This window comes from Triticum aestivum, chromosome 4B (genome assembly GCF_018294505.1).
Source record: "Triticum aestivum cultivar Chinese Spring chromosome 4B, IWGSC CS RefSeq v2.1, whole genome shotgun sequence".
Classification (NCBI taxonomy): Eukaryota; Viridiplantae; Streptophyta; class Magnoliopsida; order Poales; family Poaceae; genus Triticum; species Triticum aestivum.
The window spans coordinates 126829401-126901489 of record NC_057804.1 but is presented as its reverse complement, the minus strand read 5'-3'; the positions used below and the strand labels follow the sequence as shown (position 1 = coordinate 126901489).

At 44.7% G+C, this 72089-nt stretch overlaps 2 protein-coding genes and 1 long non-coding RNA gene across 4 annotated transcripts; 2 read left to right on the top strand and 1 right to left on the bottom strand.

The window, feature by feature from the left end:
* The first annotated feature begins 2622 nt into the window (after positions 1-2622).
* LOC123091425 (uncharacterized) lies at positions 2623-5387 on the top strand. The gene is made up of 2 exons (XR_006443099.1): positions 2623-3091; positions 4997-5387. It is a non-coding gene; the product is annotated as an uncharacterized lncRNA (long non-coding RNA).
* A 24506-nt stretch (positions 5388-29893) lies between these two features.
* On the top strand, positions 29894-33100 carry LOC123091424 (uncharacterized). Of its 2 annotated transcripts, XR_006443098.1 has the most exons (9): positions 29894-30199; positions 30301-30525; positions 30976-31238; positions 31343-31764; positions 31857-31925; positions 32011-32107; positions 32227-32487; positions 32593-32668; positions 32771-33100. XR_006443098.1 is itself a non-coding variant. In XM_044512929.1 (4 exons), exons 1-3 carry the CDS (start codon positions 30171-30173, stop codon positions 31049-31051), a joined length of 330 nt encoding a protein of 109 aa, XP_044368864.1. In that variant the 5' UTR covers positions 29894-30170; the 3' UTR covers positions 31052-31238; positions 31343-31579. The 2 variants fall into 2 exon arrangements, 1 of the variants encoding a protein (XP_044368864.1); XM_044512929.1 differs by lacking the exons at positions 31857-31925; positions 32011-32107; positions 32227-32487; positions 32593-32668; positions 32771-33100 and having other exon boundaries at positions 31343-31579.
* A 562-nt stretch (positions 33101-33662) lies between these two features.
* LOC123091422 (uncharacterized) lies at positions 33663-34445 on the bottom strand. Its single transcript, XM_044512928.1, has 2 exons — positions 34148-34445; positions 33663-34062 (listed from the first exon to the last, which is right to left on the bottom strand). Exons 1-2 carry the CDS (start codon positions 34418-34420, stop codon positions 33940-33942), a joined length of 396 nt encoding a protein of 131 aa, XP_044368863.1. The 5' UTR covers positions 34421-34445; the 3' UTR covers positions 33663-33939.
* Positions 34446-72089: the final 37644 nt, after the last annotated feature.

Below are 72089 nucleotides of genomic sequence, written 5' to 3'. Positions count from 1 at the left end.
AGAAGAATATCATATAGAAAATACATGTACTGAATGCATTGGGTTGCAATCATTCTCTCCAAATTGGTATAGAGATATAAAATCCAAAAAGGATATAGATAAGATTGTGCAAAGACTAGAAAGTATACAAATTATTGGAGAAATACCAATGAAACATTGGGATAAGAACTCTATAGTTTGCAAAATAAATATCATAAATCCAGATTATATAATTAAGTCAGGACCAATAGAAGCAACTCCTAAAGATATCGAAGAGTTCAAAATGCATATTGAAGAGTTATTAAAGTTAAAAGCTATAAGAGAAAGCAGAAGCCCTCATCGATCTGCTGCTTTTATAGTTAGAAATCATGCTGAAGAAGTTAGAGGTAAATCTAGAATGGTAATTAACTTTAAAAGGCTTAATGATAATACAGTTGACGATGCATACAACATACCTAATAAGCAGGAATGGATTAACAGAATACAAGGAAGTAAATATTTCTCCAAATTCGATTTAAAGGCAGGATTTTGGCAAGAAAAAATGGCTGAAGAATCTATTCCATGGACAGCGTTTACTTGTCCACAAGGCCATTATGAATGGCTAGTAATGCCATTAGGCCTAAAGAATGCACCTGCACTATTTCAAAGAAAGATGCAAAATATATTTAATGAGAATCAAGCATTTATATTAGTATACGTAGATGATTTGTTAGTATTCTCAAAATCATACAAAGAGCATATAGCCCATCTTGAAGTGTTCTTTCGAAAGGTAGAACAAAATGGGCTCATACTATCTAAAAAGAAGATGGAGATTTGCAGAGAGAAAATAAATTTCCTTGGTCATGAAATAGGAGAAGGAAAAATATATCTACAAGAACATATTGCAAAGAAAATATTAGAGTTTCCTGATAATATGAGTGATAAAAAGGTTTTACAACAGTTCTTAGGAATTGTGAACTATGCGCGAAACTATATAGATAACTTAGCAAAGCTAGTAGGACCTTTATATGCTAAATTAAGAAAAAATGGTCAAAGATACTTCAATTCTGAAGATATAAAATTAGTAAAGGCCATCAAGGAAAAGGTCAGGAATTTAAAACCCCTAGAATTGCCTCTAGAAGACAATTATTTTATAATTGAGACAGATGCATCTAAGGTAGGATGGGGTGCGATACTAAAACAAAAGCCCAATAAATACTCTCCAAAGGCAGACGAAAAAATATGCAGATATGCTTCAGGAAGTTACAAATTAAAGACGGTAAATAATATTGATAGAGAAATTCTTGCAGTTGTAAATGCAATAAATGCATTTAGGTTATATCTAGGATTTAAAGAATTTACAGTACGAACAGACTGTGAAGCCATATGCCGATATTACAATAAAATTAATAGTAAGAAAAGCTCAACCAAAAGATGGGTCTTATTTGAAAACACCATAGCTGGAAATGGTTATAAAGTTATTTTTGAGCATATTAAGGGGAAGGATAATACCTTACCTGACATATTTTCTCGTGCATCAAATTTGCAGGAATGAGGAAAGGATTATTCGCCAACAAGGATGAATATCTCTTCTTTGGAGAAGAAAATAGGCTGAAAATGTTTCAACCAAATACATTCAATTTTAAGCCAAAATCCCATATTAAGCTCGATGAAGCTCAAAGATGCATATTGGATAACTTTTGGTTCCAATATACTCGCAAAAGAGAGGAACAAGGATATTTTTTATCAATTCTCAACAGTTTGGCTGAATATTTTAATGAATTAAACAAAAATGTGCCAAAGCCAGCAAAGGTTGAAATACCAAAAGGAGAAACTCTATATCTTATATTTGATGGAAACAAACCTGGCATATATTTGGAATGGGAGAATATTATGATTGAAAAATTAGATGCAAAAAGAAATGGACAAGATTTAACATTCAAAAGATATTACAGTATAGATGAGGCCTTACTTTGGGCAAGGAAGGTATTAGGACCAGATTATTATATTGACCCAAAGGCTAAAAACTATATCCAAATGAAAAGAGGCATACCTGCTTCACCAACTCCCACAAAGGGGGAGGCATCAAGCTCAAACAATATAAAGAAAGAAGAATCCCCAAAATATAAGACATATCAAGAATGCCTTCTAAAGGGGCTTGACCCTTTAGACAGTGAATACATAGATCAAGAAATGGATAAAAGGTTTGAAGAATTTTCAAAGATAATAAAGAAATAATTAAAGGAGGAAATATTAAAAGAATTAAGGCAAGAAATGGATGAAAAAATTGAAGAAATAAAGAAAGAATGTGATGAAAAATATGATTTCAATCTGTTAAATGATGATGATCATATGGACATAGCAGGGCATGGGCAACGACCTGAATAAAGCCCAAACTACATATATTGATATTGCTATCAATTATTCGGGCGCGGAGGACATATACCCGACCCGAATATTGATAGAAATTCCCATAAGGTCCTTTAAATATTGATAAGGTATTATCAATCATATGTGCAGGGAAGACCCCCTGTAAAAAAATATATTAATAATAATAATAATAAATAAATAAAATAAAAAATATATATATACATATATTTATAAAATAAATAAATAATATTATTAAGCAATATTGAAAATGTAAGCAGCCTTGGCATGTATGTACGCATACACTGACACGAGGATTCTTGAAGGCTGAAGAAGCTCTCAAGGCTAATCGCATGAAGATCTGTATGGCCGAAGACCGAAGACTGGTACACAAAGACTAGCCAATTATTCACCGAGAGACAATGCCACGTGAAGAAAGCAAAGATTCCTGAAGATTGAAACTTGTCGGCACTCTCTCGCACTTTTCTATATTATTAGAAGGACACGCGTATACCCTAGTAGGACACGTGTGCATGCTACCGTGGGTAAAATAAGTGAAGGAAGGCTCCCGAAGGCCACCTTGCAGCCACCCCTCGCGGCTATAAAAGGAGACGCTGGGCTCAAGAAGAGAACACAAGAGACGGGAGAGCACGGAGCACTCAAAGCATCGAGACTCTCCACCAGAGCACCACTTCCTTCGTAGTCTAGCCACCACCACTACTAGTAGAATAGCCAAGAAGGCGCTTAGTTCGCCAAGAGTTTGAAGGTAATTTCCTAGTTGTGTGTAATCCCTTCGGGGCCTCCCGAAAGGAAAAACCATATGTAAATTATGTTGTTGAAATGATGTAGTTTCTTGGTTTCACTTAGTGCTTTTATTTATGAATTTATGGGACGAGTTCTTATGCTAGGGATCCTATAGGAGAAACCTCTGCGTGTGTAGTTCTCTGTGTAGCCAGAGTGGCGTTTGAATAAGAACCTTGTGGCCGTAGAGAAGTGTTCCCTTCGGGTGGAACTGCCTGGGAAGACGATAGGAATTTACCCCATAAATTTGCAATTAAAACTGCTAAGTGAACGTAACTAGCTACATCTGATGCAATATAATGAAAAATATGGTGAGTACTGAGTAGGATTTTACACCTTTGCGCACATCGCCGGACGAATTGTTGGCCTCGCCAGCCTCTAAATAGATCCTGCATTAAATATATAATCAAGTTAGAACGTGAAGGTAATCATATTGAATTAAATATTGTTGTGAATAGTGGAATACTATTCCAAATAGTGTATTCAATAATGGAGCACTATTGTGAATAGTGCCCTACCTAGTGAATAGTAAATACTATTCAAGATAAAAAGAATACCTGTCTACCACTTCCACCTAATCCCAAATTAACCTAATCAAAATCTAATCACAAAGTAACTATATATATATATTCCATATATATATATATATATATATATATATATATATATATGGGCGTCGTATTTAGTGTCACAATTTATACATAGGACATGGAAATGCAAATGGGGAAAGGTGAGAGAGCATATCCCAACACATATGGGCGTCTGTGATTGCAATCTCTGTGTGAAACTTTATACCATATGTGTTGGGATATGCTCCCTCACCTTTCCCCGTTTGCATTTTCTTCTTTTAAGTGATCGATGGATAATTCCTCTTATAGCCAAACCTGGACCACTCACACTGCGTCCAGCCCTGTAGCGCGCAGTAGTAGGCTGGCAGGACGGCAGGTTTGACAGTCGTCGGCCCGTGATTGCAGCCGGAGGTGTGGTTCTGGAGAACCGTCGCGGCCCATGTACGAACTTTATCCACCATCTTTATCTCTTGCTCGTTTATCCACCCCATTGCTCTCCCTTGCTCGTTCTCCATCCCATCCAGATCCCGCCGCCCCCAACCCTCTCACCCTTCCCCTCCACAACGAGCCACCTCTACCATCCCGGCGAGTCGCACCGCCCCAACCCTCTCCCACCCTCATCTCGGTGCTCCCCATCCCTTCATCATGCTAACCAACGGGATCCCTCCCTCTTCTGTTGCACAAATACCAGCGAGATGGGGAGACGGGGCACGTCGATATCGTCATCAACCTCGCCGAGCTTGATCCGGGGAGACCAGGGCCCCGGGCTGCCGTAGTGCTCGACGCTGTGGCCGTCTCCTCCCACTGACGGGAGACGTAGGGCCTGTGGCAGTCTTACTCGGGAGGGTCGACGGTGGGCACAACCTGTACTGCTTACTGCTGGCCTCTCACGGCCTCCTCCTGGTCCACAGCTACTCCGCGATCCAACTTGGCGGCATTGAGAAAAGGCCTGTTTTTTTGTGCTCGAACTTCTTGCTTCTTCCCTTTGATTATTGGTTGGCGTGTGATTTTGTGGTTGCTTGGGCTGGATAGGACGTCAAGCTGCAAAAGTAGTAGTAGCCAGATTACTACTACTCCAATTCTTTCTAGATTACTTACCAGGACGTTGAACGAATCCAATTCTTTCTAGTTTGTCTGCGGATGTATATCTAAACTTTTGTGTTCCTAACTATGGCCGTCTGACTGTAATGTTGTTGTTCTGAATTTCCCCCTCGCCTGCTCCCTGATCCAGGCCTGCTCTGGTGTCCCAATGTTTTTTTGTTTGGTTTCCTGTGTGATGCATTTTGGATTTGACGATGCAGGTGCCTGGCCGTAGATGTGGTCTGGTGTCCCAAGCTTCTGCCTCGAGGTCGCCATGCTTCACCAAGAATCATGACGGTGCTGCCTTATGCTCGCCATGCACAGAACTGGGGTCGTGAGGAGGAAGACAAGGCCACGCATGAGAAAATTCAAGATGGAGGTGGCACCAAACATAACTTGAGCCTGATTTTTTTCCTAGCTTAGCGTTTTGCTTTCATAGGTTTGGAGCTCTAAATTTAAGCTTTTGCTCTGAATCTTCAATTGATCCATAGGTTTCTGATCGTTCTGAACAAATGCTTGAACTCTTTGTTGTTTGATGTGATTTTGGAAGTTCATTAGACTTTGGAAAGTTGTTTGCTTTCCCTTAATCAATTTCTGAATTTCCTCCCTTCTTTATTGGAGCTCCCTACAAGTGTTAGTGGTTAATGCATGGTTAAATTCTATTTTGGTGTTGATTGTTGAGAGCATGAGATGAGACAAGCAATGAAACAGATTGTGGATAATCACAGGAATGGTGTTCCATGGATAGATCATGTGTTGGAGAGGGAAGGACAAGCTGTAGGAGCCAGAGGTCTTGCCTCTTTTCTGCTGTTCTTGCTTCTTCCCTATGATTTTTTAGTTTTTTTCTTTTCAAAACGGACTTTTTAGTTGGTTGTCTTGGAGAGGGAACGGCAAGCTGTAGCGGTCAGAGTAGTAGCTTCAACTCCCACGGCATGTTCTATATTTGTCTGCACTGATGTATTTGTTTGGGTCGGAGGTAAACGACACGGGGGAGCACACATTCTCCATCGATGGTGTGGGTTGTGTTGGTCTCTAGCACGGCAATGTTTTTTACCCAAGGATGATGTGTGTTTTGGCAGCTCCCCGCCCAGAAGCGAGAACTACTAATGCGTCAAACACAGAGCCTGCTGCCGCTACAGTCTGACGGGGTGCAACACCCATGCTTAAACTAAAGCCGTGAAACTAGGGCACGCGGTCAAATGTGGCAGCGTATGAACACGGCGTACTGGGGCAATACACGCCAAACGGACTCAAAATGGGTACTGCACGCTTAACAATGACACACGGATGCGATTCTGAACCTGACCATTTGTGGTTTAAGACATTTTGACCAAGAATCGGGATGTATTACCCGTGGCCAGGGGAGATCCCTTATCGCACGCTCGTGCGTTTTGTTTGCACCAAGTAAACGGTGTGGCAACTATGGGAGCTGTTCAATGAGCAGATGCACATACACAATGTAATTAACTAACAACGTCATCTATAGATGCCAAGTACTGCTTGTGACAACCACAAAACGCTTAGAGCATCTACAGCCAAGCACCTCAACCCGTCCTCTACCGAATCCTGACAATAGCGGTGTTGGATGCACGACGGCTCCGGCGAAAGAATGAAGCACTTCGGCTCGACATCGAGCTTTCGGAGCTTGAGGGAGCAGCGATAGCGAACGCGAAGGCGAGGAGGCACGCCGAGGAGATGGAGCGCTTGCTCCGAAGGCTAGCCGGTGTGCAGATGGACTTGTCGGACGATGTGTAAGACGTCCGTCGCAAGCTCCGGTGATGATGACAACCCTCCGGCGGCTGACGCCTATACCGACGGCCATAGCAGCACCGCCGATCGCAAGGGGAAGGGCCTGACGAGAAAATGGTGATTTCCTCCGCCCTTTACCGTCTAATTTAATTATTTTTATTATGTTTAACTACTGCCCAGTCGATGGAAACTATTTATTTTGGTTGTCTGGTGATCCTATCTGTGAATTATTCCTGACTTCCGTAGGTTTGTTGCTCGGGTGTTGATCTACGTAGGTTAAATTCCATATGTTGCATGGTTATTAGGGACGGAATTTGTGATACACTGCTGCGGACGCACCAATACGAGGAGTGCTGGATTTGGTGACCGCTCTTGTATATGCTCTTAATGGTAAAATTATCGAGCAAACACGCAAACAAATAGAATCAACAGATCAAGGATCAACTGACTGGCATGCGCGAGGCAAAGGCATCGAAGACCACCACCAAGAAAACAACGATGTGCAGATGGAAACGCCAACTGCGCTATTGTTTAGAAATGTTGTCCCCTCACACTCTAGCTTTTTTTGTGCTTCGTGCGCGTTGGTCTATATTTTAGATAACTAGAGAACGAGTGGGTGGTAGATAGACAGACACATAGATAGAGAGCGATAGAAAGCGTATTGTTATTGGGTGGGAGAGCATTAAAATCAGATGTTACAAGACTAGAGAGAGAGGGGGGGGGGGGGGGGGGTGTAGATATATCACCGCAAGGCTTACACAAAAACCTCCGCCTTACATTGACGGAACGATGCATACCCACCCACCGACATATCACGCGAAACCTCCGTAATGCACTGCGGGAACCATCAATACACCTACAGTAGGAACCCTTTTTTAAGGAACGAGAACCCTTCCAAACAACATAGACCATGAGCATATTGACGGCTTTTACACGTCGTTGATGGGAAAGAGGGCGAGAATGATATTCTTATTCTTGGTTTCACAGAAGTTTTCCAACGCAGCCCGTGCACACACACACACACACACACACACACACACACACACACACACACACACACACACAACGTCTCCGCCCACGTCCAAGACTGCCCGTCCAATCTTCGGGCGTGCACGACATGGTCTCCGCCCACGTCCAAGACTGCCCGTCCAATCCTCGGGCGTGCACGACATGGTCTCCGCCCACGTCCAAGACTGCCCGTCCAATCCTCGGGCGTGCACGACATGGTCTCCGCCCACGTCCAAGACTGCCCGTCCAATCCTCGGGCGTGCACGACATGGTCTCCGCCCACGTCCAAGACTGCCCGTCCAATCCTCGGGCGTGCACGACATGGTCTCCGCCCACATCCAAGACTGCCCGTCCAATCCTCGGGCGTGCACGACATGGTCTCCGCCCACGTCCAAGACTTCCCGTCCAATCCTCGGGCGTGCACGACATGGTCTCCGCCCACGTCCAAGACTGCCCGTCCAATCCTTGGGCGTGCACGACATGGTCTCCGCCCACGTCCAAGAATGCCCGTCCAATCCTCGGGCGTGCATGACATGGTCTCCGCCCACGTCCAAGACTGCCCGTCCAATCCTCGGGCGTGCACGACATGGTCTCCGCCACGTCCAAGACAGCCCGTCCAATTCTCGGGCGTGCACGACATGGTCTCCGCCCACGTCCAAGACTGCCCGTCCAATCCTCGAGCGTGCACGACATGGTCTCCGCCCACGTCCAAGACTGCCCGTCCAATCCTCGGGCGTGCACGACATGGTCTCCACCCACGTCCAAGAATGCCCGACCAATCCTCGGGCGTGCACGACATGGTCTCCGCCCACGTCCAAGACCGCCCGTCCAATCCTCGGGCGTGCACGACATGGTCTCCGCCCACGTCCAAGACTGCCCGTCCAGTCCTCGGGCGTGCACGACATGGTCTCCGCCCACGTCCAAGACTGTCCGTCCAGTCCTCGGGCGTGCACGACATGGTCTCCGCCCACGTCCAAGACTGCCCGTCCACTCCTCGGGCGTGCACGACATGGTCTCCGCCCACGTCCAAGACTGCCCGTCCACTCCTCGGGCGTGCACGACATGGTCTCCGCCCACGTCCAAGATTGCCCGTCCAATCCGCCCACGTCCAAGACTGCCCGTCCAATCCTTGGGTGTGCACGACATGGTCTCTGCCCACGTCCAAGACTGCCCGTCCAATCCTCGGGCGTGCACGACATGGTCTCCGCCCATGTCGAAGACTGCCCGTCCAATCCTCGGGCGTGCACGACATGGTCTCCGCCACGTCCAAGACTGCCCGTCCAATCCTCGGGCGCGCGCGACATGGTCTCCGCCCACGCTCAAGACTGCCCGTCCAATCCTCGGGCGTGCACGACATGGTCTCCGCCCACGTCCAAGACTGCCCGTCCAATCCTCGGGCGTGCACGACATGGTCTCCGCCCACGTCCAAGACTGCCCGTCCAAACATCGGGCGTGCACGACATGGTCTCCGCCCACGTCCAAGACTGCCCGAGCAATCCTCGGGCATGCACGACATGGTCTCCGCCCACGTCCAAGACTGTCCGACCAAGGCCCGTCGTCGCGTCTGGCCGCACCCCCCATGGCCTCCTCCTCGACGAAGGCATCGAGCTCGGGGAGGGCGATGTATCCGACAGTGCCACCGGATGTCGTGCTCGTCACGGAGCAACGTATCCCACAGCAGCAAGTCGACGACGTACCTCCAGTCTTCGATGAGATCCGAGCGAAGGTGGGCGCGGCGACGGTTGATCTCCTCCTGGGAGGCGCGTCCGCTCACCGAGATCGGTTGGACAGGCACCCGATCTGCGGAGAGGAGCTAGTTGTTGGGGAGGCGCATGTCGCCCCACGGCAATGGCGTGTGCGTCTCCCAGTACCTCTGGCACACCTCCGCCTTCACGTACGGCCGCTGGCAAGGTGGTGCGCCGGCCGACGCAATATGGAATGCTGGCGGTGGAGGTGGAGGCAGAGTGGGGGAGCGACATCGGCGGTCGGACGACTCAACCTCGTGGTCGGTCCACGTCTTGCGGTCGGGGAACCAACAACCCACCATTGTCACCGGCGGAGAGATGGAGTGCGGCTAGGGTTTGCTCGTGTCGGGGCTCGAGGAGGTAGGACGATTAGGACGTGAAAACTATGAACTGGCCAGTTCACGGCTTCTAGTTAAGAAGGACAACGACCCTCCGCCCGTGTGATTGGCAACCGGGGTCCACCTTGCGTGCGCATTGATTTTGGGCGGTTGGGGTAGGTGGACGGCCGCCACGCGTCACCAAGGAAGGACGCCGAACAAGCGCGTGCCCGTCCGTTCGACATCCGTATGGACGAAAACCGGGCGCATGTTTGCGCCGGAAATGGGGTGGGCCAGACGCGAAATGGACAAAATTTGAGGATGCAATCGCGTGTTGGGACGTGTCGCCTGTCAATTTTGGGCCAAACGGACGTACGCGGACAGGATATGATCGTACGTTGAAGTTGCCCTTAGTACTTCCTCCGTCCTAAAGTAACTGTCTTAATTTTGTATTAACTCCAATACAAAGTTATAGTAAGGTTAAGACACTTCTTTTGAAACGAAGGGAGCACAACTAATTGGCACTTCAAGTTCGAAAAAACTAAATATTTGTGCTTGTTTACAGAAATGGATATTCACAAAAGTTTTCTTGTTTTTGTTCAGAAAACAATTGACACGGTTGTTTTGACGAAGTACTATGTGCAAATATGTGTGCTTGCTCACAAAAGGGTGCATTGGACTCGGCATTGACACATGGTGGACGTGCCATAGTCGTAGCACATTCATGTGTGCAGCCCAGCTACAATGGTCTACTCGCAGCCTCTACTGGTAGTCCCGACGGCAGCTGTGTAGGGGTAGATAGATCCCCGGGACCGAAAAGACCGGTCAGCAAGTCATTGTGACATGTGCCACTTCAAACTTTTTTTTATCTTTTAAATAGAGCTTTCGTGGAGTTTTTTCAAAATAATTATGGAAGTAGGAGGACTCAACATGACTTTGACCTCCCGTGACGTGACTAGGTGGCAGGTGTGCCCCTCAATTACTAGTCTGAACGGTGCAACACGGTCTTCATTTAGCTAGACAAAAAGTGACATGACGCGTCACGGTCCATTTACTAGTCCAGAGGGTGCCGAACCTTTCGTTAAGTTGGCTATACGAAAATGCGGTTGTGCCCGTCCAACACGCGCGGAGCCCAGAACTTTTGGTAAATTACCATCATCCGTCAAATCCAGAAGTTTGCTGAAAATAGCTCAAGGCCTTGTTTGGATACTCTAACACAGTTAGAGTTAGAGTTATTTTTTAACCCATTCTAACCCAAATAAGCATCTCTTCATCGGGATAGTTGGGTTAGATGGAACTAACCCACTCTAACCCTCCCTGTTTGGATACTTTTGGGTTATTTGAATTCCCAACTAACCCAAACTAGCTTTAACCCCATGATCCAAACAGGGCCCATGTCGGTCCTGCCACTTCAGAAAGTCCAAGTTGCTTTTGTTCTGACTATGCCTGCGAAGCCACAGAGTAGGTTTCCATTTCCGGGTCTGCGACTCTAGAAAGGTTCAGCCTCCCTTTCCTCATCTGTCATGGCGAAATTCAATAATTGATAAAATCAACACCTTATCCACCTAAAGATGCGGATCCTAAAGCGAACAAACGGTTCCGATAACAAGCACCCTATATATATATGGCTTCTGCACAGCATCTCCATCATCATTATCAGTACATCCTACGCAGGTGAGTTAGGATGCACTTGACCCCAGGAAGGTATCTATCCTTCAAACCAGAGGAGTGCTTCAAAGTAACAACAATACATAATATCCAACAAAAGAGGGTCGTGCTACAGCAGCAGAATACATGGCTCAGTCTAGATATCAGCACGAGTCAAGTTGTGCATATTTGCTGTTGGCATGAACCACATCGCCGCATGTCGGGTTTGCAAAAGCCATCCATCGCATGGAAGCTTGATGCATTTCACACACTGAAGATTACATGGCAACAAGCTGTGTCGACGAATCTCTGGATATGGTGATTCATGAAACCCATGGTATGATGTGTAAACACAGCCCCCCCTCGCGAATGGAAGTTGCATAGCACAGTAATCATCGCCGGTGATATGATCGATGATTGGTTGGATGATCGGATAATAGAGCCCGAGGAACAAGGAGTGGTTGCCGAGGCTGTAAACCCGCCTCCAGTTGAATACGCCTGGCCCAACGGAGATGGGATCTTTCTCGAACACGAAGCAGCCATAGCCATCAATGTCATGAACACCCCACACATTGTACTGCATGTGGTTTGATGTAATGGTTTGGTCAATTTGGTACGTACGAATGAGCATCAAATCACCGCCGTCAGCTGAACGAGCGATAAACCACCACCCATCGGCTGGTATGATTCCAGGTCCTGGAATCATGAAGGCCAGCGCATTTGCGTCTGCTACAACAATTCAAATTGAGTCCAAAAGGACAAAAATAAACAATCATGTTCAGAGTATGTGTGAAATTAAGATTATTATAACAGTGACACATATCATAGACAGAGAATTGCAATGTCGTGGTCATAATCATACCCCAAGTTAAAAAAATAAGCCAATGGCTTTCATATTCTAGCAACATGTCATGGTTCAAACATCATGTAACAATGAGAGGAAAACAGCTATGACAACGCCTACTCATATTCTACCATATCACTTACTACTACTGTTCTCATATCAACTCTAAGCAATAGCATGCGTTGTTATAAAAATCTTGTAAACAAGAGTAACATATAGCAATCATGATGTTATGCTCATAATATGTATTCTAACAATCATTAGATGCCAATTGTTCTCATATCAACTCTAACAATAACACGCGTGGTCATAAAAATCTAGGAAATGAGAGGAACACATAGCAATGATGTGGTTATAGACATGCTATGCATTCTAAATTTGTAACAAATGAACATGCAGTCGTATTCATAAGGTAAAGATGAGATGAGATAGAACAATTACACGACGATAGATTCCACCAGTATAGGCAGCCAATCTGTGCGTCGACCGCGTAAACGATGCCATAGTGCATTATAGCATCAGACAGAAATGTTGCCTCAACAGGATTGATGATGAGCCATAACCATGTATGGCGACCGGATTCCAGATAGACTAATCCCATGTTGAACAAGGCAATGAGTTTGTAATCCATGTAGTCTTCTGATGGTGTGGGCACTTCACAGATTACAACTTTCTACAAACAGAGGTCGAGCCAAAAGCTTGACGCGTCTCGTGCGTAGTAGGCAGGAGTGTCCGGCGGGCCACGAGGCTCGATGTCGGCGGTATCCAGCGATGGAAGGGTGATCTCTCGCTGGGTGTAGATATCCGCGAGACGCCACGGACTACTGGTGTGGTGGATGAGGTCGATCCAGTTGGCCTTCATGCCCGCCCAGTAGTGGCCGCACATGAAGGACAAGTGAACGGGTAGTGGTAGCATGTCGAGGGGCACCACGGCAACCTCCGTAGGATCGTCAAGTCGGTGCCTGGGCCACCTACGAGGATCGGGCATCAGCAAGCAGGGTGTCTTGAAAAGAGCCGGCCGGTTGCAGACGAGTAGACGGTACAAAGACACCGAGCATGCGGCCAGATGGACGGTGCTGAGTAGGTCCATACGACTACAGATCTGCTCCAAGAGAACATCGGGGAGGGAATTCCAATCACGGCTCTGCGTGTCAGTCGGTTATGCCATTGGGTTTTTCGGTGCCTGCGAGCCAGCGGGGAAGTGGATTCGGGCGGGCAAGCGAAGAAGCTTCTCCTCGTGTGGCCGAGCAGTGAGCAGGGGGATATGATACACGCAATCTACCAAGGAAGATGGCGCGGGCGGGCGAGCAGTGAGCGGGGGTAAATGGTGTGCGGCCGACGATGGGGAAGAGAGGAGGAAGAAGAAGAGAGGAGGAAGAAGAGTGGAAGACGGGGAAGAAAGTGCATTAAATCTCAATTCTACTAGTACTACTACCAGGATATACCGTCCTTCGGAGTGTAAATAGTTACACTGATGACATGTGGGTCTACCACAAGAGGGCCCATATGTCAGTTAATGGAGGACAGAGGTGCGTAGGTGTATTTGCGGAAGCGTGCTCTACTGGCAAACATGATGGCAGTACTGGGTAAGGCTGATTTAGTAACAACAAAACGCTGGTTCAGCCTATTAATTACGTGTCCCATCTGCTGCAGCGTGATTGTCACTTCACTGCGAAGACTAGTTGAATAGTTCTCTCTGGCCGAGAAGGGGAATAATGGATCGCGAGGACTTCCTTTCTACAGTATCCCTATGCCTCTACGCTCACTTCACTCATTTTGCTCCATACCTAGTCACTTGTTGAAATCTGTAGAAAGACAAATACTCCGTATTTGGGAACAGAGGGAGGCTTTTACTCCGTGCTATTTGGGAACAGAGGGAGTATCACCATATGGAGGGAACAGAGGAAGCTTGAAATATGAACATGTCAATGGCAGGGAGTAAGCCCCATGCATGCATGCATGCATGCAACATGCAACACTCACACGTACACATGGACGCACGCAACACTCACGCACCCATGTGGCACACAGCACACGACGCAACACACACAGCTCACGCTCAAGTGCTCAACCTACACCCTACGTCCGTGAAAGACTGTACATTTAGAGATTTAGGCTGGTCATAGTGGGGAGTAACTTAGAGTAGTAACATACATAGGTTACTACTCTATGTTACTACCCTTATAGTGGGAAGTGTCATATGTGTAGTAACATACACATGTTCATTCATTGTCTTGTAGACTCATTTTGCATTGGAAAGCGCTATGTGATGGTAACATATTATGTTACTCTATTTGCCTCTCTCCTCATTAACTACTTGCCACATCAACATTTTTGCTTATGTGGCATCTATGTTACTACATATGTTACTCCCACTATGACCAACCTTACACATTGACCAGGGCATAATTAACGCCCAAAAGTAGTAGTAGCAGACTTATGTGTGCATGCGACCATTGAGATAAGAAGATTAAATGAAGGCCGTTGCATGCTGTAATTAAGGATAGTAGCCTATACCTACAGCACAAGTTGGTGCATTAGTCAATCGATATCGATTTAGATTAAAGGCTAAATGCATTGGAAGTGTAGATGTACATTTATGTACCACACTCTTTGTTTTGTAGCCAATGTACACTCTTTGTTGGAAGACCGAGGGAGGACATGTGCATGCACTCACATACACAGCCAGGGCGGTTCGCGCGCAAGGGTTGGAGTCGTGTCGCGCCTGCGTAAAGTTTTGTTTAACTGATTTCTTTGCTCTGCCAACTGACAGGTAGGACCCAGAAACCAGGTGACAATTTAGCCAGTCAACAAAGTGCCACGTCGACTATGTGGCCGATCAGTAGGGTGCAATACGGTGCTCTACGATGAGCTAGTGATCGTATAATCGCCGCAAAACTATATATAGTGACCGTAAAGAGCGTATTGTTACATACATTGACCGCCAGTGTATTTTTCTCGTTTCAAATTAAGCCATATTAATCAGAAAGGACGCATTATGGACTACTAAGTACTAGTACTAGTACTCCTTTGATGTGTCCCGTCAACTCGCCGAACGAGGAGAAGCTTGCTTACTACGCCTCTCCCTCGCCCACGCGCGCGGTGGTTTGCAGGACGAGGAGAGGGTTTTGACTACAGCGCCCTCTCCCTCTCCCTATCCCTCGTCCTCGCCCTCGCCCTAGCGGTGGACGTGCAGCAGTTCAATCGGTGTCAGATTGCCAGAAACATATTGTACTGTAGTATCATCATTGTTGGACCTTCCGAAGAGGCGAAGAGCGAAGTGCAAGGTTCACACGAGTACGAACCGTTGAACCTCCCGAAGAGGCAAAGAGCCAAGCACAAGGTTTTATAGGATTTGTCGTCCTAGTAGGAGTGTACTACAACTATAGTGAACGATGCTACTGTATGATGCCGCCACGTCACGTATATCCAAAGCTGTGCCACCTTTTTTCTCAAAGAGCATGTTGGAGCCCGTGCAACAACCACACAAGTTGCACGTACACATAACACATTTACTAGTAATAAATTCTAAAGGACAAATGCGAGTATGCCACACAAGTTCATCTCCAATTCATGTGATAAATTTGTGCACGACTAGTCTACATATATTCATAGCGCTACCGTTCACAATTACCGTACTCCAATTACACGTTATAGATGGGCTACATGCATGTCCTTCTCCAGGTTCCAGTCCCAGGTGTTCTTCATGGATGGCATGATCCATAGCGGTGGGCAATGGGAATCATTGTCGCAGCTTTCTAGTCCGGTTCCACACGATGGAGACTCATCCAAGATGAAGCGACATAAATCAGGGATAGCGTGTCCCAGCATGTCATTCATCCGGCGGTGCACAATGAAGACACAACCATGCTTCATGAACGGCAGGCCTTCCGTGTCGTGCACGGAAGGTGGCATCCGCTTCACAATGGGGTAGCTGTCCCTGATGAAAAGCGAGTACTCTCCAAGAGTGTTCCTCGGCACCCACGTAGCATCACGGGGGTCGAACTCGGCGCCGTTCATCTGGTACACGCGGCATCCCAGATCTGGACACATGGTGACGTACATAGTCAAGGTCCATGCATAATAATGTTGTGCTCAAATATGGCGGTCAGTAATACTGTGCAGCAAATAGTACTACTCCAGTTTAGATGAAGTAAAATAACCGGCTTATTATATATAGCCACTCTTGGCTACATGGATGAGATAGTAAGACATGGAAAAACATAAATGGTGGCAGCTAGTTGGTTCAACTCTTCAACGGCCTAGCTAGCTATACGCGTCCTCCAAGGTAAAAATTACTCCTACTAGTACTACTACCTCCGTCCAGATTTATTGGTCCCCATTGTGTTTCGTGCCAAATTTTGACCATAGATTAAACTAACAAAATGTTCACGCATGTCACCAACCATTATATTTTTGAAAACTATGTTCAAATACGAATCCAATGAGATAATTTTTCTTGACATGCATTAACATTTTGTTAGTTAAATCTTTAGTCAAAATTTGACACAAACTACAAAGGGGACCTATAAACCAGGACGGAGGTAGTACTAAGTATACAACTAGTACAACAATGAAAGAGAAGGCAAGAGGGTTAAAAAAATGGAATGCCTGGGTATATGGTGACGGTCTGATCGTGGTAGATTGTGTGACCATGTTGCACATCAGTGGTACCATGGGTAACGACTGCTAAGATAGTTGATCCCAATATGCCAAAGTCAGCTACAAGGTTCCAGCTTAGACCAAATCGCGGATGCAAATGCACATCCTTGATCGGCGATCTTATTTTGATCGGGGGATGACTGGTCCCTGCAAAATAATGGAGTACCGTTAGGGATGCAAATGATGGTTTGTGCATTCTGTTTGTAATCTCCCATACCGTAGGATGGCAACCAGATGAAACAAGTCCCCTGCTTGTCACCGCGAAGACGCGGCCTAGATGGCGCACCCCGTCTTCGAACGTGTAGGGGTACAAATCTGCCGTCGCCAACATGCGCCAGCCTTTGCCGTTACTGCGTCTTGCATTGATGGCAATCCTTATGTCGAACACCGCGATGAGATAGTAATCGTCGTAGCCGCGTCGCTTTGTTGGCGGGTCCGCAATTGCTATCTTCTTCAATCTCATGTAGGCATCATCATACGTATTCAAGCCCAGCCAGTCCGGAAGGCCGATCCCAATGGTGGAGAAGGGGTCTACCGGAATGGCCGCACGTACTGCTGTGGATGTTGTGCAAAATGATGATGGTATCCGGCCGGAGGTATGCAAGCCAATCTTCGTTGGCACCGACCCAGACCTGTACATAAGACGGTGGGTAGCGGAGAAATTACGGGATGGAAATGGAATAACTAAGTACTACATGATCAAACTCCATTACTGACCTGCTCATCAGACAAAATCCGACTACCTCTCAACGTCGGCAACTCTAGCAGAGTCAACGTGCAACAATGGCCAGGGAGCGGTGGACTGTTCGAAGTATTGTCCCATAGAAGAACCTTCTCCTCGAGGACGCATGGAAGACCAACAAGCATGGCCTTTTCCCAAGCCTGTTTAAGCAGCGTCTTGAAAAAGTTGGTGCAGGAAGCACCAAGTCTTGTGGCGGTGAGGACGTCGGAGCGGCGTGCGCTTTCTCCTAGAGGATCGTCGTCCAAGGTCTCCCAGCCCCGATGAGGAGGAGAACCGCATGGCGAATCCATGGGAGCAGCGACAAACTGCCTTCTCTTCGGGGGGAGGGGAACTGGCGAGGAGGAGATAGGAGCGTAGTAACCGCAGGGCCTCGTCCCTTCCAACTGTAGATCGTTCCTCAGCGAAGGGGTGAGGCTATTATTTACTACTAGTACTAGCATTATGGAACATTATGGGATTGCATTATACTGTAAATAATAGCACTAGTAAGAAATTTTTGGCACTAGATAGTAGTTTTTGGCGTGGATTAAGAAATTTTGGGTATGTTTTTGCCATTTTTTGTACACGCCAACTAGTGTCAAAAAATGTCTTACATTATGTGACGGAGGAGTACGTACTCGTACTGTAGCAGTACCAGTACTACTTTTCTCAACTAGTAGTGCGATGTACTGTACTTCTAGTCTAGTCTAGTATAGTGCACCAGTTTTGAACTCTTGAATCTTAGGGCCAAGGAGCTACAGTTGGAAGTGGAGGGTACTACTGTTCTCTAGAACCATCGATGTACTATCAATGTAGGGGAAGTACACCTGCGTAGTGGCCTAGTGGATACTCTCGGTGCTATATTCAGCCGCTCCTCTCACGTAGGAGTAGCTGGCCTACTCAGCCACTCCTCTCACACACACACTAGTAGCCTGTTTATCAGCGACGGTTACTGCGGGGGCAGAACATTTGAGTTATTTGATATAGCGAGACTAGGCTTTTCGCTTCCATTTGTGGAGGCGTAATGGATCGTCGAACTTTGTTAGTAGTAGTTCCTTCTTTATGAATGAGATGAAGCAAAGCTTTTGCCTCCGTTTAAAAAAACACATCAAGATGAATTTCTTTTATAGTAGAGCCGATAATGGAGTGAAGTCCATGCGTGCAAGTCCACAAGCTACAGAGTAGTAGTAGAGCACTTTATGTACGAAGCCATATTGCAAGGTTCCCAATGCCCCGCCAGGCTTTTTCGGCTCCTCGGGCTTAATTGGGAGGCACTAGTTTAAATATGCTACTAGCTGATGAGGAAGCTGCAAGCGAGGTGTGGCTAGGGCGAGCATGCGAGCCACGGGATGCTGGGAAGGAAAACCCGTTCACGTGGCTAGGATGTCCAGTGCACCCAGATTGTGGGGCCGCACGTCCGTTCGACTTCAAAACTCAAACTACCCGTGTAAACTATTTTTTTAAAAAGGTTGCCGTGCGTTCGACCGGGATCAAACCCACAAAACGAGGTATACACTCCCGCGACCACTAGTAGTACTCGTTGGAGTACAACGCAACCTAGAATCGCCTTTTGTCGCTAGTAGTACGTACATTGTTCCTTACAAGAAACCCCTAATAATGCAAGAAACCACTAAAATGCCAAGAAACTACTACCACTTGCATACGTGGCAGATTTAAGATAAGACTACCTTATCAACCATTGTACATGCTCTTACCAACAAAAATCCTCGAGTGACCTCCTACCTCCGACCCGTCCACCTAGTCATCCTCGACCATGGGACGCAGCTACCGCCGCCGGCAGAAGGCGAGGTCAAAACCGCCGGCGGTGCGGAGCCCATGTTGCGGCAGCCCGGATGCCAGCTCCGTCCAGAGCTCACGACCGCTAGCTAGCCAAGATAGCTCCGTCCAGCTACTTGTCTGCAAGGTTTGCTAGCTAGATTGGCACGGCAGCGCGGCGGCTTGCTCGCACGCGCCGCGCTCAGCCCAGCCATCTGGCTCGAGCGAAGGCCAGCGCGGCATCTTTCTCGCTCGTGAGTCACGCTCGGGCCAGCCTGCCAACCCGTGCGGAGGCCAGCGCGGCATCCGGCCCGTCCGGCGGAGCGACGGCCAACTCGCTCATCACCGGCGCCACCGACGAACACGCATCAGTACTGTTTGAAGTAATGTTCTGGAAAAATAATGATTTGAGGGGAAATAACAGGATAGAAGGTTAGATGTGGGTCCCTCGTGTCAACGGTCAAACAAAATGTGTTTGTTTAAGCTGCCTCGTCAGCAAGGACGTGTGGGCCAACCCTGTCATAAATGGGTTTAAACGAACCTAATCGGTAGGAGTACTAGGTAGTAGTTTTTGGCGTGGATTAAGAAAATTTGGGTATGTTTTTGCTATTTTTTGTACAACAGATTCTTCCTAGGGCTGGTTGAAAGTGGTAGTTTTTTGTTAAATACTCTACATATTGTAAGTAGGAGTGAAAGTTAAGCTTTGGAAGCCAATAAGCAAGGCTAGTTACATAGTGCATATGTGTACATGATTGAAAGTAAATATCAACCATGAGTGACTAATATCTTGATGAAAAACTCGAAACTATGGAATATTAGGAAAAAAATGCGTGGTTGGAAATACTAGCAATGTTCATGTCCGTTGCAACGAATCATAATTAGAATAATACTTATTCACAAACTTGGTACAAAACACTCTAATTTTGATATACATATATTTCAATTAGAATATATTCCTTGGGCTGCTTTGGTGAGGTCAAGAAGGGATGCGGTTGGTTTTAAGATACTAATTATGGGTTTTTCTGCAAATTGGTAGACAAGTGGGATGTTGGTGAAAAAAGGAAACAACTTACCTCACAATCGTTAGATGTAGATCTAATGGTCAGAAACGACGGATGGCAGACACACCAACATCACCAACTTAGTCTTGTGTAGGAGTACTAGCAAGATCCGTGCATTGCACGAAACATCAAGATGCATTTTTTATAAATCACTTGTTGTGATTGACCCTTGCGGGAGTAATCCCATGTGAAAAACTAATGATATCTCGAGAAATATGAGATAAGGTGAAGAGGAGTGGGGTGTGGTGGTGGTTGGTGGTCGGACTGAGCGGAGGCATGGGGATTGACGACGCCGGCAGCGGCCACTAGGCCAGTTTGTTCCAGAGGCTACCTTTCTTAATTGCTCAAGAATGAGGTTTGTTGGAGATAGGGATGAACGAGGGAAGGACTTGTCTGCAGATGTGGAGAGGGGTGCGGGTATCTTTTAGTTTAATTTCCATCTGTCAGATATAGATCGGACGGTCTATATTGCAAGATGGCACACGTACCATCATCACCACCTCGGTTTTTTATAAGAGAAGAAAATATAAGTATGGAGATACAAACGTATTATCGATACTTGCTTCCGTAAACTAGCATCTACATTCTATTCAACGCCTCGACATGTGGGACCTTAGCACAATGACTTCTCGACTGTGTAAAACAAAGATTTTCCCATCGCCGACAAGGAGGGGGTGACGGCGGCGCATTTTTTGGCTTGCCCTAGTCCTAGTAGTCATACTAGGTGGTCTAAGCACGTGGAGATTTATTCTTTTTCACGTCTCGTGTTCGCCGTACTGCCACGATTGTTGATGAATAGACGGGAAGTTATTCACGGGGAAACCCTTGATGAGCGTGTTTGCGAGAGAGAGAGAGAGAGAGACAGTGTGCGTGTGTGATATGTTAGAGACTGAGGCAATGATAACAGATTCTTTGTGTCTATGTGTGTGGAGGATAGAGAGAGACATGTACATGGGGCTTTATGTTGTGTAACGTGGAGACACATATACATAATTAGAGAGTGAGTGTGTGAGATACACATGCGGACATGGGGAGAGATGAGGGTCCAGATAAATGGGTGTTTGTGCGTGTTTGTGTGTGTTTGTGCACGCGTTTGTGTGTGAGAGGGAGAGAGTGTACGTGGAGTAGAGAGACCACTGATGATGTAAACCTAGTATAAGGGAAGGGGGAATGGTGTGACATGTGTAGTAACGGGATAGCACGAGTGCGGGCTGGGGGAGCAGACTATTTGGAAGAGACATCGAGTGTGTGTGTGGGAGAGGGGTGTGAGAGCGAGAGAAAGAGAGAGCTAGCGATGGAGAGAGAGAGAGAGAGAGAGAGAGAGAGGAAGAGAGGGGGCAAGAGGGGTCATTTGTGTCCATAAATGGCGTATAGATAGGGAGACAATGTTGATGTTGTTTGAAATTGGCCTATGAACGGAGACACAAGGGAAGCGAGTCATCGTGTGTGTGATAGGAACTTCATGAGAGATCTAGAATAGATGGTGTAGAAAACAATGTGCGAAATCGAGAACGATTATACATTAGGGAGCTATGCAAAGAGTCACAACATATATGTATGCAGGGAAGGAGCTGGGGCGGGTCCGCATGTGGGAGAGATAGAAAGAGGAGAGTGGTGCACAAGGAGACAAAATGTGCTTGTTTGCAGTGGGGGTGGTGTGTGAGGTGAGTGCGCGAGAACCACATAACTAGGGAGATAGACGTTTGGGGGCGACGTTTTGTGTGTATGGGAAATATACACTCTACATAGTGCGTGTGCTTGGGTAAGAGAGATAGCGGGAGACCTAGAGAGTGAGGGAAGAGATGTGTGCATGCCCGAGATACAAAGTGATAGAGACCTATGTTGGGGTCCGGACTTTACAAGAGAGAGGGGTGTTAATGTGCTCATGTGTTTGTGTTTGGGGGAGAGAACGACTTCTCTCTATGTGCGTGTGTGTGTGTGGTGGTGGCGGTGGTGGTGGGGGGGGGGGGGTTGACTTTAGATAAAGAGTGAGGTGTCTATATTTGAGGGACTTTAGCGTAATTGAGATATTGTGCACTCATGGTTGATCCATTTGTTTCACAGTTTGTACTATGAGATAACGATACTTTTGAACATGCGTGATATACCTTGATGGACCAGAATTACAAACCTAAGATTGGAATTTTGGAATTCGACTCCATCATTAGCTTTTGTAATTCATTTAAATGGAGGTACATTTTTTAAGCCGGGATTTCGCGATTTCGCGATTTCAAATTCATATATCAAACCTAGAGATATACACATACGGGCATGTTCAAACTTTATAATCATCCACTTTATTCATACACATACACATTTTTGCTTTCGTCATCATATTTAGGATAAACACATTTGGAATTTCATTTGAATTGGACCATATGATGGTATTTGCTTGTAGTAGCTCAATGATCTATATTTGAATTGAATGGACAATCTAAGTTTCGAGTTGGAGACATTGATTTTCAAAACTTGCACTTTTTTTGCGTGCAAAACAAACAAATTGTCGGCCATGATATCATAGTCGGCCGTACGAGAGCAGAATACTTATGATTTTAGGCGCCAAAGCTTTCAAACTTCCCGCTCACATCGAAATATCACGCGCCCGAAAGTTTAGCCCTACAATATTCCTGTTTTACCCCTGCCACATGAACGGAAAAAGGGCTGCTTTGGTAACTCCATTGTTTTCCCCTTTTTGCCCCCAACATTCTTCCCCAAAGCCCCTCCCCTTCCCCTCCCCGACCCCCCAACCACGGCAAGCCGCCGAATCTAGTTCTCCGCCGCAGCGGTGGACCTCACACCCCGCCGGATCTACCTTCCGCACCTTGGAACCCCCAACTGCCAACTCACCACTTCACCGAAGCCGCTTCAGCGACTGGCTTGTCCACCGCTCCAGATCTCCTTGACCGCCATCATGGTCCACTGCACCGGATCTGCTTTATCGGTGCCCTCCACCACAGCGTAGGCCCTTCACTGACTCCCTCGTCCGCCCCTTCACTGGCCCTTCATACAAGCCCTCGTCCGACGCAACAGATCCGCCTCACCGAAAGCACTATACAACGCGCCCGCTGAAGCCTTCGTCCACTGCACCGGACCCACTCCACGGATGCCATATTCAACTCCACCGGCCCTGCTTTACCGATGCCGCAGCCTCATCAGGTTATTTCGATTTGTACTCCTTCGGTTTTTCTCTTTATCGTGCAACTGTTCACTTACCACAGATGAGCTTTTTTGTATGTCGACAGGCGCCGCAACCGTAGCACCGGAGTAGCTTCAGCGACAGCGACAGCCGGCCCAAACTCAACCGCAACACGAGCACCATCGACGATCCTTAGCTATCAAGTATGACAACGATACCCGTATGCCGCCGAGAATCAGGTACTATTATCCAACGACCGGCGCCTATGTTCACTTTCCTAGCATAAGCGCCACACCTTTGAATTTCTTCAGGGCATCATTCAGTTTTTCATGAGACGCGTTATTCTGCTTGCACCTGTAGGGCCATACTTTTGGCAGTGAACATGTTACATGTGTTAAATTACATACCAGTGCACATATAGTTAATATGCTTTAGTTTGTTCTGATGCCACCTGTTGGTTCCATCAGACTGCTTAATGTTCTCTATGCTTAATTACACATTAGCAAACTAGCATGTGGTTTCGCTGCTTTTTGTTCGTTTTACCCTACATTTTCTGATGCTAGCTATTACATCACTGCTCCAAGCCTCTGTTCATTACTTGTTTGTGTGTTCTTGAGCTTACTAAGTTGCATGACTAATTTGATGCTTCTATTAATTATGGAGCTGCCAACCCCATCAAGCAAAATATTTGTTCTTTTGGTGCTGGCACCTCGAACAAGCATAAAAATAGAGGGAAGCAGACATATTGTCGTGTATGCACACACCCTTCTTTCATTAGTTTAGATGAACCATTGATGATCAATTCGGACCAGTGCATGAGATTAAAATTAATTTTACCTAAATAGATGGTGCAGAATAAACTACAACAACTAGATTTGCAACCACGGGATGCTGACGATATCTTCAAAGAACATTGCAACAGCAGCTAGGCTTCACAACAACATATGGTAAGCCAGTGTGTTTTAGTACATGTTAAATGTAATGCGAGTGGGCCTCTTTCTTGTCTTGTGCCCTCAACGTGTAATCCTATCGAGTTACAAATAGTTCAGTTGTCTACTTTGATGTATTGCTTGATTCGAATGCTTGTTTGTTGTTACGTTATACCTGAGTTGGCCAATATGTCAGCAGTGCCTGCTGTACTATCGTAAAGAAATGCATGCCTATTTCATTTGAGTCCTTAACTTTTCCTCTCAACTTCATCACAAGACTGTCTTCGTAGTTTATATGAGGCCACACTGTTAAGTGCTTTCTCAGATTATTTCAACTGCTTAGATGCCTTGGCAACTTAAATATAGCGGTTGTACACTCACTTTCAACTTTCATCTTACCATTTTAATTTCTTTTCGACTGATGCTGCTTCGAACCATTTAAATATAGTTTGCCATGCTCGGCAATAATTCGTCCGCCGTTTACCATGTAAGCTTACTGCCTGGATCATACGATAACTATCTCTTACTTATGTCCAGCGGAAACCTTTCAGGACGCCGTTCACACTAGGACACAATGTACAACCCCAGAATCTATTTGTGGAAGCAGTGCGCCATCCATGTTACCAGATGGTAGCAGTTCAGAGGCGACACCGTCGGAGAGCAGTCTGAGCACAGATATTATAGTGCTTGAGGCTCTACTAGAGGCAGAAAGAGATGGTGTGGCTGCCATGAATGAGGTAATCTTTATCTTGAGACTGGAAATTACGGAATTAGCGGTACGCATTATGCAAGCAACCCAAGAATTGGAGGAAGTTAGAATGTTGCATTTGAAGACGGAGGAGGTCCTGCTGTTTCTGCTATCTGAACCCAAGGTAATCCCGGTTCTTCTTTAGATACCAGTTGAAATTGTCATTAGATTATTGTACTTGTATGTTGTGTCATGTCTCTGAATGAATTATGTTGCAAGACCCCCTATGTTGTCCGGAATTCCATGTTGTCCATGTGTTGTAATGATCTGAATTTTTTAGGCGAGGTAATCCTCAGTACTTGTATGATTGACATAAGGTGAACTGTTTTTCGTGTGAGCATATTGTATTGGATGAAATAACTGTTTGAATCAGAGTGTATCCAACCTATTGAATTCGAAGATCACGGTATTTCTAAATCATAATCATATATAAAGGTGGAATAAATCTTTGTTGCGGTTTTGAAGAAATAAATAACAAAACGTATAATTATCTGTGGATATTCGTAATCGAATACAAACTGGATTTGAATTTAGTTTGCCAGGTCCCAGGGCAAACGTGAATGCTAATTCTCCCAAGTTTTGAACGAAGCGGCTAAACACCCACTATAATTTGTGGGCTGCCCGAAGCAAGTGTTTGCGAGATGGAAATTACTCTCTACCCCTGACACTTGACATCCTTATCGACTGGATTTACACTGCTGTCGATAGGGGTAGACTAGTAACTTCAATCAGATGTGACACGACGGCCTCTGAGCCCATTCAGACATGGTGGGCGCCAAACGTGGGCGGCAAAACACATTTGATTCAAGCTCGTCCGAAAGACATGTGTCTCTTCCTCCATTTTCCCATTCATACACGGTGGGCAGTAAAACAAACTCTCCTCGTCCGAAATCGATGTAGGCTGATATTTTAAATAGGGGCAGATGTGTAACTTCCATCAGACGTGACACAACCACCCTACCAGTCAACCCCGTTCATACACCATGGGCGCCAACCATGGGCGGCAAAACACCCTCTCCTCGCCCGAAATAGTTACCGGCAAATATTTGGGAGATGCGAGATTACCGTCCTATCCCCAACCGACGCGATGTCTGAAATTTTAAACGGGGGATAAGTTCGTAACTTTCCTCCATTTCAGAGAAGCGCGTCCCAAAGTTTGAGATCGCCCCCCTCCCCTCCATTTCCCCTTTCATACACCGTCGGCGGCACGACAACCTCCGCACTGCGGCCAGCCTCCTCCGTCCGCCACCCCATCCTCCACCTTGCCGGAGCCGCTACCCCTACCCCGTCGTCCACTGCAAGAGATGGACGTCTCTCATCCACGGTGCTGGACCAGGATCCTTTCATCGCCTCCTCTCGCTTCATCGGCGCCGTCGTCCACCTTGCCGTTGCCGCTCCTACGACCGCCTCGTCCACGGCAACAGGATATATCCCTCGACCCGACCGTCTGCCGTCTAAAGTCTTCTTCCCCGCCGCCGACAGCCATCGCACCCGCAGCACCCTCAACGTATCAGCATAGGCCTACACGGTGTCGCAAGAGAGGTGGTACTCTTCCATATGTGCTTAAGTTATTGATCTCACCCGGAAAATAGATCGTAATTTGTTTACTATACTTTTCTTGTCCGTACCAAATCGTAGTGGCTAGTTGAAAGCAAACATTGGTTGCGAAGTAGCTTTGTCCGGTTTGCACCTTCAGATCCGCCATGGCATGGGCACTATACTCGTAAAGCTTATGGTTTCCCCCTTTATATTCACTACCATCATCGTAGGTGCTTCATGTCGTGCTAGCACTGCTCCTCAAGACCTCAACCCAAAGCTTACGTGTTGAAATACGAATCTGATATGATGCTCATATCACTAAAACAGAAAACATTTAATTGGCCACCTAATGTTCCTATATTCGTTTCGAAAAGCATGTGCACCACCCACTGGTCCAGCTAGTTCCACTTTCCTGATTTTTCTCTTGATGCTTAGGGTTTTCCCCTTTTATCTACTCTACTATGATCTCCGTAGGTGCTTTCTGTCGTACTAGCATTACTCCACCCTTCAAGCTAAACAACACAACACTCAGAATTCGAAAGCTTAGTTGTTCAAATATGATTGTGATATGATACTGATATTAGTTAACCGACACATTTAATTGGTTAGCTAAAGGTCCCACTTGAGTTTTCAAATGCATGTCATGACATATAGAGAGACAGCATAATTGCATTTCTTTGTCACTTGTTGACCGTACTTTCTTGTCCATACCAAATCTTAGTTGTTATTTCAAAGCAAACATCGGTTGCTAACTACCCTTTGCGTGGTTTGCAGCTTCAGATCTGCCATCCCACAGCCACGGTCAACACTGTACTGATCATCCTTATGTTTTCCCCATTTTATGATGACCACAATCAGCCTACGTGGTTCGTGTCATAATAGCACTACTCCACCCATCGAGCTAAACAAGCTTAGTTGTACAAATTCATATATGTTATTATTGCTGATATTAGTAAAACTGAGAGATGTTTAATTGGTTAGCTAAATGTTCCTACTTTAGTTTCGAAATGCATGTGAGCCACATATGGAGAGACCGGAAAGAATAGTATTTCTCTGTGTGCTCTGGTTCATCATGGGTGGCCAACCGACATTGTATTGAAACACTTGTAATATCTTCAATCTGCTTGCTCTTCTGCTCTTCTTTAAGATGATACTCTTCTCTTGCGGTCGACTGGTCAGGTCGAGTTGTTCTCCCTTAGTATATTTTGAATCTGTCAGGTCAGGTCGACTTGTTCTTCTTTACTATATGTTGAAGCTATCATCTGCGAAGTGTCATCACTTCTGGAGCTCTCATATTTTGAGGAGTAGGCCACATTATATTAATGCACACAACAAATTACAGCATGCATGGCATCTTTTAAAAGAATTGCAGAGATAGCACAAAGGGGTTTACAGGGAGGCAGTATTGGATTAGAATCACTTCTGCATTACAAAGAAAATCTCACTTGTTTTTATGTTTCATGCATGTCAGATATTGAACATTATCAAAATGAATATGAGAATGGGCGCACGAGAGGAATATTGCGGAACGATCCACTGGCTAACAAACTTGGCATGGTGGAGGATGGCCTATCTTATTTACCCATCAAGGTGCTTGCTCTAACTTTGCAAAGTTGTATTGGTCGCACATATTTTGCATCTGACCTCTTGCATTTCTTCTACTTTGTTACACCATCTGCTTAGTTTAAGCATCATATATGAGTATATGCCATAACTATCCATTTTCTGTACCTATTCCATGTGTCATCACACTATGTTTTTCTAGTCAAATGTTGTTCTTTCGTGATAGATGTCCAAAAGGAAGAGGGTGAGTGCAGATCCTCAAGGAGTACAAACTAGGTATTTGGAAAAGGTAGTGGTACCTGTTAAATCAGATAGATCAGCAGCCATAGAAAACACAGGCCCAACTGTACCACACTTTACCCCTACTCTAGTGGCCAAACCCCTATTAGAACTGCTGGGAGCCCAGCGTCACGTACTGTCTATGATATCAATTCAAAATTTGAACTCCTAAATTTTTGCTTGTGCCTTACCTTCTCTCTTGTATGAAAACTAATTTCAGATGAATCTCCTTGCTCAAAGGATCATATGATCTCAAAACAATAATGGGCTCTGCATTGCTCTTGTCAGTACCTCTCTCCCTTTTGCCTTGTAACGCTGTACTTAATTAATTGCTATTGATTATGTATCATCAGTCTGCACCTGAGCTTCATTATCTTCTGTTTCTTCCAATATTATTTGATCTATATTTACTCTTTGCAAAATGTAGAATAATGGCAACGCTTATAAAGAATTTTCTTTGGGGAATTTATTGAATTATCCTTCCATCAACATGGAGAAGGGCTTTGTCCAGCCTGTGCTAACATGTAATGTAAGTTCATCCTTCTCAAGCCTTCAAACTTTGTTCTAGTATAGATTTGGATAGGCATCATTGCCTCCACTGCTGTTTGCTTTGCTGTTTACATCTGATTGGATGTTTGCAACAACTACCAGTTTCAAATTGTAGTTGTAAAAACATGTTCCTTATGCAGAACAGATCCATTTATTTGCTTATATAATTGTGAAACCTGTTACGTGTCTCCTTGTTTCTCTTTTAGAGTCGTATCTCTTACGCCAGGCAGAACTTTAGGGAAGATAGTGAGCCAAACCATCTTGAGGACAGCGAGATGACCCCAAGGTCCTGTCTTGATGAAGACAGTGAGTTGAAGCTACTCACCAGCAGATGTGGGACAACCTCTATGCAGTCACTGCCTCAATCAGTTCGACTTCTTCAGTCTCAACTTAAAGAGGAAAGGCTTGCTTCAGCTCAGCTCTGACTTGAAGTCAAAGATGCAATGAAGATGTCAGAGGACTGCCGTGCGCACCATCATGCCTTAAATCTAGTGTTGATGCATCTATCGTTGACACAACTGAGGTCTACTCAACTTCTTCAGCTATTGGGGGGCCCGACCTGGCCAGGCCTAGTGCCTTCTGAAGTGCTCTCAGTTTTGTATATTCTTTTGTCGACGCGTTTATTTGCACTGGTGGCGAACTTTGATGCCCAGTGAATGTAATATGTGTGATAGCCGTGATAGCCTAGCATAAGTTGCTTGCTTATGGACGCGGAGTATGTGATCACGGGCTCACAGGGTCTCGGAATCACACCCGTCCAGGATAGCGTTGTGATTCGGTGAATTAAATGAAGCTGGCAGAATGCGGGGCCACGTGGGACAGGAAAATTCCATTACACGACCGGATAAACACCTGAAAGCTGGGCCCTGGCTGCACGGACGTGCGGACGGCGTCGACGGAGCGAGGCCGAGCCGTGGCTCGAGACGTCGCCGGCGTCCTGGTCCGTGGATCAGATCCGGTAGCGCCGGCAGTCGACGCAGTAAATGCGATTGGTGGGCCGCTCGGGGGATGGGGCACTGGATTTGGATCTAGCATTCTTCCCCAGGCGGCGAAGCGGCGGGGAAATCTACTGCGGCGAAGGCGATTTGGCAGTCCAGCGAGCTCGAAGGTGCTCGGGCAGCCATGGAGTTCTTGATGCAGCCCATAAGCAGGTTTGAATCTCCCCGACGAACTCCTCGTTTGCTTGGTTGGGATCCAGTTTTTGCCACTGACTGTGATACTGTGGCCACAAAAATATGTGGGGATTTTCTAGGACACTGCTAGAAGAGATCAATGATAACAATAGCATGATGGAGAATGTGCGGGTCCTGGTCGTCGCGGCCGCGGAGGTAGAGTTGGCAGCACCGGCGGCTTCCAGCGCCGACAGGCAAATCTGTCTTGAAGCAGCCAGTGCAAAGCCTGCAGGTGCAGATGGGGCTGAATGCTTAGAGCACTCCATAGAGCAGCTGGACCCAAAAACACCGGGCTGGGCGCAAAGGTACGAATGTTGCATCTAAGAATAATTGGTCAATGATAGTTCTGAAGGAAAATCACGGGTGTCCTCTGTATGGAATAGAGCAGATTTCGGCAGTTTTTCTTTTCAGATGTTTCGTTTATTTGTATACATAGGCAAACTGGTGCATATGAAGCTAGTAGTAATTCAATTAAAACAAGAACACATCCGAGGCTATGGTATAAGTTAATTGTGTTAGGGAAAACAACAGTAAACTGCAGAGAAGAACACAGATTTCCCAAATGTGCAATGCAGAAACGATGCATTATGAGCCTGTGGTTTAACTGAAGTTTGTTAAAGAAAAATAGCAGTACACTGCAGAAAATAAATTTGATTTACCTAACCTGTAATGCAGTGATGATTCATTTTTGAGTATGGATTGAATTGAGAGGATGGCTGAATGATTCTTTGCATATAATCTGTAATGGATTGCAGAGTGCGTGTCAGTGCTGCTGCTCTAGGTAGGGCTCCTTTCCCGGACAGGGTTACAGCCCTGGAGAAGACTGTCTGACAATTTGCAAAGGAACCCGAACCAGGAGACATTGTCATTGTGCCAAAGATAGGAACAAGTTTGGACACACTTGGCGAGGCGTACGACTTTTACAATTTATACTCGTGGGAGAAAGGATAGATATGGAAAAAGCAGGCTAAATGTCAACCGGACGAAATGCATGCTGGAGACAGTCTGTGGATGTGCGGTATGACTAGAGCTATAGCATTTCAAGAACAATGATTAGTAGTTAACTATGAGGGATAATTTCTTTGAACTGAACTGATTATGCCTTCTTATTAATGTTGACAGGGGAAGCCAATAATTGAAGATACTCGTTCTTGCCACTGTGAATGCCCTGCCCTCATAAGGTTGTTGCAGTCAAAGGACAATGGTTGGTATATAGCTGAGCATCGAGAAGTGCACAACCATGCACTGTCATAGACATTTTTTTTTGATAAAAGAGAGCATTCTCTCCGATTTCCATTAAGAGAAATCACCATGTCTTACAAAGAAAAAACAGGAAATAAAACTGCAGCATAACCCCCCCCCCTACGCAGTACTGTCACAGAAATATGGTCAGACACAAGCATATTGATGTGTACAACAGGGATCTTGTGAAGCAGCTTTGGCAAAACAATGTAAACCTTGCCAAGGTGTACATCATTATCAGTAGCTTCTTTGGAAGATGGAGAATGTACCATTCACAAAGAGAGCATTACGGAATCTGTGTGGTAAGATAAGCCGAGAGCAGTCGGAGGATGATGTGAGGAAAAAAATGATTGACCATGAGCTGATGTCTGTCATTCTCCATCGGTATTGCCAGGCTGACCAGGAAGCCGATGAAGAATTGCCCCACCTAACATGGAGGCACCCACTTGAACCAGATTACTCGGTGAGGGAAATTTATCATTGCGACCTATGCAAATAACTAACAGTTTTTGATTGCGTTCTGATTTTGATGCATTACCCTATTGCAGACATTGGTGCTATCCGATTTCGACTATGTCCACACTGTCGATTCAGAACCAGTTAGCAGCTAGTGCGCCGAAGTATGACATCACATCAGCACAACTGGTATGGAAAATACAAGCATAATATCATTATACCGTCTGTCCTAGTTGAACCAGAAGTTTGTCGTCTGTGATTTCTTGGCGGCGATGATGACCAACACAAACACGTATTTTGAATTGCAGTTCTTCACTCCCGTTCCAGATCCCGAAGGTTGGATGGTCATTTTTTGGGACATGGCCGGTTACACGGCTGATGACAGTCATCAACCTGTTGTACAGTAAGAAATGTCCACACCCACCTACCCAGCAACTGGACGAAATCATAGCATGGAAGCTACATTATGCCCTGTTCCATTGCCGGACAGAATACTATGCCGGGTGGCCAGCAAGCAAGGAAGGCTGGACTGTGAAGTTCCTGGCATTCGCTGAGACCAAATTCACACGGTATTATAGTAGATACTTGTTCTTTTGTGTACTCACATATATGCCATGCCAATATGAAAACGAATATTCACCGGGTCTTCATTTTTTTATGTGAATTTCATGCAGCGAGGAGTTTGGTGCTTGCGTTGTCCACATAGTCCGTCAGTTCGACAGGGACAACCTGAAGCTGCCCATTACAAAGGTATGAAACTGTCCAATATGTTCCCATGTTTGATTCAAAGTAAATTATGTTACCCTTGCTTAAATTCTGTCCTCACTGGTATGCATCGGCTTCATTGCACAGCACAACATATCAAAATCAAAGCACGACGCCCTGCGCACGAATGCATGAAGCTACAGGGAAATTTCTCCTCCCCCGCCCGTGAGGCAGTTTGGCATGTTCTTGCCCTATCAGACTCCACATTTGACACCAGCTAAAACACCGATGTACTAAATTACCCAGGATGTCCCACTGGGTGATTTATCCTTATCATCTCATGAAAAGAAGTGTTTTCAACGCAAGCTTGTACCCCTAATGCTACATTTGAATTATGTGCCGAGCATTGTACTATCAAAGACCATGGTTTCAAACCATATCCTTTTTTGTTAAGCAATTTGCTGCCCCTGATATACTCTCTCCTTGCGTCGTCCCATGCACATGTTGGGGTATCTTAAGCTCGGTGATCAACACTTTTTGCATCCACGAGCTTTTTGATGTCTGATCTATACAGTCGCTCATTCATGTTTGAGATCCAACACATTCGCGCTGACCGACAACTGTCCCATGATTTGGTCAGTCTGCAAAATCAATAGACAACATCTACAACAGATATGAAAATTTATTCAGTTTCCAACCTCCTTCTCACAAACACATTACCCTTTCCCTTGCTTAAAACGGCCACTGGCTCATGAACGGGGCACCAAACTTAACTGCAACTCACACCCCCAAGTGTCCAATGGCACCATCCTGGATCAGCTAGAGATAGTCTTACAGACTGATGCCTTCTACATGCTCTGGCCCTTTAGCAGCTACCACACACAGGAGCAAACTTTAACTGAATTTACATGTACAGAGCACCCAAACTTAACTGAATACCACACAACAAGTCAGCCACATTATATAAACCAGTACAAGCATCGAGTAGTTCCATGTTATCATCAAGCAGCTCACATAAGGCGCGTAGTGTCATCACATGGGATTACACACAAATAAATATAGTAAGCGCAGAGTGATGACAATCACTTACAGTCTTACACACCAAATGTACGGGGTGCAAGCTAAACTGTAATCAGTGGCTCAAAACACCATGATATATACTAGCATGGAAAACTATGGGAACCATTATCACACCACATCAAGATGGATGGTAACTAACATTCCCCATCCCCCTCCCCCCAGGATTACGACTTCCCGAATATCTTTTCCAAATTTACATTTGTGCTAGCTTTTCCAAGCTGAAATACGTGTAAGCTTCAGACAGATAAGAACAGCACCACCTCGATAATGAAATCCGGCAGCAGCTCTATTCCCAAATCACCTCGTACGCTATTCACCTTGTACTCCTCTTTCGATCTCATGAATCCACAAAGTACACCCTGCAGAATCAAAAGGATCGGCACACACAATAATTAAAAACGGATCTGACTGGATTAATCATGCAGTGTTTAATCTGCAACTTACATCTCTCTCGCTGCACCTGTAGAAACGATGCCCTGCATTCGCTCCACCACGAGCGATCCAAGAGATGGGAGATTGGTTGCCGCGCGCGGCGGATCTATTCTGCTTTGGATTGGATTTAGCAGGGCGTGTGGAGAAGACGCCGTGTTGGGGAAGGTTGGTAGCTGCAGCCTGCAACGGCCGGGCACCATAGATGTACTCTCTAACACCGTTAGCACGGAATCTTCTGCAAGACGGCTCATATCGTCTACCTCCATCCCGAGCCGCCCTCTCCATTCCTAACGGGGTAACAGCTGATGCTTATTAGACGTGGGCCATAGGACACTATAATAAATCAAATACAGAGTTCATACCCGGGCCTATACTTCGTGGGCTGTGCATCTCGAGACGAACTGGTGGCAGAGATAACGAGCACACAGGTGCTCGAGCTCACAAAAGCACTTTCGCTTGCTTATTTATTTTCTTGTTGTCTTGTTTATTTGCTTGCTTGTAGTCATTGCAGTTCTTTTTACGCGGTTTGCTAGTGGCTGTAATAACCTATTTTTTAAAACTAGGCCACAATAACCATGAGCTAATATTTACTGTAGTGACATTGGGCCTCCTACGGGCCGTAGAAATAGTGGGCCTTCTACGGGCCGTAGAAACAATGTGCCTTCTACGGGCCGTACAAACAATGGGCCTTCTACGGGTCGTATCATCAATGGGCCTTATACGGGCAGTATGATCGATTGGCCAAACATGGGCCAATAACAGGCCGCATTATGGCCGTAAACGGGCTAGAGTTGAAATTGTCCGTTCATGGGTCGACCATAACGGGCCATCGTTAATAGGCCGTATTTCATGACGCTATGAAAACAGCCCAACGTGTTAACGGACCACAAACGGGCCGACTGTAACCACGGGCTGAATTTGGCCCATAAGTAGAAAATGACAGTAATGGGCCGTAAGTAAACGAATGCTAGAAATGAGCCCCAGAATAAATGGGCTCTGAGTAGGCCGAAAGGTAACATGGGCTGGAAACGGCCCAACGGAATAACAGGCCCTTAATGGGTATAAAGTGATACACTGTTCATTACGGGCCAGTTTCACCACGGGCCGTTAATGGGTGTAAAGTAATACACTGTTCATTACGGGCCAGTTTCACCACGGGCCGTTAATAGGCCAAGAGTTACATAGGGCCTTATATGGGCCGAAAGACGTCATGGGCCATACATGGGCCAGAAGTGAAAACGGGCTGGAATCATATTGGGTGGCCCAGATGACGCTACTGGGCCTAATTCGGATAGGGCGTAACGGGCCTGGGGTTAGCCGGCTGTAAATGGGCTATATGCGAATAGGCCGTTAACAGGCTTTACATGGGCCGGCCCGCCACCTTTTGACCAAGTCAAACGGGCCATCCTTTTCACAGGAATGGGCCTCTGTTGGGCCGTGCCACGTGTCGACGTATCATAGGCGCCTTCTGTCCAATGAGTGGATGACATCTGTCCCAACGGTGAGCCCACACGTGTTTCCTCCAGCCAATGATGATTTTACACGTGGAAAATCCCCATTGGTCGGGGCTGTTAACGGGTTATCGGATCCAAAACTCGACCCGATAGCTTAACGGCATTCTATTACGGTGGATGCCACGTGTCGGTCACCCTTGACGAAAGCACTTCTGTGACGCGTGATTTATCGTCATGGAAGTGGACACTTCCGTGATGATAATTTTGGTAATGTCATGGAACACTTCTATGACATCACAGGTATGACTATCTTGATTCTATTATAAAATCGTCATGGATGTACATGCATGACAAAAAAATGCGACCTACTGTGACAAACACGTATCATCACGGAAGTGTATTTTTTTGTAGTGAATCCATAGGTAGGTATGGTGGACTTTCATGGCAAAACTGGTTTAAGGAATGTTTGGAAGCACAAGTAGTATCTCTACTTGGTGCAAATAATTTGGCTAGCATAAGAGGGAAAAGCAAGCTCAACATGTTGGAGGATCCATGACAATATAACTTCTATTCAGAAATAAGAAAACATAACCCATTATGTTGTCTTCCTTGTCCAACATCAACTTTTTAGCATGTCATATTTTAATGAGTGCTCACAATTACAAAAGATGTCCAAGATAGTGTATTTATATGTGAAGCCTCTCTTTCTTTATTACTTCCTATTAATTGCAACAATGACCAAAACTATGTTTGTCAACTCTCAACAAATTTTATTCATCATACTCTTTATATGTGAAGTCATTACTCTCCATAAGATAAATACATGATCTTTTTATTCCATCTCTTGTTTTATTCCCTCAAGATCATATCAAGAAAGCAAAAGCCCTCACATCAAAACTACTCTTTATTATATGTAACTTACGAACTCGATTACATAGACGGAACATAAAGAAAAACTCAAAGCTAGATCACACTAAAACTTTATTGTACTAGATTAAGATATAACCAAAAGTATCAAACTAAGAAAAAACGATAAAGGTAAAGGTGTGGTGGTGATATGATACCAGGGCACCTCCCCCAAGCTTGGCAGTTGCCAAGGGGAGTGCCCATACCCATGTATTTATGTCTCTTTCTTCGGAGGTGGTGATGATGGAGTTGTTGATGTGGTAGGCTTGTCATCCATCTTCCAAGGCATAGGCTCACCATCATAGAAAGATGAACGAGTCTCCGGGATCCTCAAATCTGCAGCCAAACTCACCCTTTTAAATCTGAATTCATACTCACAGTTTTGGTTTTGCAGGTCATAGATCTGGGCTTGGAGATGCTCGATTTTCTCATGAAGCTTGAAGATGCCCTCCCCAATGTCCTTAGCATCCAGCTTGTGATTGTTGGTGAACTCCGCGATCATCAAATGATTGGCGTTGAGTCCACGTTCCACCATTCCTTGGCACTTGAAAACTTGCTCCTCCATTGCTTCGAGTCTTGTCTCCATGCTTCCGGTCTTCTTCGGCCCCTCAAGATCGTGGATGTGCAGCACCCCTCACGCATCTCAATGGCTTGAGGGTGTCGCAGCACCTCCGCAAGGTAGGGGTTGATGACCTTCTCGAAAAACTTGTCCTTGGGGGCGCTCGGAGACGTCATAGTGATCTAGATCTATTAGAAAACAGCTCAAAACAAGGACAGAGGATTTTGTCGTGGTACGGTGGCCAAAACCTTTGGGAGATTATATAATGAATTTTTACCGACCAAAAGAAGTAGTGTGCAAGAAAACGGAGTCTGGAGGGCACACGAGGTGGCCACAAGGCAGGGGGCGCACCTAGGGGGTAGGGCGCGCCCTCCACCCTTGTGGTTGCCTCGTGCGCTCTTCGGACTACTTTTATTTTTCCTTTTTTTAAAAATATTCCAAAACGGAGAAAAATTGCCATTAGAACAGTTTTGGAGTCGCTTTACTTACCGTATTACATACCTATTCCTTTTCGGAGTCTGAAACATTCTGAAAAGTATCCCTTATGTACTCCTCCGGTGTTACGGTATTAATTATATTTGTCTCAACATTTATGTGATTACCTGAGATATAATGTTTGATTCTTTGATCGTTTACCACCTTTGGCGTTGTTAATTTTGATGGCACCGGAACGATAGACCTCCTCGATAATGTAAGGACCTTCCCATTTAGAGAGAAGCTTTCCTGCAAAAAAATCTTAAACGAGAGTTGTATAGCAAAACATGATCAGCTACATTAAACTCACACTTTTGTATCATTTTGTCATGCCATCTTTTAACCTTTTCTTTAAACAACTTCGCATTCTCATAGGCTTGGGTTCTCCATTCATCAAGTGAACTAATATCAAATAACCTCTTCTCACCGGCAAGTTTGAAATCATAGTTGAGCTCTTTGATTGACCAATAAGCTTTATGTTCCAACAAGCTTTCTGTAAACGAAATATTTTTGCAAGTCAAAACATTTTTTTTACTCCGCATTATTTTAAAACTTGAATAAATTTTGAAATCTCAAACAATTTTTTACTATGGAAAAAACTTTCAAATTCTAAACAAAAATAGAAAACAGGAACATGCTTTGATATTCATGAACATTTTTGTAGATCGCAAATATCTTTTGAATATGTGAACATCTTATGATCTATGATTTTTTTTGAAAAATGAGAACATTTTATAAAAAACACTAACAATTCTTGAAAAATTAGAACACATTTGGAAATTCTAGATAATTTTGGAAAAATGAGAACAAAATTTTAAATTCCAAATTATTTTTGAAAACACCAATAAATTTGGAACTCTGAAGTTTTTGAAACGTGAACAAATTATGAAATTCTGATTTTTTTTTGAAATTGTGATTTTTCTGAAACTTTAAATATTTTTTGAAAACCTGAAGAAAACATGAAGATTTATTGAAATGCAAGAACATTTTTTTGAAACGCAAACTATCTTTGAAAAATTAGAACACATTTTGAAACACCCAAATATTTTTAATTTTTGGAAAAAATAACATTTTTTGAAATTCAGAACTTTATAGATTTATGAACAAATTGTAAAAATAAGAATATTTTTTGAAATTTGGTAATATTTTTGGATTTTATGAACAAAATATTTTAAAATGGAAACATTCTCGGAGCTTCCAATTTTTTTTTATGGATTGGTGAACAATTGTTTTTAAATGTCAATATTTTTCCAAAAAACAGAATCAAAGAATAACGTAAAAGAAAGAAATAAATACGAAAAAATAGAGATAGAAAAAATGAAAATTTTAAAATGAAAAGAGAGAAAAAGAAACAGAAAAGGAAAAAAGAATAACCCTATAAGGAACTTCTTAGCATTTCTGAAAACCGGAAAACCCGGGTCGGAAGAGTTTCACAAAAAACAGAACTGCTAAACGATGTGAACTGTGGGACTTTGGCCGGCCCAAGTGGTCGCGCACCTGTGTGATTGCTCGACCGTTTGACGCAGAGAGCGTCGAATAAGGTTTTCCCGACTATATCTCGCTTTATGCAAGACGGAATGATATCTCGCGTGAAGCGGCTGCAGTAACGGGCCGACACATTAGCGCATGCATGAGAAATGGGGAGAAAAAGTGAGTTCCCAGGAAATTGATAGCCACTATATGTGCGCCACGGTCGGGTTCGAGGTAACATAAGATGCGCGGCCTACTTGAGGATAAAGACCCGGTTATCTCTAGTTTTTTGTTTGGTTTACTTATCTCTCCTCGAGTTTTCTCTAGTTTTTTTGTCATTATACTTTGTTTTTTTGCTTTTCATTTCATTTTCCATTTTGTCTATTCCATGGGTTTTAGCCCTTTTTGCCTACTCATTTTCCTTCTTTCTTTGGTTCTTTTTGTTTATTTCTTAGTTTTAAATGTTCTTTTCCGTTTCACTTTTTCATCTTTTAGCATTTGTTTCTTCAGTTTTATTTTTCTTTGGTTTCTTTTTGGTTTACATTGTTTTTTCTTATTTTTCTTTCTTTCCTTTGGTTTCCATTCTTAAATTTTCATATACGTCAACAACATTTTTCAAATACAATTTTAATATTTTTCAAATACGAGTTAATATTTTTAAAATATGAGTTAATATTTTTGAATATATGGTCAACATTGTTTATACATTTTGCGAATGCTTGATTAAGATTTTTAAATAAAATATTAATATTTTTTTAATAAATGGTCAACATTTTTTATAAACATTTTCAACAATTTTCAAATGCTTGATTAATAATTTATAAATACAATACAGTATTAACATTTATGAATGTATGGTCAACATTTTATCTATACTCACTTTTAAACACTTTTCAAATGCTTGATTAACATATTTTGAATACAAGATTAACATTTTTCTAAAACATGGTCGACAATTTTTCTATAAACGCTTTTAAACATTTTCAAATGCTTGATTAATATTTTTCAAATACAAGATTAACATTTTTCTAACACATGGTCAACAATTTTTCTATACACATTTATCAAATGCTTGATTGACATTTTTTTCCTAGCATATATTGAATACATGTTCAAATTTTTTTAAATACATTTAAAAATTTTCAAATGCTTGATTAACATTTCCTTAAGTACTTGTTTAACCTTTGTTTAATGCAATAAAAGATTTTTTTATAATACATGGTCAAAATTTTTTATACACATTTAACATTTTTAAAATGCTTGATTGACATTTTCTTAAATACTTTTTCATTCTTTTTCTAATGCTTGATTAACATTTTTAAATACACTGTCAACTTTTTCCACACACTTTGTGTATATTGTTATACATTTTTCGTACACATGTGAAACATTTTCTTTATACACATTCAAAAAAAATCAAATGTCGTGTTAACATTTTTTTCAAATGTTTTATGTATATTTTTTGTAATATATTTATTTATAATATTTGGAAGTATAAACGAACGCAAGAAAAGAAAGAATAAATAAATAAAAAACATGAAAAAAAATATGAGGTCGTGGCCTCCCGCGCGGCTAGGCCGGCCCATCTGGCGCGTCCCCGATGCGAGGTTTCCCTCTTCCTCGCTATCAGCAAGACATAGGGGCGCCCGAAAAGCAGTTCTTTATTCATTCATTTTATTTTACTCACCAACTGTATGTGCGTTGTTACACGTGACAATGATTGCATGACATGATAAAGGTTAATGAAATATCTGAGAGTGACAACTATAGTCTCGGCGAACCGTTCAGCTAATGCAGAACTTAGTGGCTTCCCATCACCACTGCTTCACAATTCATCATCATCAGTTGTCGTTTCTTGAGAAAATCTATTTGATTTTCAGTTCAACCCACTCATGCATCATTGTAGACGATTGCATGAAAGATGGACTCCACACCCCGCTTCGATCAACACAAAATTTGAAGCACGAGAAATCTTATGGACAACATTGCCCTAATTATCTGCACCTTCATAATGGTGTAAACTGGAAAATGGTGAAACTGGTTATAATCATTCGAATCACGATGCCGAGCAAGAGCAATGGCATGTCATTTGGTTTGCTGGAAACATATTTAGGTGAGAAAACAAAAATACGAAGTGCCACGTTTTCATATGTGGGCGTGTTAGGAGAGGTAAATCACGGAGCGTATGAAGGCTACATAAATGCTAATGTTTGAGATGATGCATGTGTTGGAAAACGTAGTAACAAACAAAAGAAATCGCCCTATGATCAAACAAGAACACTATGAAGATGGGGTTTGGATCGGATCATACCAACTCTGAGTTGCAACCGAAGAAGAGTCGGTGTAGATCGTACTTGAAGTCGCTCGAACCATAGGTGAATGATCCCTCGAACTATCCACGAACAGTCCCTCGAACGGAAGACCAAAAGCACGACCTCTCCACAGTTTACAACACTACAAAAAACACTTCTGTGATGATACGTGTTTGTCACAGTAGGTCACGTTTTCTATCATGCATGTACGTCTGTGACAATTTTATTACAGAATCAAGATAGTCATACATATGATGTCGTAGAAGTGTTTCATGACAATACTGAAATTATCATCACGAAAGTGTCCACTTCCATGACGATAAAATACCGCGTCATGGAAGTGTTTTCGTCAAGGGCAACCGACACGTGGCTTCCACCGTAACGGTTCACCATTAAGCTATCGGGTCCGGTTTCCAATAACCCATTAACAGCCAGGATCAATGGCGATTTTCCATGTAAATTTCTCATTCGCTAGAGGATCCACGTGTCAGCTCGGCTTTGCAACAGATGCCATTCATCCAATGGACGAGACGTGCCTATAATACGTCGACATGTGGCACAACCCAACAATGGTCCATTTAGGTTAAAAAGGCCGGCCAAGTCAAAGTTAGCGGGCTGGCTCATTAACAGCCTACTAGCAAATGACCCATTTGTAGTTAAGGCCCGTAGAAATAATGTCAACTCGACCCGTCACCGGTCAGGATGTGCAAAACCAAACCAAAAACCAAACCAAAAAAATGAAATTGAACCGAAATTTCAGTGTCATGGTGGGCGCACGGCAGATGCCAAAGGATGGCTAAAGAGAGGGACATGCTCGAGGGCACCGGTTGGCTCCAGAGGCGAGGTCGGCATGAGCGAGCATGAGACACAAGACATACCCAGGTTCGGGGCTCTCCCGAGAGATAACACCCCTAGTCGTACCGAGAGTGGTATATATGCGGAGTAGTACAGAGTTGCTCCTAGAGCTATTTGGGGGAGAAAGGAAGTTAGACCAAGGCTTAGGCTGCTCCTTCTCCGTGAGTGTGTGTGTGACGTGGGTGGATCGATTGTGCGTCTGCCTGTGTACATGGGGGGCTCATGGGAGGTTTTTATAGGTCAACCCCCAGGGCTACGAAGGTAAAGTTACAAGGCCATGGGGTCGAGATGTCAACGCCTGGGAAGCCGGTGTTGGGACCCACTGGGTACCAGGATTGTCAGGTTCTCCGGGCGCGGGCCCCACGCGCCAGGGGGCATTGTTCTTCGTCTTGTCGTGCGTCACGGAGTGGTTGGGCTGGCTCAGATACTGTAGCCACACTCCTGCCGGTCAGCGGGGTTGGTGGACCATTGTGTCCACACTCATCTCTTATACGGGGACTTGTTCTGTCGTACGCCTTGGATGGGACGGGAGCTGACCCGAGGCCAGGTTGAGTAAGACGCCATGAGGGCGCTGGCTGGTTGGAGAAGTCTTGGTTTGTCGAGTTCAGCCGACATGCCCTAGAGGGCCTGGCCGTGTTGCGGTTTCGACCGGGTTGCGGAACCCAGCCAAGTGCGAGCCGGATTGAGGGGCGATGCCAGCCCTGATGTTTTTGAAAAGGATCCGGGTTCCCTTGCCTACCCGAGATTCATCCACCCGATAGTAGTCCCTGAAGTTGTGAAGGCTCGTCGGCTGCAAGTAGGGGGGCCTTCGCAGTTTCGCTCCTTGAAGAGGTGGCAGATGTTGATGAAGCTTGCGACCGCCGGGTCCAGCAGCACCCACTGTGTGTCGGCTTCCGGAAGTCAGATCCCGGCATCCCGGCACGGGCGGGAAACCGAAGAGTCCGTCGAAACTTGAAGGGGAAGGGACGCGATCTCTTGGGTTTGGCACGGGCGCCACATGGCGCTCGGAAACTGAAGAGGCCCTGACATGCCACACACGCAATGGGACATGATAGTGGGCAGGGGCCCGCCACTTTGTGCCCTCGGCCCACGTGTGTGGATTTATTGTGGTGTCCATGGGCGGTTACCCTTCTCGAGGCAGTTAATGTGCGCATGGATCGTGCGCACTTAATCCGGGAAGTGGGAGGGGCGGGCGCAAACGATCCCACTTCCCCATGTTCAGTCCGTGGCTTATAAATTGGGGGAAGGGGGCGGAAGAAATCATTCACACGCGTGCCCCCCATTTCCTTCTACCTCTCTGCTCTTGCTTCTGCGACCGATGCACGCCACGACGCCATTCCGCTCTTGAGCGAAATGCCGCCGCCGTTCCACAGCACTCAGCGGCTGCTCCGCGGCTCTCCGCCACTGCTTCTTCCTTCTTGTCTTTGCCCACGCGCCCCGCACCACTGATGGCGCTGCCTAAAGGCTCGTGGATGGGATCCACCATCACTGCAGGGGATATCCAGTATCTGCGTGACACACGGTGGCTGCCTCCGGAGATGGAGGTGGCCGTGCGCCTGCCGGACGGCGAGCTAGCGCCGCGGCCGGAGGGGATCGAGCGCGTGGTCTTCTTCACCCACTTCAAGCGTGGCTTCGGTCTCCCCACAAGCAACTTCTTCCATGCGTTCTTGGAGTTCTTGGGGCTGCAGCCGCACCACCTGGGAGTGAACGTTGAGCTGCAGCTCTCAGGGTTCGTCACCCTGTGCGAGGGCTACTTGGGCATTGAGCCCACCATCGATTTGTGGGTCCGACTCTTCTTATTGAAGCAGCAGGGGCCAGAGGCCGGCATCATATCCGCATGCGGGGCCGCCATCATCTCGTTGCAGACGCATGGGGGGTGCCGCAAGATGTCGTTGGAGGAATCTGCCAAGAAATGGCAGAATTCCTTCTTCTACGTCCGTAACCTTGGTGCGGACCGCATCAAGCTGCCGCCCTTCGTCGACGTGACGCCGCATGCCAAGACCAACTGGTCCTACTGCCCCAAGGAATCGGCGCAGGAGGTGCTCTATCTGAGAAACAGGGTGGTGGAGATGGCGACGTGGGAGGGGCTCACTGAAGGAAATATGCCCTAGAGGCAATAATAAAGTTGTTATTTATATTTCCTTATATCATGATAAATGTTTATTATTCATGCTAGAATTGTATTAATAGGAAACTTGATACATGTGTAAATACATAGACAAAACATAGTGTCCCTAGTATGCCTCTACTTGACTAGCTCGTTAATCAAAGATGGTTAAGTTTCCTAACCATAGACATGTGTTGTCATTTGATGAACGGGATCACAATATTAGAAGAATGATGTGATGGACAAGACCCCTCTGTTAGCTTAGCATTATGATCATTAAGTTTCATTGCTATTGCTTTCTTCATGACTTATACATATTCCTTTGACTATGAGATTATGCAACTCACGAATACCGGAGGAACACCTTGTGTGCTATCAAACATCACAACGTAACTGGGTGATTATAAAGATGCTCTACAGGTGTCTCCGAACATGTTCGGTTGGTTGGCATAGATCGAGATTAGGATTTGTCACTCCGAGTATCGGAGAGGTATCTCTGGGCCCTCTCGGTAATGCACATCATGATAAGCCTTGCAATCAATGTGACTAATGAGTTAGTTGCGGGATGATGCATTACAGAATGAGTAAAGAGACTTTCCGGTAACGAGATCGAACTAGGTATGAGGATACCGACGATCGAATCTCGGGCAAGTAACATACCGATGACAAAGGGAATGACGTATGTTATCATTGCGGTTTCACCGATAAAGATCTTCGTAGAATATGTAGGAACCAATATGAGCATCCAGGTTCCACTGTTGGTTATTGATCGGAGATGCGTCTCGGTCATGTCTACATAGTTCTCGAACCCGTAGGGTCCGCATGCTTAACGTTGGATGACCATTTGTATTATAAGTTATGTGTTTCGGTGACCTAAGATTGTTCGGAGTCCCGGATGAGATCACGGACATGACGAGGAGTCTCGTAATAGTCGAGAGGTAAAGATTGATATATTGGACGATGGTATTCGGACACCAGAATGGTTTCAGAGTGGTTCGGGTATTTTTCGGAGTACCGAAGGGTTACCGGAACCCCCCGGGGAAACTAATGGGCCACTATGGGCCATAGGGGAGAGAGGAGGCAGCCCACAAGGGGTGGCCGCACGTCCCCCCCATGGGAGTCCGAATTGGACTACGGGAGGGGGCAGCGCCCCCCTTTCCTTCTCCTCCTCTCTTTCCTTTCCCCTTTCCCCCTCCATGAGAAGGAATAAGAGGGGGGCCGAATCCTATTAGGACTCCCCCCACTTGGCGCGCCCCCTAGGGCCGGCCTCCTCCCTCTCCCTCCTTTATATACGTGGGTAGGGCACCCCTTGGAGACACACCAATTGTTCGAAGCCGTGTGCGGCGTCTCCCTCCACAGTTTACTCCTCCGGTCATATTCACGTAGTGCTTAGGCAAAGCCCTGCGCGGATCACATCACCATCACCGTCACCATACCATCGTGCTAATGAAACTCTCCCTCGACACTTTGCTGGATCAAGAGTTCGAGGGACGTCATCGAGCTGAACGTGTGCTGAACTCGGAGGTGCCGTACGTTTGGTTGGATCACGAAGATGTTTGACTACATCAACCGTGTTAACCTAACGCTTCCGCTTGCGGTCTACGAGGGTACGGGGACACACTCTCCCCCTCTCGTTTCTATGCATCTCCTAGATAGATCTTGCGTGATCGTAGGAAAATTTTGAAATGGCATACTATGTTTCCCAACAATGGCATCCGAGCCAGGTCTATGCGTAGATGATATGCACGAGTACAACACAAAGAGTTGTGGGCATACTGCTTACCACCAACGTCTTATTTTGATTCGGCGGTATTGTTGGATGAAGCGGCCCGGACCAACCTTACATGACCATGTTCATGAGACCGGTTCCATCGGTAGAAATGCAACTTGTTTTGCTTAAAGGTGGCTGGCGGGTGTCTGTTTCTCCAACTTTAGTTGAATCGAATTTTACTACGGCCGGTGTCGGTGTCAAAACCGGCGGATCTCGGGTAGGGGGTCCCGAACTGTGCGTCTAAGGTCGATGGTAATAGGAGACGGGGGACATGATGTTTACCCAGGTTCGGGCCCTCTCTATGGAGGTAATACCCTACTTCCTGCTTGATTGATCTTGATGAATATGAGTATTACAAGAGTTGATCTACCACGAGATCATAATGGCTAAGCCCTAAAAGTCTAGCCTGTATGACTATGGTAATGTGTGTATCCTTTCCGGACTAACTCCTCCAGTTTATATAGACACCGGGAGGATCTAGGGTTACATAGAGTCGGTTACATAAGAAGGAATCTTCATAGTCGGTCGCTAAGCTTGCCTTCCACGCCAAGGAGAGTCCAATCCGGACACGGGTACAATCTTCGGCCTTCATGTCTTCACAGCCCATCAGTCCGGCCCATGGATAACAGGCCAGACGCCCGAGGACCCCTTAGTCTAGGACTCCCTCAGTAGCCCCTAAACCTGGCTTCAATGACGAGGAGTCCGACGCGCAGATTGTCTTCGGCATTGCAAGGCGGGTTCCCCTTTTTCGAACTCCAAGATAGTCTTTGGATGCAACGATAGTATCCAGACCTGTAACGCATACCACACACGATCGTGGAGAGGATATAATACATGCACGAGTCTAATCTGCTGACAGCTTTTCACAACATGACATCACGTCTGTCCGGTCATAATTTCGAACCGTTTTTCGTCTGCCGCTCCACGTTTCGAGACGCGGTTGCCATTGGTACGTCTTGTCGAAGCAGAGATCGTGGTCCCTTATTGCGGGATTCTCATTAATGCGGGCATGGGTAACCCAACTGTGCCGCTTATACAGCCCTTGGGAATAGGCAAATCTTAAGGCGAGAGAGGAGGCATTCAATATGCGCTGCCTTTATAAGGGGATAAGGATTCCCTCTTCCTTTCTCACGCCTTCTCTGTCTCCGCCCTTCCAATCTCGAGCTCTAGCACCCAAGTTCTCATCTCCTTTCCACTCAAGCTAGCACTCAACCATGTCTGGATCCGGAGGTCAGGGCAAGTGGATGGTCTCCTCCGTCAAGGAGGAGGACATTACTGAGCTTCAGGCGGCCGGATATTTGGCGAAGGAGATCGCCCATCGTCTACCGGCCGAGGGACAAGTCGTCCCCATGCCGAAGCCCGCCGAGAGGGTAATATTCATCCCCCATTTCTTCCACGGGCTAGGGTTTTCACTCCACCCTTTTGTCCGCGGGCTGATGTCTTATTTCGGGATAGATTTCGATGATCTATCCCCGAATTCCTTCCTCAACATCTCGGCGTTTATCGTCGTGTGTGAGGCCTTCCTCGGCTTCCAACCCCACTTTGGGCTATGGCTCAAAGTCTTCAATGTGAAGCCGAAGGTGGTGGACGGCCAGCACACGGAGTGCGGAGGAGCCATGGTGAGTAAGCTTTCCAACTGAAAGTGCTAGTATCGACTAGAGGGGGGGGGTGAATAGGCGATTTTTATGAAAGTCTTCAAACCTTAGAAGTTTTGAAGACAAACAACAGAAATGACCCAGTTGATATGCAGCGGAAGGTAAACTACCATAAGCAAGCCATAGTCAAGTATGCAATGATGTGAAAGTACATGACAAATAGCAGCAAGTAGTAAGGATCAGGATGGAAGATAGTATGAAGCCAATCAACAGTAGTAGTCAAACAATGAAGTCAAACAGATACACATATAGGTAGTGACTTCATGAAGACAAACTTAAGTAAAGGATGGAAAGGGATAGAACCAGTCGCTTGTTGAAGACACATGATTTGTTGGACCAGTTCCAGTTGCTGTGACAACTGTACGTCTGGTTAGGGAGGCTGAGATTTAACTGAGAAGACCGTGTCTTCATATTCCCCTTGAGCTAAGGACACTTAGTCCTCGCCCAATCACTCTGGTAAGTCTTCAAGGTAGACTTCCAAACCTTCACAGACTTCGTTCACCGGCAATCCACAATGACTCTTGGATGCTCAGAACGCGACGCCTAACCGGCTGGAGGATTCACAGTCCTCAAGTGTAATAAGTCTTCAGGTCACACAAACAGAAAGACTTCAGTGATGCCTAACACTCTTTGGCTCTGGGTGTTTGGGCTTTGTCCTCGCAAGGATTTCTCTCTCTCAAATGCTTCGAGGTGGGTTGCTCTCAAACGACAAAAGCCGTGCACTAACTCTGAGCAGCCACCAATTTATGGTGTAGGGGGTGGGCTATTTATAGCCACAAGGCAACCCGACCTGATTTGTCTGAAATGACCCTGGGTCACTAAGGGACTGACACGTGTTCCAACGGTCAGATTTCAAACACACACGGCAACTTTACTTGGGCTACAAGCAAAGCTGACTCATCCAGCTCTGGATAAGATTTGCTCTCATTGTCTTCGCTAGAAGACATAGGATTTGGGTTGAGCATCACTTCAGTCACTCTGACTTAGTTCACTTGGACCCCACTTAACAGTACGGTGGTTCCAATGACTCAACAAAGAAGAAAAGGAAACAACGAAACCACACAGTCTTCGCGCTCCACAGTCTTCATGCAGTGTCTTCTCATGTCATAGTCTTCAATATGAATATCTTCTCATACCACCATTGTCTTCAATGTCTTCATACATTTTTAGGGGTCATCTCCGGTAAACCGAATCAATGAGGGACACTACCTGCGTTATCCTGCAATTCTCACAAACGCATTAGTCCCTCAACCAACTTTGTCATCAATACTCCAAAACCAACTAGGGGTGGCACTAGATGCACTTACAATCTCCCCCTTTTTGGTGATTGATGACAAACTGGTTGAAGTTTTCAACGGGGATAAAGTATGTGAAATTGTAAAGGATAGGGAAATGTCTTCATAAGTAGCAAGGGCTCCCCCTGAAGATGTGCATATAAGTAATTTGCTTTTGGAATGCAAATGCACATGGCAGGTTGTACTTGTGGAGATCCACTTCAACTTATGAAGATAATTCATCATGCATGAAATGATATAGCAAGTAGAATGACATGCATAATGAAAAATGGACGTCTGCAGAATGATCTAAGTGCGGAAGTTATCATCGCACATGCGGAATTTATCATCGCATCACAGTAAAGCAAATAAGTAGCAGACGACCATCGAGTTTAAGTGTTACAACTCAAAGAACCAAATGTTTCAAAAGCGAGAGTTGTAAACACGAGGCAAAATATAACGCAACCGCCCATATGAACCCGCTTGAAGACTGTCAACTCATACGCTTCTCCCCCTTTTGTCAGTAAGGACCAAAAAGGTTTGAAGACATAGATCATCTACTCGTTCTCATGAGTAGGTGAAGCAGCAGGGTTATCGTCGTTGGTTGGCGGTGCAGACGAACTTGGTGCAGTGTTGATGCGTGCAGTAGTAGGAGGTGGTGAAGTAGCATCATCTTCATCATTGATCACTCTGGCATTGACAGTTGCCGCGGAGGAAGAATATTCAGAGTCTTCAAGAGATATAGTATGACGTAGGACAGCAGTCCATGGAGGAGTAGAGTCAAACTGGAATCTTTCATTGAAGCCATCATCTTGAAGATCTGCTTCAGCACTAAGCAGGGTCAAGCTCTTCCATGATCACCGGCAAGTCTCATGAGCAACAAATGCATTTTTGGTGGCAAGGTTGCGAATGCGATTGACATCCACGAAGAGGCTTTGCATCTGTCGCTTGAGCCAAAAGTGATGTTTATCCTGTTTCTGATGAAGGGCCACAAGAAGTTCACGGTCATTGAGAACGCGAGAACGCTTCCGAGGCCTTTGGGCAATGGTGCTTTTAGTGGCTTCAGTAGGTGCTCGATGAGGCAGACGAGTATTTCCAGCCAATGGATAGATTCGTGTTGCTGCTTGAACACCTTCAATGGGTTGAGTGAAGCTTTGGTGCTCGGCATTCTGAAGACAAAGAGGCTTCTTGGCAGGGTCAGAGTATATGGCTTCAACTGACATATCAACCTCTGGTAAAAAGATCAGATGATTGCGAGCAGAAGGTTGATAGTTGACAGATGAGTGTCTCTTGATGAGGCGCATGACCCATGGAGCATAAAACTTCAGACCAAATAGATCAGATCCAGAAGCAGCAAGTTGCCTGATGAAGAATTCTTGAGTATTGAAGCTGATGCCATTGAGAATGTAGAAGACCAAAGTCTTCATAGCTCCTTCAAGCTTGGCCGCTGATGAATGTCCTTTGATAGGCCATAGAGTTCGCCTGATAATATGATATATTGTGCGTGGCAGATACTCAAGGTCTTCAACAAAGAACTCTATTGGATATTCAGCGTCAGATGGCAAGGGCTTCATCATGCTCAACATCTGGCTCATGTTGGGTTCTGGCTTATGGAAGATGCTCTCCAACGCATTGCGGTGTAGCTGACAATCAGGTTCATATCGCTCTCCAGGAGTGGCTAGACCTATAAGCTCAATGATGTCAAGAGCTTTGGCTTCATGATGAACGTTTCCGGTCATCCACTCGAGGACCCATGTCTTGATATCTCTGTTGTAGCCGCGAATGTGTAGAGTAGCATAGAATTGAAGCAATAGCTCTTCATTCCAGTGTTCTTTGTCTGTCACAAAGTTGAGCAGACTAGCATCACGAAAGCAATCAAGTGCTTCTTCTAAGCACGGCAGTCCAGCAATGGCTTCAGTGTCAAGGCGCATATGAGGGAAAATGCACCCTTGATCATATAGAATGCAAGAGTAATAGCTTCTCTGCTGATAGCTCCAGAACCGATCTGATGATATCCTTGGTTTGGAGTAGGGGTTCTTGGCGCTGTCAAAGAAGGTATTTTGGCTTTTGAAGCCATTAGCATTGAAGGACCCTGGTGAGTTTGCAGTACCTGGAAACCTTGGCAGTCTTGGCTTTGGCTTCTGGACCTGAGGCCTATGCTCAACATGATAATCAAATTGAGGTCCAGAGGCAGTAGGCGGAGGTACCAGAATGGGCCATCGAACAGTGGTTAGCTGACCATGACTATATGCTTGCTCAATTGTATGAGGCCTTGGTGGCGGAACATGAGCAGTGGCAACAGCTGAGGCTTCAGGCTGCACAGCAGGTGCTTCGGGAGCAGTTGCCTCATTAGCTTCAGGTGCAGTGGCCTCATTAGCTTCAGGCACACTGGTTGATTCAAGCTCCACATTAGCGTCAGCCATGACAACGTCATCGGCTTCATTGGCGTTGGTGGTGGCAGCATCAACATTTTCAACCTCCTCTTGATGAACAGGAGGGTCGGGCACTGGCACGTTCACATCAGGAACAACTTCTTTAATAACTGGGGGAGTAGGGACACGTACGTCTTCTTGATTCTCTTCGGCTGATGCAGCCGGAATGTCTTCAGCAGCTTGGGCTTCAGACATGGAGACATTCACAGTTGGAGTGGGTTCAGAAAATACTTGACGTGCAACAGGTTGGCGTTGCACTTCTCCTTCTGGAACGCTCGACAGAGGGACTTGAGGCCTTTGTCCTTTGCGAAGCCTGCGAAGTGCTGGCAACACCTTTGGAGATGGAGTTGGATGGGCCTCAAAGTCTTCATCTTCTTCTTGCACGGGTGGTGTAGCTTATTGTTGTTGTTGGGGAGTACTTGGGAGTCTTGTTGCTGTGGGTGATCAGCCCACGATGCATCCTGAGCAATTGGCGTCAGAGGACGACCAATGCTGATGAGTTTGCTGTTCGTAAGAACAGGCGATGATACCACATTGTGTTCGATATGAGGAAGAACTTCATCATCTTCAACATTGTCATCATGACCAATGTCTTCAGCAGCGGTGGGTTTAGCCGCTGGAATATCTTCAGCTTCATGAGCCTCTGTGGGAGCAGGCTCATGAACTATCATCTGTCTTTCTTGATGTTCATACGCAGGGCGAACCATTGAGATTGGTTCAATAACCAAGGGCTCTGTGGGAGCATCCCTAGGCTTCTTGGTCTTGTGCTTCTTCTTGGAGGGAGCGGCATCAGAGGCTTCAGTATTCTTTCTCTTTCTGGCTTCAGCCTCGGCAACCCTTGTCTTCTTCTATTCTGAAGCGGTTGTGGTGACCTTTGGCTTCGAGCCAGTCATGCTGCTTGGGAAGATAATGTGAGGGGCTTCTTGGCTTGAAGGTGCAGGCTAGTCAGCAGGAAGCTTCTCCTTTTTCTTTGCAGCCATCCTGGGGTCAATGCCAGGACGGCCAAGTGACTTGCGCTTCTCAGCCTCATTGTAGGCAAGCACACACTTATCAGCCAAACTCTTCATGCGCTCACGAGAGGCTTGAGCTTCTTGACGCTTCTTCAGAAAAGCTTCTTTAAGCTCATGTAGCATGACCTTGAAGTTTCTGACATCTTGAACACTGAGCTTCGCCACATGCTTCTTGAATTGAGCCTTCTCATAATCAATTTTGTTCTTCAGCTCAATGATGCGCTGAGCAAGAGCTAGCTCAGAAGCAATGGCACCATTGAAAGAGACGCTGAGGACAATGGGAAGCTGCAGATCGTCAAAGCTGAGGTTTGGTGTATCAAACCACTCATCAATGAAGTTATGGATGATAGCCACATCGAAGAGAGGCAGGTTGTTGAAGATTTCTGCTTCTTCCTTGCTCTTTATCAGTTGCTCAAGGGCATCATCAGCAAGATCTTCATCACTGGACAGATCAATGGGTTCTTCGCGCAGAATGGCGGCAGGAGTCAAGGCTTGATCAGTATGCCTGACAATTTGCTTTTTCTTCTCCGTCTTCTTGGAGATACGTGATTGATCTTCAGACTACACACTGGCTTCAGGAGGTCCAGTGGCCAGAGGCTTCGCACGTAAAGCTTTTGGAGGTGCTGATTTAGAAGCCTTTAGCTTCTTTTGCTTCTGCGGCTTCAAAGGAGGAGCTGGGGCTTCATCAGTGTCAGCATCATTATCAGAATGGTCTACTCTGGCACCCTGAACCAAGATGTAGGTGATGAGGCCGTCAAGGTTGGAGAAGGGGCCGATGACATTGGGTTCTGCATCACGAGAGCCATCAGCACGAGGAGCAGAGGGACCAGGGTTGAAGTCTAATCCCAATGACTTCTTGTTTTCCTTGGCCGAAGCCTTTGCATGCTGGAAGTTGCGCTTGAAGAGAGCATCATCACGACACCAGAGTAGTGATGTGGGATCGGCATTCTCAGGCTGAGGTCCACGGACCATGCAAAGATAGAAGGCTTGTTCAATAGCTTCAGCTCTGTTCTTGGGTTGAAGGCCTCGATAGAGAATATCGCCGCAAGGACTCTTGATAGCATTCTTCTCTGCATATTCCTTACTTGAACCATTCTTCAGCCCAATAGCATCGAATCCATTGGATTCGTGTCTTGCGCTGATGATAAGTCTCTTCAGGATCTGTCTTGTAGAGCTCTGCTAGGTCATCAGACAGATCTTTGGATGTTCCTTCTCTGCGCTGTCTGCCACCCTTCCTTGCTGATTTTTCTGCAGCCATGAACTTCAAACTGAATGGCTTCAATACGTTCAAAGGCTTCAGAGACTTACGCTTGCTGGTCAAGCAGGAACTGGCTTCAGGAGAATTGATATGATGTTGTAAGTATTCTGCAAATGAATGCAGACTATGAGAACCAAGGGATTCTCCCACAGACATGTACCTGTGACAGCATTAGAGATGCAAGGGAAGGGGAAGAGGTCATATGCATTCTCAGAAGATTTTGAAGATAAATCAGTTTGAAGACATTGACCTCATGATGCGAAGACATTCACTTATATAGGTGAGTTGGTTCCAGATTTGTACCAATCCGTGAATAAGTACAAGTGAGGAATCAAACTAGACAGGAAATCTAAGTGAATTGACTAGGCAGTATGAGATGCAGACAGAATAGATTTAACATTGAATAGGCAGAAACCACTTTCGGTAAACAGGATGAATCTTGAAGATCAAAAAGGTGGTAAAAATAGAGTTATAATTACCGCATGAAGAACTGCTAGATGGGATGAATAGGAGACCGAGCAGTTCAGACCACCATGCCCTAACTTGGCGATGGAGGACACCTACGGCGACGGCGGAGAGGACGATGTCCGCGGCCGGCGTGAGGACGGCGTCGCAGAAGTCACGGCAGCTAAGCGCTTCGTTGCCGGCGTTGTCGAGAGTTAGCGGTGGCGCTAGGGTTTTGACGAGGTGGAGAGGTGGAAGAAGGATTTCTTTACCGCAGGGGACAAGTATTTATAAGTAGGTGAGTGACACAACGCAATTACGCTGGTGCCCTTGGCGGTTCACATCTGAGGGGCACGTGGCAAGCATGCAACATACTCAGAGTTGTCCCACGTTCCCACGCCCGCCAGGCATGTCGGAGAGTTGTTCCGGCTTCTCCGGATTACAACAATAAAGATAAGTCATTTAAAACAAATTTAATGTTTGTCTCTTTGCCTTCTGCTGACAAGGACGCAGAGAAGACATTCGACAGTTTCAATAGAATGCATATGATTTGGACAGATAGAGTTTGAGACAGAAAGCATAGAGAGGTTAGGGTCCGATCACATTCACTTAGTTCAGAAGATTTAACTTGAAGACATAGCTATAAGTGAATGATGTAGAGGACAGAACACGAGTATATTCATATATATATATATCAGAAAGCAATCAAATCATCAAAGTGCAGAAAATCATGAAGATAAATTGAAACTGAAGACAAACCAAATGTGAAGTCTTTGCAAAATAACGCCATGAGTGAAACACTTCAAACAGAGAAATTTGGTGGTGGCGTTACCCACCGTATAGGAAGTATTAGACCCAGACACGGCGCACAATTATTGTTGCGCTCCAAAGTCAAATTCCATGTTAATGTATTCACACTCAGAGTGTAAATCTTCATTGATTGAAGATATACATTACTTTGTGTGTTGCACATCTAAGTCATCAACATGCATAAGTGTTAGGATGTGTGCCTGATCACAGGACATTAGAGGATTCCAAGATATTTAGCTCACACCGTAACTTGCAAAACCTTTTCTTATCCAAGGGCTTTGTGAAGATATCTGCCAGTTGCTCTTCAGTGTTGACGTGAATGATATCGATATCTTTCTTCATGACATGATCCCTGAGAAAGTGATGACGAATTTCAATGTGCTTTGTCTTCGAGTGTTGGACAAGATTGTTGGCTATCTTGATGGCACTCTCATTGTCGCAGAAGAGAGGTACTTGTTTCAGGTTGATGCCATATTCCTTGAGAGTTTGCTTCATCCATAGAAGCTGAGCACAACAGGATCCAGCAGCAATGTATTCAGATTCAGCAGTTGAGAGTGATACACAATTCTGCTTCTTTGAAGACCAACAGACAAGTGATCGACCAAGAAAGTGACATGTGCCTGATGTAGACTTGCGATCCACTTTGTCACCAGCATAATCAGCATCCGAGAATCCAACCAAATCAAATTTTGAGCCCTTGGGAAACCATAATCCGAGTGTTAGGGTGTAAGCCAAATATCGAAGAATTCACTTCACAGCTAAGTGATGCGATTCCTTTGGTGCCGCTTGGAATCGAGCACACATGCAAACACTAAGCATAATATCTAGCCTAGATGCACATAGATAAAGTAAAGAACCAATCATGGAGTGGTATACCTTTTGATCTAACTCTTTACCATTGTCGTCGGGACCAAGGTGGTGTTTGGCTGGCATTGGCGTCATGTAGCCTTTGCAGTCTTCCATTCCGAACTTCTTCAGACAATCTTTGAGGTATTTTTCTTGAGATATGAAGATGCCATTGCTTTGCTGACGAATTTGAAGACCAAGGAAGAACTTCAGTTCTCCCATCATGGACATCTGATATTGCTCTTGCATCATGTATCCAAACTCATCACTATACTTCTGGTTGGTGCAGCCGAAGATAATGTCATCCACATATATTTGGCACACAAACAGTTCGCCATCATATGTCTTCGTGACGAGAGTGGGATCAAGGGATCCTGGTTTGAAGCCTTTGCTCTTCAGGAAGTCTTTGATCGTATCATACCATGCGCGAGGAGCTTGTTTGAGGCCATATAGTGCTTTGTTTAGCTTGTACACCATATCAGGATGTTTTGGATCTTCAAAGCCAGGTGGTTGAGCGACATATACTTCTTCTTCAATCTTGCCATTGAGAAATGCACCCTTCACATCCATTTGATATAGCAAGATGTTGTGATGATTAGCATAGGCAAGCAATATGCGAATAGCTTCAAGCCTAGCAACAGGAGCAAACGTTTCATCGAAGTCAATTCCTTGAACTTGAGTATATCCTTGAGCCACAAGACGTGCTTTGTTTCTGACGACTTGACCATGCTCATCTTGCTTGTTTCGATATATCCATTTTGTTCCAATAATGTTATGCTTGCGAGGGTCAGGTCACTTGACAAGTTCCCAAACATTATTCAGCTTGAACTGTTGAAGTTCTTCTTGCATGGGTTGAATCCATTCAGGTTCCATAAAAGCCTCAGCAATTTTCTTGGGTTCTAATATTGACACACATGAAAAGTGCCCACAGAAGTTTGCTAGCTGTGTTGCTCTTGAGCGAGTAAGCGGACCAGGCGCATTAATGCTGTCAATTATCTTCTCGATTTGTACTTCATTTGCAACACGAGGATGAACAGTATGAAGACTTTGCTCTTGCTGACATTGTCATCATTGGGAGGATTGTCTTCGTTCTGAGCATTGTCTTCAGGTTGATTTGGTGCAGAGATGATAAGTTCCTCTTCAGGTTGTGCTTCAGAACGCATGATTTCACCAGTTCCCATTAGCTTGATAGATTCGCTTGGAGGAGCTTCATCTAGTGTACTTGGCAGGAGTTCTCTTTGTGAACCATTGGTTTCATCAAATCTCACATCTCCACAGTTTCGACGATCTTGTAGAGAAAGAGGTTGAAGACTCTGTAGGAGTGTGAGTCCTTTCCATAGCCAAGCATGAAGCCTTCGTGAGCCTTAGGTGCAAATTTTGACTTGTGATGGGGATCCTTGATCCAGCATCTAGCTCCAAATACTCTGAAGTAACTGACATTTGGCTTCTTGCCAGTAAGGAGCTCATAGGATGTTTTGTTTAGAAGCTTATGGATGTAGACACGGTTGATGATGTGACATGCTGTATCAATAGCTTCAGGCCAGAACTTTCTTGGTGTCTTGTATTCATCTAGCATTGTTCGAGCCATCTCAATGAGGGTTCTGTTTTTGTGCTCAATGATGCCATTTTGCTGAGGTGTGTATGGAGCAGAGAACTCATGAGTGATTCCCATTGTATCCAGATACAGATCAAGTCCTGTGTTCTTGAATTCAGTGCCATTGTCACTTCTTATATGCTTGATCTTCACACCATAATTGTTCATTGCTCGATTGGTGAAGCACCTGAAGACATCTTGCACTTCAGTCTTGTAGAGAAATATATGAACCCATGTGTATCTTGAGTAGTCATCAACAATGACAAAGCCATAGAGACAAGCAGTTGTTGTGAGGGTGGAGTAGTGAGTAGGTCCAAATAAGTCCATGTGTAACAGCTCGAAGGGTTGAGTTGTTGTCATGATTGTCTTTGAGGGGTGCTTTTCCCTTGTCATCTTTCCAGCTTCACAGGCACCACAAAGATGATCCTTCTTGAACTTGACATCCTCGATGCCAATGACATGCTTCTTCTTGACGAGTGAGTGTAAGTTCCTCATGCCAGCATGTCCTAGCCTTCGATGCCAGAGCCAACATTCTGAAGCTTTTGTGAGAAGACATATGGCAAGCTGTGGACCTGCTGAGAAATCTACTATGTATAGATCATCTTTCCTATATCCTTCAAAGACTAGAGACTTGTCAGATTCCATTAGTACAAGGCAACAATATTTTCCAAATAGCACAATCATGTTTAAGTCACAAGGCATTGAGACAGACATTAAGTTGAACCCAAGGGATTCAACAAGCATCACTTTATCCATGTGTTGATCCCTAGAGATTGCAACTCTACCTAGACCCAATACCTTGCTTTTACCAGTGTCAGCAAATGTGATTTGACTCTTGTCGGATGGACGTAAGGTTGAGTCCATGAGAAGGCTTCGATCACCAGTCATATGATTAGTGCATCCGCTGTCAATAATCCATTCTGAAGCTTTTGGTGACATGCCCTACAGTGCAGTTAGGAGGATAGGCTTCACAAGGTATGTTGTGAAGCATAAGCATTTGATGCACACTAGGATTATCACATCTTAGATTAAGATTAGAACACACAGTATGACAGATAAAATATTCATATGTGGAATACATAGTAAGTCTTTTTATCATGCGTCCCTTTATGTTTTAGGTCCCCAACAATAATATCGGACGCCTTTGATTGCTGGCTGGAGACCACATTCTGCAAGAGAGAGTTAATTCTTCTTCACCACCCACATTTTCAGGGGTGGCTTAGAAGCAATGAGTCTAAGTGCAGCATCTGAGAATTTCGGCTTTGAAGCCCTAGCAAATAGCCTTGCAGGAGATGAATGATACTCATGTGAATAAGCAGAAAAGTTCTTAGTTCTATGAACATAGTGGTTTGAAGACATATGCTCATATTCATGAGTTTGAGTATGATTTCCCTGCAAAACATTGGCGTTAGGGTGACTCAAGTGAGTCCTGTGTTTGTATGAAGCCGTTGGACCATATGATGCCTTTGGTCTGGGGTTTGTCTTCTTCCCTGGTGGTGTCATGATGACATTCACTCGAAGATTCTCAAGGCAGCTTTTGGGAACCCAGATCTTCTTCATAGGAGGTCCATTCCTGTAGTTAGTACCAATATACCTGGCAAACACTTCACCATTCTGATTTTTGAACAGTTTATAGTTTGCATCAAAGGATTCATCAATGATAATAGGATTAACATAGGTAAATCCAGATAAAGTGGATGGATCCACTGAAGGTTCCTTTGCAGCAACCCAAGTGGTTTTGGGATACTGCTCAGGCTTCCAGTAGGAACCATCGGCATTCATTTTCCTCTCAAACCCAACACCCTGTTTCCTAGGGTTTTGGTTCAGAATCTGCTTTTTGAGGACATCGCAGAGTGTCTGATGTCCCTTCAAACTTTTGTACATCCCTGTTTCAAGCAATGTCTTCAACCTAGCATTTTCATCAGCAATACTAGTGGTATCCTCCGCAGAGGGGTTAGTAACCACATCAGTAGTTGAAGACAATGAAACAGCAACAGCAGTGGAACATTCAGCAACAGATGTAGCGTTATCACGCTCAATGCATTTTAGACATGGTGGTTCAAATCCATCCTGAGCGGGACTGATCTGTTGAGCGCGAAGTGACTCATTCTCTTTTTGAAGATCTTCATGAGTCGCTTTCAATTTCTCAAGCTCTTGCTTCCTTTGAAGATAATCATAGGAGAGCTTTTCATATGTGGTTGAGAGCGTCTCATGAAGACTTTCAAGTTCTTGGTACTTAGCATGAAGATTTTTTATGTCTTCTACTAAGGACTGTGAACGTGTCATTTCCGCGTCCAACAGGTCATCGCTTTTGTCTAACAGTTTTTGAGTATGTTCCATAGCCCTTTGTTGTTCAGTAGCAATTTTTGCAAGTGTTTTGTAGCTGGGTTTGGATTCACAATCAGAGTCATCTTCACTTGATGTTTGAAAGTAAGCATCACGTGATTTTACCTTGGCACCACGTGCCATGAAGCAGTAGGTGGGAGCAGGATCGTCCATGTCATCAGCTTCAGCGTTGGTGTGGAAGTCATTGCCTTCAGTGTTGAAGATGGACTTAGCAACATAGGCTGTGGCTAGAGCTAGACTTGCAATGCCAGGGTCGGACTCCTCTCCAGATTCCACCTCCGCCTCCTCAGAAGCAGACTCCTCCTCTGAATCCATTTCCTTGCCAACAAAGGCACGAGCCTTGCCTGATGAGCTCTTCTTGTGTGATGAAGACTTGGAAGAAGACTTTGAGGATTTCTTCTTCTTGTCATCAGAATCATATTCCTTGCTCTTCTTCTTCTTCTTCTTCTCATTGTACCACTGTGGACACTCAGATATGTAGTGACCAGGTTTCTTGCACTTGTGGCAGGTTCTCTTCTTGTGGTCATGGGTGGAAGCTTCATCATTCTTGGAGCTAGATTGTGAAGACTTTCTGAAGCCCTTCTTCTTGGTGAACCTCTGAAACTTCTTCACAAGCATGGCAAGTTCCTTTCCAATGTCTTCAGGATCATCAGAACCGCAGTCAGATTCTTCTTCAGATGAGGAAACCACTTTTGCCTTCAAGGCGCGAGTTCGGCCATAATTGGGACCATAGATATCTCTTTTCTCAGAAAGCTGGAACTCATGTGTGTTGAGCCTCTCAAGTATATCAGATGGATCGAGTGTCTTGAAGTCAGGACGTTCTTGTATCATGAGGGCAAGGGTGTCAAAGGAGCTGTCAAGTGATCTTAGCAGTGTCTTGACGATTTCATGCTTGGTGATCTCAGTGGCACCGAGAGCCTGAAGCTCATTTGTGATGTCAGTCAGACGATCAAACGTGAGCTGGACATTTTCATTGTCGTTTCTCTTGAAGCGGTTGAAGAGGTTGCGAAGAACACTGATCCTTTGATCTCTCTGGGTTGAGACGCCTTCATTGACCTTGGATAGCCAGTCCCAGACTAGCTTAGATGTTTCCAGAGCACTCACACGGCCATACTGTCCTTTGGTCAGATGACCACAGATGATGTTCTTTGCAGTAGAGTCTAGTTGAATGAACTTCTTGACATCAGTGGGGGTGACACCTTCACCAGTTTTGGGAACGCCGTTCTTGACGACATACCAGAGGTCGACATCAATGGCTTCAAGATGCATGCGCATCTTATTCTTCTAGTAGGGATATTCAGTTCCATCGAACACCGGACAAGCAGTGGAGACTTTGATTATCCCTGCAGTCGACATAGCTGAAACTCTAGGTGGTTAAACCGAATCACACAGAACAAGGGAGTACCTTGCTCTGATACCAATTGAAAGTGCTAGTATCGACTAGAGGGGGCTGAATAGGCGATTTTTATGAAAGTCTTCAAACCTTAGAAGTTTCGAAGACAAACAACAGAAATGACCTAGTTGATATGCAGCGGAAGGTAAACTACCATAAGCAAGCCATAGTCAAGTATGCAATGATGTGAAAGTATAGGACAAATAGCAGCAAGTAGTAAGGATCAGGATGGAAGATAGTATGAAGCCAATCAACAGTAGTAGTCAAACAATGAAGTCAAACAGATACACATATAGGCAGTGACTTCATGAAGACAAACTTAAGTAAAGGATGGAAAGGGATAGAACCAGTCGCTTGTTGAAGACACAGGATTTGTTGGACCAGTTCCAGTTGCTGTGACAACTGTACGTCTGGTTAGGGAGGCTGAGATTTAACTGAGAAGACCGTGTCTTCATATTCCCCTTGAGCTAAGGACACTTAGTCCTCGCCCAATCACTCTGGTAAGTCTTCAAGGTAGACTTCCAAACCTTCACAGACTTCGTTCACCGGCAATCCACAATGACTCTTGGATGCTCAGAACGCGATGCCTAACCAGCAGGAGGATTCACAGTCCTCAAGTGTAATAAGTCTTCAGGTCACACAAACAGAAAGACTTCAGTGATGCCTAACACTCTTTGGCTCTAGGTGTTTGGGCTTTGTCCTCGCAAGGATTTCTCTCTCTCAAATGCTTCGAGGTGGGTTGCTCTCAAACGACAAAAGCCGTGCACTAACTCTGAGCAGCCACCAATTTATGGTGTAGGGGGTGGGCTATTTATAGCCACAAGGCAACCCGACCTGATTTGTCCGAAATGACCCTGGGTCACAAAGGAACTGACACGTGTTCCAACGGTTAGATTTCAAACACACACGACAACTTTACTTGGGCTACAAGCAAAGCTGACTCATCCAGCTCTGGATAAGATTTGCTCTCATTGTCTTCGCTAGAAGACATAGGATTTGGGTTGAGCATCACTTCAGTCACTCTGACTTAGTTCACTTGGACCCCACTTAACAGTACGGTGGTTCCTATGACTCGACAAAGAAGAAAAGGAAACAACGAAACCACACAGTCTTCGCGCTCCACAGTCTTCATGCAGTGTCTTCTCATGTCATAGTCTTCAATATGAATATCTTCTCATACCACCATTGTCTTCAATGTCTTCATACATTTTTAGGGATCATCTCCGGTAGGTAAACCGAATCAATGAGGGACACTACCTACGTTATCCTGCAATTCTCACAAACGCATTAGTCCCTCAACCAACTTTGTCGTCAATACTCCAAAACCAACTAGGGGTGGCACTAGATGCACTTACACCAACGTCTCCTGGCCCAAAGGCACTTTTGTGGACATAGTAAAGGAGTGGCAGAAGCAGTGGTTCTACATCACAGAACCTCGCGACACCACCTGGGCCGCAGCTGCCGAATTCCACTCCGGTGCTCCCATGCGACTCACCTCTTGGGTCAAGAAGAGTCTGGACTGGTGTTCACCTGACGAGCTGATAGTGCTGCAGACGCACATTCAAAGCATGGTGACCAAGAATGTCAAGCTCGTTGACGTAATCCAGGTGATGCTAGTTCGTCGGATTCTTCCGTGCCAGCGCCGAAGCCGCCCTCTGTGGGATTTTAATTCGAAGAAGCACCAGACCTTGGTAAGGCTCTTCGAGACTACTCACGGAGGTGCCTGGAAGTTGCTCTTTAAGGGTAACGAGAAACCGCCGGCCGCAGATTCAGATCGCGGGCACGACGCTAAGCACCTCGCCGGCGAGGTATGTCATTTTTAATATATTCCCTACTTGTTTGTTTCAATGATGATGCCTGAGCTTTTATTATTGCTTTTTCAGGACTGGATGGAGAGGGCAAAACGGATCCAGTGTCCGGCTCCGTTGCCTGAAGAACTGATCATCCCGCGTCTGGCAAGATGCTGATGCCGGCGCCCTATAAGGCGCCGGAGAAGAAGGCCAAGGGGGCCAGGAGTGGCCCCCATCGCAAGGGCACTTCGGACGTGGCGTCCGAAGATGACGAAGCCCATTCCTATGTCCCTGAGGACAATGACGAGGAAGAAGAGGAGGAGGAGGAGAACAACCCTCCCCCTGAGGAGATAAAGAAGAAGAGGGCGGCTTCCTCGCATCTGGAGGCGGAGACGCCCAAGAAGGGGAAGGGCGTCCCAACAGTAAACACCGCGTGGGACATTGACAGCAGTCCAGAACAACGTCCCCGCACTAAGCCCCAGGCCGCATCGTAAGTGACATGGCTCGCATATGCGCACATTCGGCCCTTCCTCTTCATTATCTTGATATAGTTAATTGTACTATTGCAGTCTGGCCCGCGACCTCATCCAGCGATCCTCATATGGAGGTTCGTTGGATCCGTCGGAAATGCCTAGCATGTCGCCGCCACCCGCTTATTCCCCCAGGTCCAGGGACAACACCGAAGTGTTTTCCTGGAGGACCGCTCCGAGCCGGGGAGGAACCCAGGACGCTGTCCGGGAGGTGCCACAAAGCGAGGCCTCCACTGCCAGACGCATGGGGGAGCAGATCCCCATGGAGGCTGGCGAAGAGGGACGCATTCAATTCAGCCCTCAGTCGAATATGATTCTGGAGACCCATATAGCTCCGGAGTCAGGCGAGCAGCCCCCTTTGAAGGAGGGGGTGTGCCGATTTCACCGGTGGCCCTAGTCTATCTAGGGCGCCGGATAACCTGATGGAGGCGCTACGAGGCGCCTCCGTTGTAGACGAGCACCGTGTCCTTATGGGTGCGGTGATCGAGAAGGTTCAGTCCACCAAGAGTGGACTGAATGAAGCCTGTAGCAACCTACTGACAGGTTTCGAGGTAAGAAAGAGAAAAAAACCCAAGTAGACAGTAGCCCCTGAGACACTGTCCGGTGTTCGGCGAGAAGAACCGGACAGAGGATCAATCCTTTGTTATAGGAGACTAACTTAATATGTGTGAATAAGCAGGCGTCGCTGTTGGCCGCAACCTCGCATACTGCCGAACTCTCTGAACTGAAGCAGAGGCTGGAGCGGGCCGAGAACGAGCTCGGCGAGGTTAACATTCGGCTCCAGGAGAAGCAAGGTGAGTGACGACTTGTTGTGTGTTTGAAAAGAGTACCCTCTATATATTGACCGTAGTGTCGTAATATGTGCAGGAGCTGCGACCGAGGTCGAGGCCCTGAAAAAGGCCCTAGGTGAAGCCAAGGGGAAGGCTATCCAGCAACAAGCCGCCCATAAAAAGCTCAAGGCCCGGGTCAAGGAGGTCCAGCAAGAGCTCCAGGACGCGGTGAAGAAGTGCGAAGCCTTGGAGCGCGAGGCGTCAGTCCGAGAGACCGAACTTGCCAAGTTTCGCCAGGGTGTGGAGGCCGCACAGAATGAGGCCCGGGACACTCTCCAGGAGATCCAGGAGGCCAAGAAGATCGCAGTGGGTAATGCATTTAACATGCAAAGCAAGTATGCAAAGAGGAAGTACTGATGTCTACTACGCAACCTTCTTCTTGTAGACATTGTTGGGCCTCCAAGTGCAGAGGTTTGTAGGACAGTAGCAAATTTCCCTCAAGTGGATGACCTAAGGTTTATCAATCCGTGGGAGGCATAGGATGAAGATGGTCTCTCTCAAACAACCCTGCAACCAAATAACAAAGAGTCTCTCGTGTCCCCAACACACCCAATACAATGGTAAATTGTATAGGTGCACTAGTTCGGCGAAGAGATTGTGATACAAGTGCAATATGGATAGTAGATATAGGTTTTTGCAATCCGAAAATATAAAAACAGCAAGGTAACTAATGATAAAGTGAGCGTAAACGGTATTGCAATGATAGGAAATAAGGCCTAGGGTTCATACTTTCACTAGTGCAAGTTCTCTCAACAATAATAACATAATTGGATCATATAACTATCCCTCAACATGCAACAAAGAGTCACTCCAAAGTCACTAATAGTGGAGAACAAACGAAGAGATTATAGTAGGGTACGAAACCACCTCAAAGTTATTCTTTCCAATCAATCCGTTGGGCTATTCCTATAAGTGTCACAAACAGCCCTAGAGTTCGTACTAGAATAACACCTTAAGACACAAATCAATCAAAACTCTAATGTCACCTAGATACTCCAATGTCACCTCAAGTATCCGTGGGTATGATTATACGATATGCATCACACAATCTCAGGTTCATCTATTCAACCAACACATAGAACCTCAAAGAGTGCCCCAAAGTTTCTACCGGAGAATCAAGACGAAAACGTGTGCCAACCCCTATGCATAAGTTCATGGACGGAACCCGCAATTTGATCACCAAAACATACATCAAGTGAATCATGTGATATCCCATTGTCACCACAGATACGCACGGCAAGACATACATCAAGTGTTCTCAAATCTTTAAAGACTCAATCCGATAAGATTACTTCAAAGGGAAAACTCAATCCGATAAGATTACTTCAAAGGGAAAACTCAATCCATTACAAGAGAGTAGAGGAGGAGAAGAAACATAAGATCCAACTATATAGCAAAGCTCGCGATACATCAAGATTGTGCCAAATCAAGAACACGAGAGAGAGAGAGAGAGAGAGAGATCAAACTCATAGCTACTGGTACATACCCTCAGCCCCTAGGGTGAACTACTCCCTCCTCATCATGGAGAGCGCCAGGATGATGAAGATGGCCACCAGTGAGGCTTCCCCCCTCCGGCAGGGTGCCAGAACAGAGTCCCGATTGACTTTTGGTGGCTACAGAGGCTTGCGGCGGTGGAACTCCCGATCTAGTCTGTTCCCCGAAGTTTTTAGGGTATATCGAGTTATATAGGCGGAAGAAGTACGTCGGTGGACCTCCGGTCTGTCCATGAGGCAAGGGGCGCACCCTAGGGGGGTGGGCGCGCCCCCACCCTCGTGGGCAGCCCGGGACTCCCCTGGTGCAACTCCGGTACTACGTGGGCTTCTTCTGGTCCAAAAATAGGTTCCGTGGAGTTTCAGGTCAATTGGACTCCATTTGATATTCCTTTTCTTCGAAACACTGAAATAGGCAAAAAACAGCAATTCTGGGTTGGGCCTCCTGTTAATAGGTTAGTCCCAAAAATAATATAAAAGTGAATAATAAAGCCCAATATTGTCCAAAACAGTAGATAATATAGCATGGAGCAATCAAAAATTATAGATACATTGGAGACGTATAAAGCATCCCCAAGCTTAATTCCTGCTCATCCTCGAGTAGGTAAATGATAAAAAAGATAATTTTTGATGTGGAATGCTACCTAGCATAATTTCAGTGTAATTCTTCTTAATTGTGATATGAATATTCAGATCCGAAAGATTCAAGATAAAAGTTCAATATTGACATAGAAATAATAATACTTCAAGCATACTAACTAAGCAATTATGTCCTCTCAAAATAACATGGCCAAAGAAAGTTCATCCCTACAAAATCATATAGTTTAGTCATGCTCCATTTTCGTCACACAAGAATGCTCTCATCATGCACAACCCTGATGACAAGCCAAGCAATTGTTTCATACTTTAGTAATCTCAAACTTATAAACCTTCACGCAATACATGAGCGCGAGTCATGGACATAGCACTATGGGTGGAATAGAATATGATGAGGGGGGTTATGTGGAGAAGACAAAAAAGGAGAAAGTCTCACACCAATGAGGCTAATCAATGAGCTATGGAGATGCCCATCGATTGATGTTGATGCAACGAGTAGGGATTGCCATGCAATGGATGCACTAGAGCTATTAATGTATGAAAGCTCAACAAAATAAACTAAGTGGGTGTGCATCCAACTTGCTTGCTCACGAAGACCTAGGGCACTTGAGGAGGCCCATTGTTGGAATATACAAGCCAAGTTCTATAATGAAAAATTCCCACTAGTATATGAAAGTGACAAAACAAGAGACTCTCTATCATGAAGATTATGGTGCTACTTTGAAGCACAAGTGTGGAAAAGGATAGTAACATTGTCCCTTCTCTCTTTTTCTCTCATTTTTTGGGCCTTCTCTTTTTTTATGGCCTTTCTCTTTTTTTATTCCCTTTTTTTGGGCCTTCTCTTTTTTTATGGCCTTTCTCTTTTTTTATTATTCCTCACTTGGGACAATGCTATAGAAAATGATGATCATCACACTTCTATTTATTTACAACTCAATGATTACAACTCGATACTAGAACAAAGTATGACTCTATATGAATGCCTCCGGCGGTGTACCAGGATATGCAATGAACCAAGAGTGACATGTATGAAAGAATTATGAACGGTGGCTTTGCCACAAATACTATGTCAACTACATGATCATACTAGCAATATGACAATGATGAACGTGTCATGATAAACTAGATGATGGAAAGTTGCATGGCAATATATCTCGGAATGGCTATGGAAATGCCATAATAGGTAGGTATGGTGGCTGTTTAGATGAAGATATAAGGAGGTTTATGTGTGAAAGAGCGTATCATATCACGGGGTTTGGATGCACCGGCGAAGTTTGCACCAACTCTCAATGTGAGAAAGGGCAATGCACGGTACCGAAGAGGCTAGCAATGATCGAAGGGTAAGAGTGCGTATAATCCATGGACTCAACATTAGTCATAAAGAATTCACATACTTATTGCAAAAATCTACAAGTCATCAAAAACCAAGCACTACGCGCATGCTACTAGGGGGATAGATTGGTAGGAAAAGACCATCGCTCGTCCCCGACCGCCACTCATAAGGAGGACACTCAAAGAACACCTCATGTTTCAAATTTGTTACATAACATTTCCCATACGTGCATGCTACAGGACATGCAAACTTCAACACAAGCATTTCTCAATTTCACAACTACTCAACTAGCACGACTTTAATATTATTACCTCCATATCTCAAAACAATCATCAAGCATCAAACTTCTCTTAGTATTCAACACACTCATAAGAAAGCTTTTACTAATCTTGAATACCTAGCATATTAGGATTATTTAAGCAAATTACCATGCTATTTAAGGCTCTCAAAATAATCTAAGTGAAGCATGAGAGACCAATAGTTTCTATAAAACAAATCCACCAGCGTGCTCTAAAATATATAAGTGAAGCACTAGAGCAAACACAAACTACTCCGAAAGATATAAGTGAAGATCAATGAGTAGTCGGATAATTATGCAACTATGTGAAGACTCTCCCATTTAATAGTTTAAGATCTTGGTATTTTATTCAAACAGCAATCAAAGCTAAAGAAAATAAAATGACGCTCCAAGCAAAACACATATCAAGTGGTGAATAAAAATATAGCTCCAAGTAAAGTTACCGATGAACGAAGACGAAAGAGGGGATGCCTTCCGGGGCATCCCCAAGCTTAGGCTTTTCGGTGTTCTTAGATTATCTTAAAGGTGCCATGGGCATCCCCAAGCTTAGGCTCTTGCCACTCCTTGTTCCATAATCCATCAAATCTTTCACCCAAAACTTGAAAACTTCACAACACAAAACTTAACAGAAAACTCGTAAGCTCCGTTAGCGAAAGAAAACAAAACACCACTTGAATATACTGTAATGAACTCATTATTTATTTATATTGGTGTTAAACCTACTGTATCCCAACTTCTCTATGGTTTATAAACTATTTTACTAGCCATAGAGTCATCAAAATAAGCAAACAACAGACGAAAAACAGAATCTGTCAAAAACAGAACAGTCTGTAGTAATCTGTAACTAACGCAAACTTTTGGAACTCCAAAAATTCTAAAATAAATTGGTGGACCTGAGGAATTTGTCTAGTAATCATCTTAAGAAATAATCAACTAAATATCACTCTCCAGTAAAACGTTTTAGCTAATCTCGTGAAAGCTAAAGTTTCTGTTTTTTTACAGCATGATCATAAAGACTTCACCCAAGTCTTCCCAAAGGTTCTACTTGGCACAAACACTAATTAAAAAACAAAACCACATCTAAACAGAAGCTAGATGGATTATTTATTCCTAAACAGAACCAAAAAGCAGGAAACTAAAATAAAATTGGGTTGCCTCCCAACAAGCGCTATCGTTTAATGCCCCTAGCTAGGCATGATGATTTCAATGATGCTCACATAAAAGATAGGAATTGAAACATAAAGAGAGCATCATGAAGAATATTACTAGCACATTTAAGTCTAACCCACTTCCTATGCATAGGGATTTTGTGAGCAAACAACTTATGGGAACAATAATCAACTAGCATAGGAAGGTAAAACAAGCATAACTTTAAAATTTTAAGGACATAGAGAGGAAACTTGATATTATTGCAATTACTACAAGCATATATTCCTCCCTCATAATAATTTTCAGTAGCATCACGAATGAATTCAACAATAAAACCAGCACCTAAAGCATTCTTTTCATGATCTTCTTGCATAGAAAATTTACTACCCTCCACCTAAGCAAAATTCTTCTCATTCGGAATAGTAGGAGTATCATAAGAGACTTGAATACTATAAATTGTTTCCACATTAAAAGAGTAATGTTTAGAAAAAGGGTAATCACAATCATGACAAGTTTTATAAATATAATCATCACTACTTTTTATAGCATAAGTTTTATCACAATAATCATCATAAGTAGCAACTTTGTTCTCATCATAATCAATTGAAACCTCTTCCGAAATAGTGGATACATCACTAAATAAAGTCATGACCTCTCCAAATCCATTTTCATAAATATTATAAGGTTCAACATCCTCCAAAACAGTGGGATCATTACTTCCTAAAGTTGACACTCTTCCAAACCCACTTTCATCAATACAATCATCATAGGTAGAAGGCATGCTATCATCATAACAAATTTGCATATCAAAACTTGGGAGACTAAAAATATCATATTCATTAAACATAGCATCCCCAAGCTTGGGACAAACATTAATTGCAGCAAATATATTCTCAAATATGTCATCCTCATCAAACATAGCTTCCCCAAGCTTGGGCCTTTTCATATCATAAGCATAATCACTCTCATCATTAATAGTATGGATAGCACCAATAGTATAGCAATTATCATATTCTTCTAAGCAAGTGCCAAAAAGATTTTCAAGATCATAAGAACTATCATTATCTTCCCAATCATAATCATCACAACAAGCAATAAGCATAACGAGATCATCTTCCACAATTATTTTTGATTCATTTTCATGAGGCACAACAATAATAGGAGCAACATTATTTGGGAGAGATATCTTTTTACCTCTCTTCCGTTTTCTTTTCTTCTTCTTCACCTCATGTGTGGGTTCAATCCTATTTTTGGAGCTCCTTATTAATGAGATTGGTTTAATAGAAGGCTCCTCCTTGTTACCTGATTCATCATAAGAAATAATAGGAGGATATTGGGAAGTCTCTTCCCTTTTGTTAGCATTCTCTTCATCTTCTATTTGTTTTCTTTTCTTTATGTAATTGGCAATATAAGGATTTTCAATGCAATTCACCGCACAATACATATAAATTTCCTCTAGATCAAACCCAAGAAGTTTGTAACGGGCAAAATCTGGAAGATAATTAGTTAAACGTTTCATTTCTTCGCAACCCATAAGCAAGCTAAGTTCATTATAATGTGCAAGGGAAATCAAGTCATCACAATTTTTGGACACGATTAGATCATGAAACAATTTGCATAGGATAGTTAAATGACCCCGTTCATTGCAAAGTTCACAAGTACGGCTAAGAAAATTTAAATCTTCAGCACAAACATCTAGCCTTTCTTGCAACAATTTAGTTTCTAAGTGCTGATGCCTCTTGCAATATCTATCTTACCTATTTGGTGTGTACTTGCAAACCCAATGCACTCCACAAAAATTGACATGTTTATAGGAGACATTTTCATCATAACTAGTGCAATCATCATTAGTATCATGGATATTCAAAGAATTCGTACTAACAACATTGCAATCATGCTCATCATTCACATATTTTATTCCAAGCATTCTATGTAATTCTTCTTCTAATACTTGAGCACAACTTTCCTTCCCATCATACTCACGAAAGATATTAAAAAGATGAAGCATATGAGGTAAACTCAATTCCATTTTTTTATATAGTTTTATTTATAAACTAAACTAGTGCTAATACAAGAAACAAAAAGATTGGATTGCAAGATCTAAAGATATACCTTAAAGCACTAACCTCCCCGGCAACGGCGCCAGAAAATAGCTTGATGTCTACTACGCAACCTTCTTCTTGTAGACGTTGTTGGGCCTCCAAGTGCAGAGGTTTGTAGGACAGTAGCAAATTTCCTCAATTGGATGACCTAAGGTTTATCAATCCATGGGAGGCATAGGATGAAGATGGTCTCTCTCAAACAACCCTGCAACCAAATAACAAAGAGTCTCTTGTGTCCCTAACACACCCAATACAATGGTAAATTGTATAGGTGCACTAGTTCGGCGAAGAGATGGTGATACAAGTGCAATATGGATAGTAGATATAGGTTTTTATAATCTGAAAATATAATAACAGCAAGGTAACTAATGATAAAAGTGAGCGTAAACGGTATTGCAATGATAGGAAATAAGGCCTAGGGTTCATACTTTCACTAGTGCAAGTTCTCTCAACAATAATAACATAATTGGATCATATAACTATCCCTCAACATGCAACAAAGAGTCACTCCAAAGTCACTAATAGTGGAGAACAAACGAAGAGATTATGGTAGGGTACGAAACCACCTCAAAGTTATTCTTTCCAATCAATCCGTTGGGCTATTCCTATAAGTGTCACAAACAGCCCTAGAGTTCGTACTAGAATAACACCTTAAGACACAAATCAACCAAAACCCTAATGTCACCTAGATACTCCAATGTCACCTCAAGTATCCGTGGGTATGATTATACGATATGCATCACACAATCTCAGATTCATCTATTCAACCAACACATAGAACCTCAAAGAGTGCCCCAAAGTTTCTACCAGAGAATCAAGACGAAAACGTGTGCCAACCCCTATGCATAATTCATGGACAGAACCC

Bases quoted from the DNA above. Each gene is read 5' to 3' on its own strand.
- LOC123091424 (XM_044512929.1), top strand. From the start codon at position 30,171: ATGGAGTTCTTGATGCAGCCCATAAGCAG. The intron at 30,200-30,300 runs GTTTGAATCTCC...GGGATTTTCTAG, and splicing joins TTGATGCAGCCCATAAGCAG to GACACTGCTAGAAGAGATCA. The intron at 30,526-30,975 runs GTACGAATGTTG...AATGGATTGCAG, and splicing joins ACACCGGGCTGGGCGCAAAG to AGTGCGTGTCAGTGCTGCTG.
- LOC123091422 (XM_044512928.1), bottom strand. From the start codon at position 34,420: ATGGAGAGGGCGGCTCGGGATGGAGGTAGACGATATGAGCCGTCTTGC. The intron at 34,063-34,147 runs GTAAGTTGCAGA...TTGATTCTGCAG, and splicing joins ACAGGTGCAGCGAGAGAGAT to GGTGTACTTTGTGGATTCAT.